Source organism: Phoenix dactylifera, chromosome 16, assembly GCF_051530095.1.
Source record: "Phoenix dactylifera cultivar Ajwa chromosome 16, Ajwa_hap1_PhDact_Kaust_v1.1, whole genome shotgun sequence".
Classification (NCBI taxonomy): Eukaryota; Viridiplantae; Streptophyta; class Magnoliopsida; order Arecales; family Arecaceae; genus Phoenix; species Phoenix dactylifera.
The window spans coordinates 10232507-10304595 of record NC_143205.1 but is presented as its reverse complement, the minus strand read 5'-3'; the positions used below and the strand labels follow the sequence as shown (position 1 = coordinate 10304595).

At 39.0% G+C, this 72089-nt stretch overlaps 3 protein-coding genes across 5 annotated transcripts; 2 read left to right on the top strand and 1 right to left on the bottom strand.

The window, feature by feature from the left end:
* The first annotated feature begins 12149 nt into the window (after window positions 1-12149).
* Window positions 12150-14046, top strand: LOC148699730 (uncharacterized). The gene is made up of 2 exons (XM_088712899.2): window positions 12150-12980; window positions 13918-14046. Exons 1-2 carry the CDS (start codon window positions 12150-12152, stop codon window positions 14044-14046), a joined length of 960 nt encoding a protein of 319 aa, XP_088569025.2.
* A 3988-nt stretch (window positions 14047-18034) lies between these two features.
* On the top strand, window positions 18035-22017 carry LOC103720886 (RING-H2 finger protein ATL39-like). The gene is made up of 3 exons (XM_008810841.6): window positions 18035-18412; window positions 20148-20245; window positions 21400-22017. Exons 1-3 carry the CDS (start codon window positions 18260-18262, stop codon window positions 21671-21673), a joined length of 525 nt encoding a protein of 174 aa, XP_008809063.1. The 5' UTR covers window positions 18035-18259; the 3' UTR covers window positions 21674-22017.
* A 1339-nt stretch (window positions 22018-23356) lies between these two features.
* On the bottom strand, window positions 23357-48425 carry PFC1 (Ribosomal RNA adenine dimethylase family protein). 3 transcript variants are annotated; one of them, XM_008810840.5, is made up of 11 exons: window positions 47875-48425; window positions 47603-47752; window positions 46402-46458; window positions 44253-44351; window positions 36733-36828; window positions 33900-33984; window positions 31285-31337; window positions 29590-29673; window positions 25024-25134; window positions 24744-24928; window positions 23357-24573 (listed from the first exon to the last, which is right to left on the bottom strand). In XM_008810840.5, exons 1-10 carry the CDS (start codon window positions 48070-48072, stop codon window positions 24863-24865), a joined length of 999 nt encoding a protein of 332 aa, XP_008809062.2. In that variant the 5' UTR covers window positions 48073-48425; the 3' UTR covers window positions 23357-24573; window positions 24744-24862. The 3 variants fall into 3 exon arrangements, with proteins under 3 accessions (XP_008809062.2, XP_026665725.2, XP_088568351.2); XM_026809924.4 differs by having other exon boundaries at window positions 24744-24868; XM_088712225.2 differs by lacking the exon at window positions 29590-29673 and having other exon boundaries at window positions 47875-48265.
* Between the last annotated feature and the right edge of the window lie 23664 nt (window positions 48426-72089).

The following is a 72089-nucleotide window of genomic DNA, read 5'->3' as shown; positions in this document are numbered from 1 at the left end:
TTTGAGGAGGGCTTTTGGGTGGCCGTGAGCTCCTTTCATGCCGAGGTGAAGCACTCCTCAGCTCCTTGCGCTCCTCGTGCCTCCTTTGGGCTCCTCAGGAAGGTCCTCTGCAAGCAGATTCGTAGTGGGAGGCCATAGCCTCCTTGGTGTTGCCGTACTTATCTACTAGCGCCAGCATTTAAAAAACGAAGTCTGTCGAAAAGCACTTCTCCAAGGAGAAGAGGAAGCACGACGATAGCAGGCCGCTCTTCTAACATTGTGACCGACTGATCCAAATCGTGAACCTCTAGCATCACCACATTGAAGCAGCAACCATAGTCCTTGAGGGACTCTTTCTTCTTTTAACTGATATCGAGCAGCGTGTCTGAACCACGATGCCGTCTTTGGCTAGAGACGAAGTGTGTAGCGAAGAGGCGAGCGAATTGCTCGAAGAAGTGGATAGACTCGGGCCGAAGCCCGAACAAACAGAATCGAGCCACCTTGCAAAGGGTTGAGAGAATACTTCGCAAAGCACGACGTTGGTGGCTCCATACATCATTATAAGAGCCTTGAAGCTGTCCAGGTAATCCAGAGGATCCGAGGTGCTGTTGTGCAACTCTACTTGGGGCATCTTGAACCGAGGTAGGATTAGTTCCTTCAGGATCTGCCAGAAAAAAGGAGGGCTTCGAGAAGAAGTTAAGGTCATTGGTCGATCTCTAAGCCTATCCTTTGAGGGCTTGAATCTGTCGGCCCATTTCTGCAATTCTCCTATCGAGGTTGGCATCCCACTAGGCGGCGGCTCCACGTGGCGAGGAGGCGAGAGGCTCGGATCAGAGTCCTTGTTAGAATGGGGGCTTAGAATATGTCGTTTTCCATTCTGACCAAGACTGCTCCACTAAGTGTATCGACTATAGCGAGACCGCTTGGGATCCCGGTCCCAAGAGTGGTGGCTAACCAAGTGTATATGGTGCGCAGGTGACTGAGGCGGTGGTTGGTCTGATCGGACTCTGGTCAGACCGATTTCGGTCGTGCTGCTGTCTCCTGCAGACTCTGAACCACCGTGGTTAGCGTCTACACCTATTGAATGTGTAGGTTGAACTGCTCGTTGCCCATAGGAGTGGCAGATTGCTTCGATGGAGCAGCTTCCGGGCTCTATAATGACCCTCCGGAGGTCGGAGCGCGGCGTTGCAAGTGCATCGCAGGCTCCTCATGACTTTATTTGGTGATTTCTCCCTTTGTTAGATATCTATGCAGCCTGGAGGTGGCTCTTTCTCTTGCTCTAATATGTTGCCGTTGAATCTAGATAGAGGTCAGAGCGCAGCTCGGAATGGCCTTGAGGTCGGCGGAAACCAGGACGAACGGGGTGGTCGAGGTGTGCTGAAGCTGACTTTCTCTAGGGATGGCCTACAAGAAATCTGCATGCTCGAGACTGTCCGGCAGGGAACCCTGGGGTTCTCTATGATTGATATTGCATGATGTCGCCTACTTGAGGTCCCCTAGACTGCCCCTTTATACAGAAAAGTCGATTTCATTGTTACCTAGGTTGGCGTGATGTGTACTGTTAGTCAAGTGTACATTTACAGCATCGGTGTCGCTTGGCGCGAGCAGTGTACGGCACTGACCACAACGGTCAGTCGTTGTTATGACGACCGATTGCCAAGACTGTCAGTCCTTCTTGGCACGTGTCGATTAGTTTCTTAGTCGAAGATGAAGTTGGCTAGCTTAGTTTGTTGGCTCCTCAATCGATTAGCTCCTCAGTTGGGGCCGAAGTTGCCTATCTCGATTTGTATCAAAGTTGTTGAGGTCGGTCTGGTTCGAAGTTTGGTCCAATATTTCTCCCATTAAGTTCTTCCTCCATTCATCTCTCAGAGCAGTTATGTCCATCGACTTATAAAACAAGCATCTCAACTACAACTCAAATAACTAGAAAAGTTAGCTTTCTTTTGTTCAAGGGAAACATAAAAACGTTAGATTAACTTAAATATTAACTGACTAGTCAAGTTCTGTCGATATGCGGTCAATTATATGAACCGTGAAAGCCAGAGGAAATCTAAAAACCAGATCTCATCCTAACCTTAGCTCTCTTTGACTTGAAGTCAAGTTCCTAAAGGAGACTTTGGACAATCGAAGAGCCTGCTATGAAATAAAAAAACTTGGTATATATGAAACTTCGATAATTATCCAAGCTCATAGGCTATCGATATCCCATTAGATGCTAGCAAAAGTGAATTGGTCGCTAATAGGCTATCATTCCATTATAAAGATTCCATTAAGATGACCATCTTTATGTCTAGAGAAGACACAATGAACGCCTTTCATTGCTTCCAGCGAACTACTATTCCATCCCAAATGACATGAAAGGAAGGACGCTCTCTGTACATGCCCAGAAGACTTCCCATGGATCTTTCCCCAAGGCCTAAACACTTCTCTCCCTTCGGAAGGAAGCCTTGCTAGCTAGCTTACATACATTTCATTTGCCGAGATGATGAAACTAATCAGTTCTCACCAAGAGATGGCGATGCACTGAACGTAGGGGGAACAATGATTGAAGAGGAGACCTTGAACCTCCTGCTGCATGTCAGCTCTTTCTCCCCTCTTCCACCAACCTCGCCACCATCAATTCCCCACATCATCTGATCACTGAAGCCACGCTGTGGAATCCCCACATCACAAGCATTCATCGGTTCATCCCAAGAGTTGGTTGCATGAGGCCCGAGGCCGACGCACTCGGATGAGCCCCATTCAGATTGCTCCTCGGCTGGCCGGGGAACTATGAAGCTCGGTTGCACCGACTTCTCGATGCTCACCGTATCCATCAGACACTGCTGGAAGCTGTTGCCCCTACAATGGAAGATACTGGCGAAGGTGAATTGGTCACTGACCCTTGTCTTGGATGACCTATTATTATCGGCTGTCCTTGCCATGATGTTCTGGAAGTTCTTGCTCAACCTCGCCCTCAATGAAGAGAATCCGCCGCCGCCGCCGCCTCGCCGAACATCGGAATCCAAGAAGAAGGGACCATTAGCTGAGGAGAAGTCCCTTGGTGGGGAATTGGGATTGGTCACGAAGTTGGTACGTGCATTCTCGCCACGCAGTGCCCGGGCAGCCTCATCATAGGCCCTCGCAGCCTCCTCAGGGGTGTCGAAGGTCCCGAGCCAGAGCCGTAAGCGCTGAGAGGAGTCCTTTATCTCTGCAACCCATCTCCCTGAGGGCCGCTGCCGGACTCCGACGAAGCGGCGGCCGTTGCTTGACTTGGGTGGCTGTTTTGGGGTGGTGGCCTTGGGGCTCTCAGTTCCTGCCATGGCTGCGAGTTGAAAGGTGACTTTGAGAAGGTTGGTGGGGTTATGGAGATGGGAAGTATGGAATGATACATTGGCACTCCTACCATTCACCATCATATATACCGGGATGACTCCAAGAGGGGAGGGAAGGCATATGCTACGTTCTCATTATTCTTTGATCTCTTTGTCGTATCCTTGGTTCTTTTATTCCCATTCTCTTGCTCGGAGCTATTTGCAGCTTGTCTTCTTGTTATTGAGGTGGACGTGCTAGTTTAGTTTAGTTTAAGCTCATCATGGCCATTTGGTTGGTGCTGGGTTTTTTATTGAGTTTGTTACTCTCACTGTGAGTTCGGCTAGACAAGACGGCATTCTTATTATAGTTAGATATCGTGTTGTTAATAACAGTAACTGGAAAGTAAGGATTAGGTGTTATCGAAGGAGACACAAATTACAGAGATAGATGGGAGATATATTAAGGGAGTAAGAATAAACTTTGCCGAGAGGAAACAAGAAGATACATCTATATATATCTATAGCTTATATATATATATATATTCTATACTATATAACCTATATTATATAATCTATTTAATTATAACCTTAACCTATATAAAATTTTCTTTTCATTTTTATAAAAGTGGTATATCCGCCCTCATCTTATATATACGGATTCAAAGGGAGCAATAATTACGATATACCACGCCAGCTGACTAATTTTTGAGCGACTTATTTGAGTTGCTCAGACATTATCTTTTATTTTTTTTATAATTATAGTAGAGTAATGTTATGGCAACTAAAAAATATCGTTCGAAAAATTCACTCAGCGGTCTTGCACTATTGACAATACTTTATTAATATATAGCACACTTCGTGGTGCCAATTCAAAATTGAGCGATGAGAGCAAAAAATTATACCCTGCACCAGGTGCACCATATCAGCAGAAGTGCACCATGCCAATGAAATTTCACGATATGACTAGACAAACCATGTATTTCCTGCTGCCTTTCTCATTGGGCGGATTGAGGGAATTGACTGCGGACTCACGATTGATCCAAATAAGGAAGTGGATGTTGGTGACCTTCTTGGAATTGAGGGAGGTGTCATTGAGGGGGAGCTCGAAGGAGAAGAGGGAGATGAGGGGGCGGATGACGTTCTTGCGAGCGAACTCCTCCTAGACGATAGGGTTGTGGGCGGTCATCCGGGGGACAAGGTAGGCTTGAACGTATATTGGGTTATTAGTAAGGACTTGGACCATGACATGGACGATGAGGTTCACGATGATGAGGGAGATGAGCATGCGGTCGGCGGAGAGATTAGTGAGGGCAACGATGATGCCAATCTGGGCATCGAGGGAGGCGACACCATTGTGGAGGAGGGCGAGTAGCAACAGGACACCGCCCTCCTCGATGATGATCTTCTTGTTGCAGCTGCTATTAAGTGCGAGGTTGGCAAGGGAGGTCATAGCTTCGGTATGGTCGGAGAGGTGGGTGACTATCTGGACAGTAGCGACACAGGACCAGATGATGAATCAGTGTCATTATCACGAAACCTAGGAGTGGATTTGGTTGGTGGTGGCAATGGAGGAAACTCTATTGAGGGTGGGAGAGGGCCAATAGATTTTCTATACTAGCAAAAGTCACCCAACTCTCCTCCTTTTAACTTATGCCGGCATGGATTGCTTGGCTACGTGGCAAAATTTATTAGCGTGGCGCATTTGGTGTAGGTATAATTTTTCGATGAGAATAAAGCACACCAGTTAAGTGTCTTTTGGAGATATAGTTTGGAGTTATAAAATATTTTCAATTATAATTTTTATCAACTAATCAGTAATGCATTTTAAACTTTAAAGAGTTTCCATTGGAGCTTGTTGGGACCCACCACTCTTGGCTAATCCAGAATTTTTGATGGATAAGCTAGGATATAGTCCTTATTTTTGTTACACTTTCATAACAAAAAATATTTTTATGGCAGGTAGCAATGTTTAAACTTAGAAGAAATGAACCATTGCAATAGCAAAATACATGGACCAACCTTTTCTTCCTTGTCCTATTGTTTATTCAAAAGAAATTTATAATGGTTGAGACTTGTCCATTCCTCTCCATAATTTATTAATCTATTTTCTCATCTTTCCTATTTTTAGAATATCCACAAATCACCCGGTTTTGCAACCTAAAACCAGGCATCCAATCCGACTGGGTGGGATAAAATTTCCTTTTTCCTAAACAAACAAAAATAATCTCATTTGTTGTGTTTGGCCTTCACCAAAACCTTATAAATCTGCAATTTTCTCAATCATGTCAAGGTTCAAGTCTGTTTAGGGCGAGATGAATTTTCATTTTCCTTCTTTCAAGCAACAAAATGATCTTGTTGTGTAGTTGTAGACCTTCACCATTATCATTATTTCACTAGCATATAACCGATGCAATATGCAAGATATGATTTTTTATCTTATTTCCAACTAATCTTGAAATGCTATATAGTAATGTAACAAATTATAATAAATAGAATATTTCAATACTCAAAATTTTATTGCATATTAAGCAATAAACTTTAAAAATGGTCAAGACAACTCCCATCATTAATTTCCGCATCTTTAATATAGATGTCCACATCTCAAATGGAGAACTCTATATATATTGAGCCTCTATGCAGAAATTCTTATAATTATACTAGATCTCCATAATGTGTAGGGTACTTTTTTTTAAACTATTTTTTAAATACAATGTAATAATGTAACAATTTATAATAAATAAAAAGTTTCGAAAGTCAATTCTTTTTTGCATATTAAGAAGTAAATTTTAATTATGGCTTATCAAAAACTTTTGTTATTAATATTGGCATCCACATAATGCAAAACTCTTCACAAATTGAACCTCTGTGTAGAAACTCTCGCTATTAATATTGGTGTCATTGATACAAGCGTTCGAATTGTGAATGAAGAACTCTGTATAATTTAAGCCATATTAAGCAATAAATTCTACTAATGGCTGAGTAAAAACTTCTATTATTAGTACTGGTGTCTCCATCTCGAACGGAAAACGTTGCACAAAAACAACCATACAGAAACTTTAGTCATTAATACCAATCTCATGTGATGCATGAGGTACAGTCTTTTTCTCCTTTTTTTTTTAACTATTTTAGAAATACAATATAACAATGCAATTGTAATAAATAAAAGGGTTTAATAATTGAATTTCTATTGTACATTCTATAATAAACTTTAATGATGGAAAAATACATTAATGCCAGCATCCTTAATATTTGTTGCAATTTAAACAATGAACTTTATTGATAACCTAGCACACTAATAACAGTGTCCACATAATGAATAGAGAACTTTATACAAGTGAGTCTTCATTTTAGATATATAATAGATAACACATTGTAGTCAGGCTTCCAATCTGATTGGAGAGCACAATTTTCTTTTTCCATTTTTTAAAATAATAAAAATTCTATTATTTAATTGTAATGAACCTTATTGGACATATTATTTGATAACTCATTCTATCTAGCCAAGATTTTGGTGCGGCTATGATGGTGTTTTTTTTTCTAAGCATCAAGTTTAGTCCACGGATTCCGTTATGGCATTAATTCATTATAAGATATCCCCATCAAAATTATTATTAATTGTTATAATGCTTAGAATTAATCATTGTTATTTGTCTCAAAACATATCTATCAAATTTCTTAATATTACAATTATTAGCATTCAATGATATCATAATACTAATAATCGGTAGTAATAAAAAAAAAATAATGCTGTATAGTGGATAAAATAATTGTTTTTATTAGAGCAAGATCTTTCTAAAGAAAATTGGATGCACAAAATTTTGAAAAAAATAGTACTTTATCCAAATATGATACAAGTGCAATTAAGAGCTCTATAAGATTAATGTTAGTGAATGTTTCAAGGAAAATAATTGCTCTACCATATCTTGCCCTTAAATGGAGTATAATGCCCTTCATTAGCCATTACAAAGGAAAATTAGATAATCACAATAAATCTATTTATATATAACAGCTGCTTATATAGATGCCCGTTGATTTCTAGAACTAAAGTACCAACATTTTGCTTTTTTCATGTGTTTTTTTTTTTTCAAACATCTGAGACAATGTTGTTTAAAGAAATTGGTCTCTATTTTGTGTCTTAGAGAAGTAAGGTTAATAATTTCAATTTATTGGTGGCAAATTAACATTTGCCTAACCATTATGCTACAGCTTAGTCAATAATAATTCATATGAATCAATAATTAATTAAAATATTATGACTTTTCTCGATCGACAAATGTCTTAAGAGCTTGAGAATCTGCTTTTTACCAGATCATCAAATCTCAATTATTGTTAGTAATACAATTTGTATTATTAGGAATTTGGATGGTCTATATAGCTCTATTACTATATTACTTGAGAATACAGTTTGTATTATTGAAATTTGAGAATACAGAATATTGAGTACAAGCAGTATTGTTTGTTCTGACGCGTAGCTTTCCATTCTATTGAATCCAAGCATATAACCATATATTATAAATACTTTCAACCCTCTATATGTATCCAAAATATCATTTTCATCACTTCCTTCTAAAATATTATGATGATGAAGAATGCAATGGTATGCGAACTTAGAGTAAGTTCGTTTTCCTTTTTTTAAAGGTGCGCACTTTACTCTAACTACGCTTACGAGCAAGGTCCAACGAATATTGTAATGTTTGAGCAATTTCAAAGGTCTCTCATCATGTCGAGCATGATAGTAATGAAAATTTAATAAACAAATATCATCTGATATTTCTCCATTAGAACAGGGATTCGGATACAGGGGAGGACGAAGGCTATTTGGCAGCCTTTCGTCTTCAAGAATGTGTCGGATCTCTGCGTCTGATGTGGTAGAATAGGGCATCTCGAGCCGGCGTGTGGGTTTGGGGTTTCGGCTCCGACCGGCGCGATTTCATCTGGGGAGGTGGGCTCCGGCCTGATCTACGGCCCGTGGCTGGTGACATCCCGCGCCCGACAGCCACGGGAGAACGGTCTGCCGGAGCGGGGGAAGGTGACCGTGTTTCCTACTGGGTCCCCCTTTCCTCGACCCACTCCGCCGCTTCCCCTGTCCAGCTCTCCGGTGTCCCCGCCGGATCTAGAGGGCTGGCAAAAGCCTTCTAAGGTGGCCCGCCGACAGTCCCCGCCGGTGGCGGCGGACCTGGCACCCGGTGGGCAAGAGGGGAGCTCCCGAGTTGATTCGGCCGACGACTCGATCGTGGGACGGTTTGACTCGGTGCTCTCGGCGATCGGGATTGGGCTGCCGGGGACTCGGGCCGGCCTGTCAGATCAGGTCGGGCCGAGCTTTGGGTCGATGGGCCAGCCCGGGGTTTAGCCCAAGAAGAGGCTCAGGAACCTTGGGCTTTTACTGGATGTGGGCCGTTCTCTAGGCCGGGGTCGGGCGGGCCACAGGGGCGGCCTAGCCGGGCCAGCGACCCACGGGGCACGTGTGCTCCGCGTGGTTTACGCGGTGAACCGCGCGTCGGGTTCCCAGGCCCGTCGCGCGGAGGTCCGTGCGTGGCCCAGCGTGGCTGGGTCTCGCGCGTATGATCGCGGTAAGGCCCCTGTGGGCGGGGGTCTGCCACTGTTCACGGCCTAAACGGGCCTTATGGGGCCTGACATAGGGCCTGTGGCCCAGGTTGCGGGGCCCAGTGATGGTGGGTTCCACTTTGGGGCCCAGGCCTCCGGGGTGGATCCGTCGTCTGTGAGCCCCACTACTCTAGGCTCTCTAGAGGTGGATATGGGGCAGGGAGATGGTGCCTCTGGTGGGCCAGATCCAGGTGATATGACTAGGACGAGTGAGGTTCCTGTCTGCGTTGACTGCCCTATGAGTGACTCTTTGGTGGGGCGGGATACGCTTGCACTGGTGGAGCCGGGGGTAGGTGACTCGAGTGGTCATGAGGGGGCTACTCGCACGACCGTGGATCACTCGATTGTCGTTCAACGGGTGAAGGCGGCTGTGCTGCGAGTCATGTCCGGGACCAGTATGGATGAGGGTCAGCAGGTTGACCCTGATCACGAGGTGGTGATGGACCCTATGGCCCAGAGGGTTGATGTGCCTGTGGCCGACCTCTCGGACTTTTTTCCATAAGGATTCTTGCGTGGAACTATAGGGGGGCGGCAAAGCCGGCCTTCATGTCATCCTTTAGGCGGTTGGTCCAGATCCATAGTCCGGAGATCTACCTACTCTATGAAACACGACTATCCGGTAGAGGACTCAGTCGTGTTTTACGGCGGTTAGAGGTTGACTGGGAGTCGTATGCAGTAGATTCCCGGGGTTGTTGGGGGGCATTGTGGCTCTGTGGAAGCGGGGTGTGGCTACGGTTGACGTATTCCACAACTGCTCCCAACAGGTCATCATGATCATCTCGGAACCTAATGCTGCATCGTGGGTCTTGTGCGGAGTGTATGCTAGTATAAACCATCGGACTAGGAGGGTTCTATGGGACGAGCTCACCCACTTAATTGCTCAGGGACTTTCGTCTGCGATGGTGGGTGACTTCAATTGCATCTTGGAGGAGTGTGAGAAACGAGGAGGCAGGGCCTTCACTGACTCTGTGGATAGGAGGGAGTTCCGCGATTTTCTCTCGCGGAACGGCCTAGTAGATCTGGGTTTCTCCGGTCCGCGTCTCACTTGGTGTAACAACCAATCCGAACAAGCTAGGGTGTGGGAGCGACTGGATAGGGTTGTTGCTTCCACTGACTGGCTCATCAGATTCCCATCCTATAGGGTTAGTCATCTTTCTCGGATTGCTTCGGATCATTGTCCTTTGCTGTTTTCGACGGTATCAGGTTCGAGTCACCAGAGCCCATTTCGTTTCGAGAAAGTCTGGCTATCCTTCCCTCAATCCTGGGACATTGTCCGGGGAGCTTGGGGCCTGCCGGTCCGTGGCGACACCATGCAGAGGGTTTCACGAAAACTGGAGTTGACCAAGCGACGGCTACGTCGCTGGAACCGGGAGGTCGTAGGTGATATTTTTAGGAAGCTGGAAGATGTGGAGGCTGCGATTGCTGACCTCCAAAGTAGGGAAGATCAGGTGGGCGGGCTTCCCGAGGCTGATATGGTGAGCCTCTGGGGACTTCTCGCCACCCACCACTCGATGCTGCGTCAACATGAGATCTTCTGGAGATAAAAATCCAGAATTCAGTGGGTCAGAGAGGGTGACCGGAACACTAGGTTCTTTCACCGATCGACGGTTATTAGGAGGCAGAGGAACACTATTCATTCCTTGTGGGATGAGCGAGGTCACTGGGTGGAGGATGACTCGGCGATCAGCCACATCCTACTCGAGTTCTTTCGCTCCCGTTGGACGGAGGATAGTGGGTCGGACGTCGCCGGCCTGCTCCCGAGAGCTGAATCCCAAATCGGGGTGGCTGAGAATGCACTGTTGGTTCGACCAGTGACGGAGGGGGAGGTGCGAGAGGCTGTCTGGGCTCTGGGTGAGGACAGGGCTCCGAGCCCAGATGCCTTCCCCCCTTTCTTTTTCCGGAGATACTGGAGTATCGTCCGGATCGTAGTGGTAGAAGCGGTCTTGTGTTTCTTTAGTCGGTCAGGTATGCCTGACGACTGGAAGGCCACATTTGCCACGCTAATACCTAAGCGAGCGGACGCGTCCGAGCCGAGCCATTTTAGACCGATCAGTTTGTGCACTACTTTATACAAAGTTGTGGCAAGAATACTGATGGATCGTATGAAGCCCTTTCTCTCCGGCATTATTTGTCAAGAGCAAGGTGCTTTTGTTGGAGGTAGGAGTATTTCCGATAACGTTATGGTGGCCCAAGAGATGATGTGGGATCTTCGACGGGCCCCAAAGCGACGGAGCCTGATGGCTATTAAGCTGGATATGGAACGAGCTTACGATAGAATCAGGTGAAGCTTTCTTAGGCTAGCTTTGGAGAGTCTGGGTTTCCATGAGACCTGGATTGGTTGGGTTATGGGGTGTGTCCGGAGTCCGTGGTTTTCCATCTTGATCAACGGCTCTCCGTCCCCACTCTTTTGTTCTACGATGGGGCTTCGGCAGGGATGCCCGCTATCTCCGTACCTGTTCATCATCTGTTCTGATGTCTTGTCTCGATCATTGCGGGCTGCGTGTGCTGCCGGAGAGTTGGAGGCTTACGTCCCAACTCTAGGGGCCCAGCCGATTTCACATTTACTTTTTGCCGATGACTGGCTCCTCCTGATGCGTGCCCGCGTAGCAGACGCCCAGGCTATTAGGTGGGCTTTGGCCGCCTATTGCTATGCATCCGGTCAGAGAGTGAATGCCCAGAAATCCTCCATCTCCTTTAGCCCGAGTTCGCCACCCGGGGTTCGACATGAGATTCGGAGGATTCTGGAGATGCCTGAGCAGGACGGGACCTGGACATACCTGGGTGTTCCGATCACAGGTAGGAGACTGCGTGTATCTGAGTGCTCCGAGATGGTGCAACAGGTCCAGAGTAGGCTAGAGGGCTGGCGAGCAGCGTCTCTATCTATGATGGGTAGAGTTTTGCTGATTAGATCTGTTTTGGGCTCTATGCCTATCTATCTCATGACCAACACGGTGGTACCAAGGTCAACCCTACTGAAGATCGAGCGATTGATTCGGGGCTTCTTATGGGGCTCGCTTGGTGGGGGCCGTGGGGTGCACCTGGTGGCATGGGAGAGTATTTGCCTCCCTCTCAGGGAGGGTGGCCTTGGGGTGTTGTCTCTCCTGGAGAGACGAGAGCTGCTCCTCCCGGCATGCTTCCCGCCTCATCCTGGAGCGGCAGGGTTTCTAGAGCCGGATCATGACTGCCCGCTATGGGGGGGTAGGCCTGGAGGGTGGGGTTCGAGGAGGGCGGAGATGTTCCTTTTTATGGCGTGAGATAGCGAGATACGTGCCCATGGTGTCGGATCACACCCGATGGCTGATAGGCGATGGCCGCAGCATCGATGTGACCAGGGACCCATGGGTTGATGGCCTCCCCTTGTGCCGTTGGCCGACTACTGTTAGTGTCGAGGCTGGGGAGGGTTTACAGATCTGTGATCTTATGACCCTCGGGGAGGCCGGCTGGGACGAGATTCGATTAGCCCGTTTCTTCGGGGAGCATCTGGCGGAGCGGGTTCGCTTCCTCCCTCTACCACAGAGCGGTGGACCAGATGTACGAGTGTGGAGTTCCTCGACCAGTCCCAGAGTCAGGATGGGCGTCCTTTCCCGCATTCTTAGGCGGGAGTACGAGCCGGGTCCTAATTGTGCCTGGATCTGGCGATTGGGCCTCCTCCCGAGGGTTGCGTTGTTCCTTTGGAAGGTGGTCTGGGACCGTCTTCCAACGAGAGCAGTACTTGGCGAACGAGGATTGAAGATCCCCCTGGAGAGTGGGGTTTGCGGTGTGGCCGAGACGGTCGACCATGCCTTGTTTCGGTGCTCATGGGCGAGGGACACCTGGCGTCTAACAGGGGTTCCGCAGCCGGTGTGGAGCTGTAGAGACCAGTTCTTACAGGCCATGCGCCAGGGCTCGGAGTCCCCGGTGCTTCGTCAGGAGGTGACTCGAGTGAGCTGTACTGCCTACCAGATCTGGTTGGCCAGGAACGCCCGTATATTCGGTGAACGATGTATGTCGCCGAGATTTGTGGTCGAGAGTGCCTGTAGTCAGGCGGCAGAGATGTGTCACACCTGCACCACCGGAGGGATCTTGACAGCTCGGGACATCTGGGGCTCCCACCCTGCTTCGGCAGTATCCCATACGGTGTTTTTCACCTGGGAGCCCCCACCCCCGAGTTTCCTCAAGGTCAACTTTAATGGGTCAGTCCTGGATGGTGGCACGAGGGGAGGTGCGGGTTTCGTCATTCGGGACCCTTTCACTAGGGTTGTGGCCGTTGGTGGCAGTCATTTATTTGACACCTCGATTCCGAGCGCGGAGCTGAGAGCTGCCTGGGCGGGCCTTCGACATGCCTGGTGCGTGTTACAAGCTAGGACTATCATCCTAGAGGGTGATTCAGCCACCGTTATCAGTTGGATCCGAGAGGGTCCTAGGGTTGACGTCAGTGACCACCCATTGCTTCATGACATATGGACTATGGCGAGGGATGGATGGGCATTTCAGGCTAAGCATATCTACCGTGAAGCCAATGGTGCTGCGGATTGGGTGGCTGCATATGTAGCTCGCCATTCCGGAGACACCTTGTGGACTGGAGATGGGGAGCTGCCTTTGGCACTCCAAGGTATCCTATTTTTTGACTTTATTGGGTGTATCCGTACCCGTCAGGTATGATCCACCCGTATTAGCAAAAAAAAAAAAAAAGCAGTCATATGATAACAATAGTTACAGCCTTTTAACATTTTTATGTTTATTTAACTAAAATAATATATTCAAAATCAGATCTCTACGCCATCTAGTACTATAAATGTTTATCCAATGAAAGGATGATTTAAGCAAATAACTTCTCTAAAAAAATTGAATAAAAAATCATTCATTCAAAAAGAATAATAATTAATTATTTTTTAAATGGGAAAAACGGCCTGCATAACAGTAATAATTTTTTTTGCAAGATACTTTCAGTCAAAGATCTGGACAAATAGTGGTAACTAAGAAAAAAAGATAAGTACAGCTATTATTCAAGCATAACGGCACTGATCTTTCTGAGGACCGCTAAGTTATTTTATGATTGTAGGACCCCAACATTAATCAACAAGTCTGTTTTCTTGTGATTGAATCATTGTTGGTCTATGAAAGCTCCCTCTATGTTCATTTGATTAAGACTAGCTCGGTGGCCAAAGGCTTCAGCGGGGAGAGTGATTGATGGAGGAGGAGAAGGCGAAACTGGAAGCAAGGGGCCAACGGGCCGCCTGTGCTTGTCTGCTTGCTAAAGTGCGGAATTCATACGGACTTGACCCCATGAAAACTCTCTCTCCTCTTTTGCTGGCTTGTTTATCTGCTGATACTTTGTCATGGAAGTTGATGGGAGAATTGAAAAATACCATCAGCTATATAATTGCATGAGTTCTGTTGTGTAGTAGAATTAATTAATAATTTAGGAGAGTGACATGGTAGGAAGCTGACAGCATAAGGGTGGTTCGTGATGGAGAGAATAGGAATGGAAATTTATAATGGAATGAATGATTGGAAGCAGGCAGTTCTACTTGACTGCAGCCAAAAGTATGAGTATTAGCTCTTTCTGCAAGCCATGCAGAAAGATTATGGCAAGGATTCCACCTACGTACTCAAGCCAGAAGAAGGAACTTTAAAAACACAGGATTCTTTCCAAGCTCAAAAGTCCAAAACTTGTGAGCTCCGTACCCAGCCTTTCTTGCTCTTTTTGGGAGTATAGAGTTTGGGAAGCAGTTAAGATTACCAACACAATTTATTGGGGATGGCTATATAAATAAATCTATCTCATCTTATAAGTTTAAGTTTTTGGGACAAGTGGTGATTTTAACGTGGGCACCTTAGAAACCTTATAGTGTGATTGCCCTATTTTTCTGGGGATCAAGAGTAAGTAAAGTGGATGGGAGTAAACTTAATGATCCAAGAGGATGCTAAACGTTTAAGCTCTTTTGGGAAACTAATCGCCAGACCTTATAACATTTCCTTTGTATCTTTAGCTTTCACAAGAAAAATTGTGAACTTTAGATCAGAAGCACTCATCAGCTTGTTCCTAATTTCTTCCATATTTTTGATAGTTCTGGTATGTTGGTTTATATATATGTTGGTTTATATACACTTGGAGAGTCGTTTAATCCATCGAAGTTTAATTTGGTAGTGATTTGCTAGCCCTGAAGGGGTATTATGAAGACCTGAAATTGTGGATTCGAGGCTTATATATTACAAAGGAGAGTGATGGTATTGTATTTAGGGACTTTTGTATATACATCCTTCAGAAAGTACTAGCAGTATTATATTTAGAGACTTTTGTATATCATTATGTGGCATTGTGAAATGTGCCACTTAATGCAGCAAAATGATAGGTGAAAGTCAGTTGAATGATTTTTTTTTTTTTTGAGTTAAATTCTTGAATTCTAATAGCATTGCTCTTTTGCCTTCCATTAACCAAAAAGTGGCCTTAATTGTGAAACTTGCATGCCTGCACATGTCTTCTCTTCATAATTCTGAAACTTGCATGCATGATTATTAGGCGTAGTAGCCATAATGTGATTAGGCATTACCATCAATGTAGAGTTTGTTGAAAAATAATTCTCCATTTATTTGATAACTAGAGTTCGGCATGTGAGGTGCACGAGATTAGGGATGGGAAGGAGCTCTAAGGAGAGCTGCTTGCACCGCTCATACAATCATAATCTTCATGTTAAACAATTTTATCAAGATAATGTGCAAAGAATATATATTTTGGGAATCAAAATGGAAATGTGAATGGTGGAGCCTCACCAACAAAGGGATCGGAAATGGCGAGGTTTTCTTTTAATGAGAAAAATAGATGGATTAGGCTTCTAAGAAATAAAATTTAAGCTTTGTTCCAACAATTGGAAATTTGAAACCTTTTAATTTTCTACCTATAAAAAGGCCAGAATGAGTTTAACCAATAAACTATTTTCAAAAAATTAAGAAAGTTAATTTATGAGATCTTTCTGACATTTTCTTTGTTTACATAGTTAGGTAGCTTATGTTATTCTTCTATGGTTAAAATTCTATATTCTGTATCCAACATCAAATAGTAGTTTAACTCAACAAATTCTAACATAAAATACAGGTAAGAATATCGAAGTTCTGAACCACAAAGTATAAGGATACCACCATAAGAGGGACGGAAAAGACATGTACAGGAGTAGAGTAGTAGTTTAGAGAAACTAGTAAGGAAAAATGCTGAGGAAGATGAGAGGAAAGAATATGAAACATGGATGGTAGGCTTTGGCACTTCTTCGAACTAAAGGAGAGGAAATGAATAGTAAAATAAGATGAGAGAAAAGAAGTATATTTAAAATAGGTGTTTTATTTGTTAGAAATTTAGCCTTTGAAAGAACATATTAGTTTTCCAAATTGCATATTAGCCTTTGAAAGAACATAATCTATTATATATGTGTTTATCGCCTAGTTAATCACTGCTTGAGCAAATATTTGTAAAATATTTCTGTTTCCATCGAGATTGCTGCTGTTGGTAAATTGCACGAGCATGATATCGGCGTCGGATAACCAAAAAAAATATAAGAAAAAGGGATAGTAGCATGGGTCCTGATGTTTTGACCTTCTAAGACTTTCCCTACTCTAATATCACCTGCCTAAAAGGAGAGATATGGTGTCGCTGAAGCAATGAGTCTACACTACCACTAAGAAGAAATTAGAATTGAACTAGGCAAATAAGAGAAAGGAATTTAAAGAATAAAAGCAACGATAGATTAAGAATAAAGTAGTAAAGAAAAAGATAAAGAGTACTTGTTTGATTAGTAAGAGGTGTTAGCTTTAGATGTATAATGGGTTGACAAACTTCAGCTTTGATACCACTATGTTAGGGGCAGCAAAAGTATGAAAGTTCTAATATCATTCTAATTGATATAGTGAGAGAGAGAAGGAGATGGTAGATGGAGTATAACACTATTATTTTTTTCATGCTATTAATTCTTCTTACTTACAAGATGAACTATCACATAGATTTATAGAGTTACATAATGACTCATGAAATATACTAGAGCATCCAAGAGACAATTATTGATACATACATAGAACTTGATAAGACACCCCTTGGGAACATTAAAAATACATCAAGAATGCTAGCATTAATTTGTTCATAGACTCTAGGAGACACCATGTAGAAGCTAAATTCATGCATGATAGGATGACATAATCATGAATGAAAAAGAGAGTAGGTAGCTTGGGATATCCATGACCTAGAAATTATGGGACATGATTGTATCTTTCGTGTATTGAAAGAAGAATTCACCTTTCTTCACATGAATCCACTATTGGATTGCACAATAGTTGCATCGAGATCTGTGCAGGTAGTTAAATGGAAAGGTTCGGATTGTTTTGAGATCTCTGCAAAGCGCGATCTAATGGATGATGTCATAAAAGAAGATCAATCATTCTTTCATGCAACAAATACAACCCAAACTCATAGATGAACTCTTCCAGATGCCCTTCAACAATAGAAAATTTGCTCCTTTACCCAAACATCGCCTGATTCAAACTCGAGGGTTGATCAAGTATGCTAGACTCCTTATCTTACATGGTGTTGATTTCCTCGAGAATCCTCCTCTCTTCTTTACTGCTATTGCCTCGAACCATAATCATGATCAAGCAGCCCTCCATTCACCATGGTGCGACCAATTTGTAATCAAACAGACTCAAAGTCGCACTTAGAGCCAAAGCTATGCAAGCAAAGTATACTCCAATAAACCCAATAAAACTGGCAATGCCTGTTGCAGGATGGCTAAATCCTAGAGTTCCTACCATCCCCCAAAAAGGGAGAAAATTCTGGAGTTACACTTGTTCAATAAAATTTTCTATTGATGCCCCAATTTTCTATGTCAACCTAGGTAACCTTCCAAAACAGTTTTGGCATCAGAATCTTTTGAATTGGATATGGTCTAATAATTCTTTATTCAGTTGCCACCAATTACTGTTAAGCTACAGTCCAAAGCTTGGAATCTTCTTCCTCCCCATACAGAGAATAGAAGGGTTCTCTGATTAAGGTTGGATATTTTCAGGCAGTCCCAGAAGCAAAAGAAGGCAGGGAAGTTTTCAGGGCTGAAGGCAGTTGGTCCCCACCATTCATATAGCGACGCTTGAGGTAGTATCATTCTAAGAAGAAGAAAACCAGATGCCAAGTGTTCCTCTATTCTCCTCTCTCTCTTTCTTTCTCTCTCTCCCTCCCTCCCTCCCCTGTCATCATTCCTTGCCATCCCTCAAAGCTATTCCCAAATCCCAAATGGGCATTCACTATCCAATTCCCAATTCCCGTTTCCACTTGAAATCCGTCCTTGGTGGTGGTGGCGGCGGCGGCGGTGAGAATTGTCACTGATAAGAAGAGTCGGAGAGAGATAAAAGAAAGAAAAGGTGGCAGCATGCTGAGCTCCGGCATGAACTTGGTGACGACGGTCATCGGGTTTGGAATGAGCTTAACTTTCATCGTCTTCATCTGCGTCCGCCTCATCTGCAGCCGAATTCGCTCCCTAGGTTCTCAGGCTGCTGCATTCGATGTCGACCTGCGCTCGGATGTCGGTTTTCTTGCTCAACTGTTTAATTTCTTTTCTAGTGTTAGTATAGCTTGTTACTATAAGTAGAATTCTAGTTTTAGTATAGCTTCTGATCGAATTTGTAGGGAATTAAGTAAATTCAGTACATATGCTTTGGTGATCGGAGGAATGATCGGCGTATTGAGGCAGAGGAGGGCTTATCCTCAGAGACAAGGTACATTATCTCAGTACCCAACTCTGTACCGGTGCCATGAGTGTACAGACCTGGTTCGATGTACCAAGTATTGCTACGCATTCCGTATCATGTACTAATACTAAATCAATACGGTATAGTACGTTCTGTATCATATACCGATACCAAACTGGTACGGTACAGTGTCTATACTGCATATAGTTGCGGTATAGTATGTTGTACCATGCTCAGAGATATCGGAACTCTTGGTTGTCAAGTAGAGCTAGGGGGTAGCAATTCCGAGAAATAAGTGGATGAGTGCTAGGTTGTGGACTTAGGCTGATAGGATATAGATTGGTGATGGATGTGAACTTCTGTAATGAAATTGTGTGAAATCTTAAACCCACAAATAGTGCTTAAGTAAAATATGTTCTACTGATATTCTTCTTAATGAAAAGGAGACTGAGAAGATGCGAAACAGTTTTGCATTACCGGTCATATTGTAAGTTTGTGAGATATGTCAAACAATGGTCTTCTCTTTAGCCAATTGGTAAAACATGTGTTTTCTTAAAATCAAGGTGCTCTGTGATCTACTCTTCTCTTATACTACTTTAAAGTTATCTTTTTGCATGTAGGAGCTCGACAATCTTTATCGAGGAAACTACAAGAATTAAAACTTTTTATACAACTAGTTCAAGTGGGTTTTTAACTTTGCTTTCTCAGGCTCTGACATCCAACATGCAACTGAAAGTCCTTGACATGAGTAGTGAAATGAATGTGCAGAGAGTTTCTACGTGTATCTTTAATAAAATAATTCAGTTGAATACCAGATTGTGATGCCACTTGATAAGCGTTTTTTGGTGAACTGATACCCATGGATGCGACAAGGGTCTTTGATAAAATGAAACAAATGAAACACATTAGCTTTCAATATGATGGAACAAGTGAGTTTTGTCATTTGCAGTGAAATTGCATTTGGTTTGCCAAACTAAAATAAGTTGATGGAATTGATGACAGATTGGTGCTTTGTGCTCTTACAGAACTTTGGTACTTTTTTGAGAGAGAGCATTCATTTTTATAATTATTTTGTATAGCTAATTACAAGGGCACTTCTCTAGATCATGACCGCATGGTTCTTTTGAGTTTCCTTTCTTGACGTATATTAAGCTGAGATGATAATTTGGAGATGTTTGTTATGTGTGCAGAGGAGTGGTGGCGAATGCCCACTAAAATGTTTAATGGTAGGAATTATAATGTGGCTATGAATTTGCTTGCTAAGCAAGACTGTTAGTCTGAGAGCAATAACCTTTAATATGTATTCTATAGGACTGCTTCATTTACATCCTAGTTTAGTTTTCATCAGAGCAAACCTTTAACTGTTTGTAGAATTACTCTTCCCTGGGCTGAATTATTACACTGTATACTTCATTGTGAGTTCAAAAGTGAAATCTTCCTTTTCTTTTTTGATTGTAAAAAGAAAATAGTAGAAACTGCATGCATGTACTAATAGTAACTCTGTCAGTCTATTTGTAAAGTTTTACATCTACATTTCTTAATTGTAGAACTTGCACATTTTGCCAACAGCCTGAGAATTCAATCAGTGGCCTTGAGCCTGTTGTGGTAGCTGCAATCCCCACGATTAAGTATAACAGAGATACCTTTCATTCAGGAGAAGATGCCCTGTAAGTTTGCTTCTCTAATGTAGATTTCAGCCCTTTGGATATTCTTCTTTGATCATTATGTCTTCCTGTTTGATCTGAGCAACTGCACTGTAATTTAATGCTGTGGTACATGCTGGGTGCTGGGGAATGGTATTTTTTTCATGTTTAGGTTTGCTTATTAGAGCTTGAGTAAAACAAAGTAAGTATTCCCCCATTTTCATATATTTCTATTGATTTCTTTTTCTGAGAAAAATATTACTATCAATTTCAATCACTGCAAAGTTTGGTAATGTGTTGAAGAATTCTTAGCTGAATATCTACTTCTTGTCAGACCTTAATGAAGAATGTAGTTGATATGCATAGCACTTCTTGTTTGATGTTTTGAGTTCCCAAATTCAAGTGGCTTTTCCTTTCTCCCTTTCCCATTCATGAATTATTTCTATTGGGTTTAGGTTGCTAACACTTTCAGTACTTTCAAGATGTCTAAGTTGACAGCAGAAAACAGATATTTGAGACCTCTTGCAATTTTTATCTGCACACAAGGTAGGATGATGAAATATATTCTCTTAGACTATATTAGTTTCAACTTGGCTTAATGCATGAATGGCTTTTCATTTAAAAGACATTCGCCAATGCATGATGGAAGGCCTCAGAGAGATATGCTAGGTGGAGTACTTTGCTCAAAGTAACACCTTGGTAACTCTGGAAAGCTAAAAGCTTGCAGTTGTTGGTTATCCACAGCTTCGTAGCTGGCGATCATTGGAAAGGCCAAAAGAAACATAGTATCCTAGATGTTTTGGGGCCCTTGTTCTTCAAAGCAATGCTGAGTCTGCGAAGGTGAATCAGAATCAATTAGATTGTTGTCTTAACCCCTTGTCAGACAACCAATGGTCCACAAAAACAAGCCAGTTCCATTGCCTCTATACTTCTCTCCACTGATCACATATATATCCTTTACTCCATGCTAGCTTCTTCTGGAAGCCTAGCTCAGCATGATGTGGACAGGGATCTTTATCAATGTTACACTTACTGGTTTAAGCTTTACTACTCTTTGTTATATCTGTCTAATTTGTCACCCTATTTGTTTAATCTCTATCCATGATTGTCGCAATGTTGTTCGTCGTTGTTTTTCCCTTTTAAAGATCAGCGTAATTTTGACACTTTGCATTCGACAGGTGTACGATATGTTTAGGAGAATACCAAGAGAAAGAAATTCTGCGGATCATGCCAACTTGTGGCCATAACTTTCATCTCTCTTGCATAGATGTATGGCTGCAGAAACAATCGACGTGTCCAATTTGCCGATTATCATTAAATGATTTGATCGAGGCAAAAGATGTTGCATTCCAAGCAGTAAACAGGCATGAGGTTGCTAATGATCATACCAACCAATGGGTATTGCCCAGTCATCAGCTTTTAGGAGGTAGCAGGAATAGCCAAGATTTATGAGAACCTGCATCAGTAGTTGTTGGATTTGCACATGGAGAAGAGCTGTAAGCTTGAAGATAGTTGAAGCAACAGCCATGAAGGACAATTTGTGAAGATCTTGCATTTAAGGATTCCTTCTTATTCGTTTGGTATCCATCGTCTAAGCTTGTGGCTAATGAGAGTCATGCAGGTTCATTAAATCATTGCTCTAGGGAGAATGTTGTGAAAATTGGTATTTAGGTGAGATGTCATATTGGAAATGATGCTTAAAGTCTCCTGAATTCCTTTCAATAGGAAATATTTAACTAGACCATATGCTGCGTAGTTTGAAAAATTGACATATTTGTAAATTTTTTAGTGTTACCTCATTAACTTGATCATTGTCGCAGTTTTTTCAGGTTGATAGTTTGCACCCGTTGCTCAACAAAGTTTGCATCTTTGCTATATTTCGAGATCGCTTATTCATTTCATAATTAAACTAGGCATAGCGACTACTTCAGCCCCGTACTGAGAGGAACTCATGTATACTTAAAAAAACATAGAGTGGGTTACTTTTTATTTCTTTTGTTTGGTTTTGGAGATAATATTAGGGACAAGATAAGCAACGAGCGCAAGTCTGGTATGATTATCAAAATTAAATTGAGTCAAAAGTGAAGTGGATGACCTCTTATCCTTTTTCTTTTTAAAGTCATTTTGGAATAAGTTATAGACTATAGGGTAATCACAGAATTATGTAAAGCTCTATCATTTTAACACTGGTGATTTAGACAATTAGGCTCCATTTTCTTGTCAAAGAAATGAAAAATAAGAAGAATAAACAAATAAGAAAAATAAAATAACCAAAATTAGGAATTTCTTCTTTCCTCGTATAATTGAACAATTGCATAGAATTTTGTAGAAAGTGGTCAGGTTACATGTATATTTTTTTATCCACTTGTTATCTTCTCTTAAAATTGTTGATTTAATCTTGAAAGTATAAGTTAATAGAAAAATAGTTTATAACGTATATCAGGCTTAACACCTCTCTCCCTGCAACTTCAATAAAGGGAGCAAAATTCTCTCAAATTCGGTGCTAAGTAGTGTAAATAGATAGTTGATTATTGGAAAGTAGAATGTTATCGATATCCACTTTGTTACTCACATCTGATGTAGCAAAGGAAGGACTGATGCAAGTCGCAAGGCTAGGTATTGTCTCATGAGGGTAGGGTTTATTGCTCCAAGGTTCGAAGTACTTATATCCTATCCCATCACCTGGTTGTGTGGTATCTTTCAAAAACCCCAGTGTCGCAGGTTTCAAGTTCGCATCACTCGTCTAAATAATCTACTTGTAGCATAAATATTTTGTTTGTCTAAGGTATCATGAGTCTGTTACATAGACGATATCCACTATAGTGTTTGTGAGTTTTAATCTTTTGCTCTCTAATAGTAGTGTGTCAACTTGGAACTTGGATGTGGAATCCTATAATTCTTCCAACTTCTTACTTTATCCGACCGAAGGCACCTTCCAATCCTTTCATATCCTCTTTGTGGTTGGTAAAAGTTCTTTTGTCTGAAGTACAAGATATCATCCTGGATAATTTTTCTGATAGTTTTTGAGTCATGTCGTCTGGAGCCCAAGGCTGTCCAATGAATGGCCTTCAATGGTTTTCAAGACCAAGTAGTGCAAAGGCAAGATCTGCATCAGAGATCACAGGTAATAGAGTACGTCCAATTATGGTTGGGACATCATATCATCATCATTTTGGTATTTCATCATTACAAAATGAAACTTTGGTCTATCCTTCACACAAATGGTAGGACCCTCTCAAGAAGGCATCAGACTCAACCCACATTTTTATGCAGCACAGGACCTACAACTTTTATGAAATCCTAACACTAACGGCATTTCAACAACAGCAAACCTATCAGATTAGAAAATCCTGAGTCTGTTAATATTTCCGCAAGTATTTTTAGAAATCAAGCTTGTTGACCAGTAAATATCTTCTAAGAGCACGTTAAAAATCTAGCTTATAAACTTATCAGAAAAAAAAAATTATAAAAATATTTTTTTCCTTCCTACAGAATTCGAACTGACATGGGTCATGCTCATAAAAACAGCCTAATCCTTGAATCAACAGAACATAGCTTACCCAAATAGATCCTAAAAATTGTGCCCACATCCTGATTAGTCCTATTAGTAAATATTTATTCAGCCTGTGCATTTCTGTCCGTTTCTTGTGCAGTTAACATAGCTTAGCAGGACATAACAAATAAGAAGCCAATGTCCCCATGAGAATTTCAGTTGGCTGCCTGAAGACCGACTCCTTGAGTCCTTGAAACGGTTGTATATTGTCATACATTGAACAAATTGTTCCGTTATCGAATGGTTTCGAGCATTTTCCAAGTCCCAGTAAAAGAACACATTCAGTATCCTCTTATGCTTAGCTTAGTGACTTACCCAACACCCTGCCAATGGCACCAATAACCCCTGCCACATCCGACGATAAATAGAATGGCGCTGCATAGCACTACTCTGAGCCAACCAGACAGCCAGAAATAATCATTAATTCTTCACTATTTCGGGGCGGAGTCTAAAGAGATTCATGCTGCAACCCTCTATTCAGGGAACACTGAGTGGAATAGAGAAACAGAAGCGACCCGTATCCTAAACTTGGCCAATGAGCAAACCATTTGATTAACAATACATCTTCAGTCAAGTTATTTCATGTTCAGCATTTTGCTTTTAGTCATTCTCTGCCGCAGTGCTACCTTCTCTCAAAAGCTTGATTTTCCATTCCAAATAAGCAAGCCTCATAGCTGTCATACGATTGAATTATTTATACAGATGGATTTGTCACCAAATGGCCATTTCAAATTGCAATGGCTTCAAATCTGATGGTAGGATGTTTTACCAGCCTTTATGTGTGGTTGCCATGTGAATCCTGCCAAATTGGTCCAAGTCAAATGTCACAGAGATACAATTAAAGTAACGGTCAAGAATGCTAACAGGTATTGGCACCAGCAAATTAATATGAGCAACATAATGATGACCAACTATTCAACAGCTTTTTTTTTCTTTTTGCGCAAATTTTGGACTTGACATGAAAATTACCTGTCCCTTTAATCATAGATCTGTCTCTGGAATTCTCATGTTGTGACCATAGGACATGTCAAACTCCCATCTTCATCAGAAGGATGCTTCATTATATGCTATTTCCATGGCATTAAGTGCTACACCTGTGTAATGAGATTATGCAGCTTCACAAAATCATCCAATGTAAGATCTTGAGGTCTGGCCTGCATTTTACTCAGGCAATAACAAAGAAGAAACTCACTGGATAGAAGAAAAAAAAAGGAAGGGAAATCAGCAATATCAAAACCAAGCAACTTACTGTAACTGGAAGGCCAACATTCTTGAGAGCAGCTTCAATCTCGAGCGATGGGCATATATGCTGAAGTGACCGTCGCAACATTTTACGCTTTCCATTGAAAGCAGAATTTACCTGTATTTTACAAAGGCAACTGCCTCATGTATGCAGATTTGGTGCTCATTTCTGACTAGAATAAGGCTCAGGAAGAAAATATACTTTTCAGAAACTTTCAACCCTAATTTGAAGAGGATGACAAGAACTTCTGTGAATACATGAAAACTGCTGAACACCACAGCTGACAACCAGTTATAAGGTTGAAAATTCACACAGCAATTTCCCAGTGCAGAAACATGACAGACAAAGTAAGTTTGCTAACCTAATTGTTGAACTTTAACAAAACCATCAATAGCTAAAAGCTGCTTTAGAACTCCAATGAGGACTATAAAGCTACAATGCATATTAACAACTAAGAAAAATTTCAAGTTACAAGAAACTACTCCAACAAAGTAACAGTTAGATGTTCCAGTTTCCTGAGATAAGCATGTAACACCAATTACAATGATCAAATAGCTTTGGTATGGAAGCTGGTAGCTTGGACAAGGAAAAACTGAAATCCCACTTAAGTCTCACTAGAATAAGAAACAGAGACTGTGTAACATGTTTGCCCTGAATTGAATTCAAAATTGATACAGTTGTGGATTTGGCAAAACAGAAGTTGATCTGATGACCTCTATCTCACTAAAAGTAAGCCAAAACACCTTCCTCAACTCATGAGATCTCCATCCAACCAAATTGTGACAGGTTCAATATATATCGGGTAAAGGGAATTTTGCAGAAACTGCCCGCTTAACTCAACTAACATGAGCATTCAATAGGGAAAATACATGCATTCATATAAAAAATGTGTTTACCATCAAGATATGTGCACTTACTATAAAATATATGTGCATTCAACTCTGCTTAACATAATGTTTGAGCGTAAGCAGGCCCAAGGGTGAAAAAGGGGTGGCCTAGTGCACGAAACTCCCACCACTGCAGAGTTTGGGGAGGGTTAGATGTATGTGAGCCCTAGCCCCATGTGTGAAGAGGCTATTTCTATGTTTCAAATCGCGACACGTAGGTTACAATGGAGCAACCTTACAATTGCATCAAGATTCTCACCCCTGGGCCAAGGCAAAAGCAACTGAAAACTTTTAATCAAGAAAATTATTTTTGAAAAGATAAATGGTACAAATCTATAAGAGGGCCTTTTTACAAAATCTCCATGCAGTGGGTTCTAGTCAAAGTGGATGATGTTTAGGCTCATTATTTTTTAGTAAGGTTGGCCAATCTTTACATTTCAAATCTCCATAGAGATATACTAGTGGGTTCTCGGGATCTCCCTAGCTTTTCTATAAACACACCATGGCAATTGATGATAAAGACAATATTCAAGAAGCCTCCTCAGAATCTAACTAGCAAAGTAAGGTTCTAGTTCATTCTAAGAGACCCTCTATGTGTAGATCGTAAAGAGTTTGTGTGCAAGAATAAGTGGAGAGTGGATTACTATACATGCATATATTTGAGAAGACTGATGTGAGTAGGGTTGGTCGTACTACCCCTACTACCCCGACCCAGGGGTACTGAATAGAACCAATATGGAACCGGGACAGCTCGCCCTGTCGGCTCAAAATAAAGGCTGACTGTTTGATCAAACCCTCTCTCCGTTTGATTAAGTCCAAGTTTGGTTAAAAAACACATCCTCTAGTCGCTCGTGATCCCCCCCTCCCCTAAGTCTCCATCGTATTCAATAGAAGCCCCTTGCTGCCCCCGCAACATCCCCACCCCTCCAGTAGCGTCACTAGTAAACGTCTCTCTGTCTCTCTCTCTCGGGCTTCCCTCGGCCCTCCTTCTTTCCTCCCTTTCTCCCTCCCCCCATCTCTCTGCTAGGGTTAGGATTAGGGTTTAACCCTTGGGGCTCTCTCTCTCTCTCTCTCTCTCTCTCTCTCTTCCTCTCTCCTTTGCTCCCTCTCCATGTTTCAGAAACGCCCTGGAATGGCACAATACAAACCCGAACCATGCCAAACCAGCACCCCTTTTAGTATTGGTTCAGCGAACCTTGTGTGTAGTTTTTTATTTCCCTCTATGAGCAAATGCTTCCCTTGATGATCAGATCACAGGCCAACATCCTGTTGCTTAATGAATGGTACACTCCTCAGAGGGTGGCCAAACAATTTGGTCTCCATGAGGGTTGTCTTAGAAAGATAGTTGACAATGTGGCCAACCAAAGAAATGGCATGGATAAGCATCTTCTGAGGCCAGTGGATGGGAATCATATCTTCATTCCAAGAAACAAACAATGAGGCTACATCATCATACTCTAGGCATGTTGATGGGACAAATATGTGAGAAACTTCTGGAATAAAGCCTATCAATTCTATAACTGAACTTTGGTAGAGAGTAAAACCCTTGCTGATAGGAAAGCTACTAATCAGGCTCCAAAGGACCAACCAAAAACAGATGGACCTCACATATGTTTCTCTTATTCAGCCCATCATTTCATGGTAGGGAAGGCAAGCATAACAGGCTCCTCTGTAGATCATATAATGGAACAACTTAATGCACCTTTTGATTTGACCTTTTGAGAGCAACTTAGGAAAAAGGAATAGGTATCCATTATCGTCAGGAAGCTGATAGGAACTGTAGATCCACCAATTTCTCTCAACTGGGTAGTTTGAAGCCTAATCCATCTCTTCCTCTTGATGTCCGCCTTGATAAAGACCTGCTCAAGCATCTTAACAAGAGCATTTAAGTGTCATGAAGCTTGAGATCCAAAATATTCCATGGCTTCTTTAACACTTATCTCCTCATTAGCAGTGTGCTTCTCAGGCACAATAGTTAGGGGTTGCATCAAGGTTGTCAAAGCAAATGGCTCAACCTCGCCGTCACTAGTCAAATCTTTAATGAGGGACCTCTTTTCTTTGCTTAGGACTTATTCACTGAAATTTCTTTCTTAATGGATATGAAGATTATTCTCGTGCATGAACGTATACTTGAACAAATAGTACCAACCGACTAGACCTTTAATCACAAGAAGAATGCGCCGAAAAAATGACAGATCTGTGTAATAACAGTGGTAGTTGGCATTTCGTAATATAACAAAAACCCATTCCTTGTCACCAACTTGCTCTTAAAAGGCCAAATTAGTTAGCATTAGACTACTTCATTCTTTGTTAAAGAACTTGGCATGCTTGCCTCCTCCCTTATGAAGCAATGGGCTGAACCGAAGAAAGGTCCAACAATTTGCAGTAAACTAATCCATTTTTGGCAGATTCTGTAAATCCTCATAACCAGTCTTCCTATTACAAAGCAACATCCTACCCAGTACAGTTTCACTATGAAGTTGGTGGGCTTTATCCATGACAAACTTTACCATTATCTGACCCACCAGTATCCTTATAGTATAGTGAAACAGCCTTGTTCATTGCTCAAAAAGACATGCTAACCAAACATCAATCTCAAAAGATTCTCCCAAAAAGAATAGAACACCAGTGCAAATATCTTGGTTGGGCGCTTTATCAAATATTCTGCTAAGACACCTTGATTGAGACCAAATTCCCTGCCTAGACATCCTATTAGGATTGTGTGGTTCAACAAGCAGAGAGATGTCAACTTGTGACTCCATCATCAAGGAAACATCCATCTACAAGGAAATAAGAAACTTTCATGGGTCTTCTCGAATAGGTGCATCCATATGAAGCCACTCTCCACTTGTTCCTCTACGTAGTTGAAGTCTGTGAGGGTGTTCCTGAGAACAAGACCCTAAAGAAGAGCCCCCTACCATATCTGGGCAACCCTAAGAGGGCTTTTGGTGATCTTCGAGTTCTAAAACATGGTCCGAAAAATGCAAATTTGTAGTTCTGGCCCTGATGATTTTTTGTCCTCAGAACTTTTGAAAAAAACTAAAACATAAAATTTTCATCACATATTTGGAAATTCAACCAAATGAATAAGTTTCACAGCAATGAAGTATAATTATGTCTCTTGCTAATATGATTGTCATCAAGAAAAGCTTGATGACATGTTTAGATCAATAAGTTTTAACTACGTCCTAATGTATTCAAGTAGTTGATAATGTGTACACTAGATCCAATGCATTTGTCCGTTGTTCATTTGATTTGGTTGGAATAAAATTATGGAAAAGGATTCTGAGCTCTCTTGAATTATAACTAGTTGAATTAGATGTGATTCAACCCATTCAAACCTTAGAAGTCCAGTTTCATCTGGAGCAAATAAAACTACAACTTGTTTCCATATTCATCTCAGCAAATCATCAGGTTTCAGAAATATAAAATTTGCAACAAAAAAAAAAAAGCAGATCAACCAGCTGACCTTTTATAAGATTATAGCCAAAGCTAAGAATATTAATACTTGACTCTTTATTTGGAACTTGGGCAATCACTAATTTGCATATCTGAACTCCTAAAAATTCTCAGATTGAAGTGTATATGTAGTTGCCAGCAACAACAAAGAATTCCATATCAAATATTCTATATATAGGTACTTGGTAAGCAAACAAACATGAAAAGAATGGAGATCTAGAATAACCATTGAAAAGAAGCTTTTAGGGGAGGCAACTGGTGGATAATCCAAAACTTGCTTTAGTTTAAATCTAATAACAGCTGCATCAACCTGCCAAGAAACAAACATCAAGGGCAGCATTATTCACAGGTTGAGACAATTTTCATTGGAAATGATGGATATCTGTAGGTGGAGGATTACATTAAATTCATTGGACTTTACTCCATAAGCAAAAGGATTGGCATATTTATTCTATATGTAATTTCTGACAAAATATTACGTGTTCCTCCAACACTTCAATTAACTTCTTCCATTTTAAATTTGAAATTCTTTTTGAAATATCTACTAAGCAGTCTAAACAGAAGCCCTTATCTTGAGGCATCTATGATACAACCAAAAATTGCATAATGACAGTAAATCAACGATTGAGTGCATATACCTTCTCATGCAATTTTCAATCTCAATTTGACTGCATATTTACATGCTTGCTCCAATAACATGGGAAGAAAGTTTGGAGATAGAAAGCAAGACCACAATAGGACATTAATTATTATATATGGAGTTGAGCTAGAACCCTGTTGCTAGAGTTGAATTCTCAATCCTATTTTAGCCAAATCAATGATGAGATCTGTATTGAAAATTAATGCTACTAGACATGACTGCAACATATAATATGCATAGACACAGGTTGAGACAATTTTCATTGGAAATGATGGTTTTTACATCTGATTTATGTTATTAATTCTTTTGTCAGTCTTTCTCTCACCTATTCTGTGTTTAAACTTGGCTTGTGTTGGATGCATTGATTGTCATCATGTATACTTGTTTTTGACTAGTATAAACTTGAATTAAAACTAATGACCAAGGAATATTGATTAACTAGAATCTGTCCACCAGTATATGGAAGGAAACAAACTAATTTTGAACCTTGGATGTATTGAAAAGTCAAAACATGTTAACAGGAGAGTTATAGAGAAAGAGACACTGAACAAAATGTTCTCACCTTTTTTGAACTTCACTATTTAACTTGTTTAAGTTTCCAATTTAGGAAATTGTCTACAAAAATGTATGAAGTAATCTAAAATTACTGTTTTCAAGTCCCATCTCTGGAAAAAAAACTAGGAAGCATGAATAATTCAAATCACATCCTGTATTTGTATGGGATACATATCGGATGCTGATATTGATCAGATACTCCTGGAATTTCTCCGATACTTGTGTAAACATCCTATTTGTCAAAGTTAAAACCACCGAATACTTCCTAAATACACTCAAGAAACTTCACTACTACCTCCAAAAATGAGGGCGAAGGTACTTTCTTTCTTTTCTTCAATGCTAACCTTTTAATGGTGAATGGTCAATTTTGTAGTATATGATGTTTATACTAAAATATGATATAAGGATTAGGGTCAAAGATGATGAAATGATGAGCTTGTAAAATTGATGCTATTTAATAACATTCTATGCTTTATGGCTGCTTCTTACATATACAACGTACATTATGCATGGATGTATTAATATATGTATATTTGTATACATGTATCATGTATGTCCATATCATGTCATTTCCGTATACTGTATCTGTTTCCATGTTTCAATGCAAAAAACAGTTTTCCGGCTGCTGGTAAAAGTTTAACTTATAGAGCTCATGTTTACTCAAGAAAAACATGAGATAATCATGGTCAGCATGCAAGCTATGATGCTTACAAAAGAAATACTTACATTTGGTTGAGGAAAAAAATTTGTTCTTTCAACTTTAAACTTGTATTCAGGATCTGCAAAATTATGAAAGCAATGTTGATATTATTATTTGACACAATCATGCTATTAAGGGACCACTATAAAACTATTTATATGTATGATCAAGATACATTAAGAAAGAAAACTGATTTAGTTTGACAGTCAATTGGGAATGTTTTCAATTTAAAGAAGCAAGCCAGACCATTACATTATATATCTAGTGCCAGAAAGTTAGTAACAATTGCTAGTCAAAGTCTGTATATTGTAAAAGATAATCAAAAAGTCTTGAAAACATCTATAAGATCCGTATTTTTAAAGTATATATCCCTGAAGCCACTAGCAGTCACCTCTATTCTCATCTCTATACACGTTTCTTCATCAAAGCAAGCACCTAGGTATGATTGTAGATGCATATTGATGTTCCCAGTTCTCACAGCTGATTTTACCCATGGCAAGTATCTAATATCCATCAGCATCAAGTTTATACAATGGGCTGCAAGAGGGGTCCAGTATTGGTGCGGCTTCTTGAGAATCAAGTCCTCCCCTGTCTTCTTGTAGTTTGAGCCATTGTATAGAGATGAGAATAAATATGACCACTAATAGCTCCAAGTCACAAAGGAGAATCCTTTCATCATTCATCTTTGGAGCAAGAACAGTGATCTTGGGCAGGAATTCTCTTGCAGTGGTGTTGAAGGATTTCAAGGAATGGTATCAGCTTTCAGATACAAAAGGAGTTACGGCCTTCTCCTTGAAAAAGAAACAACGAGAGGCTACAAGGATTAGGGTGGAGGTGACATGAGGCCATGGGAAGGAGGTCAAATACCAAAGACATCAAACTACTTTGAGCATGGAGGATGTATAAGCTATGAGATGAATAAAAAGGTGAAAGGTTAAGGGAGGGGTAGAGGTTTCTTTCAGTTAGCAGCGGGGGAGGGGGGCATGGAGGAGATGGCAAAGTCATGGCAAGCTTGGAGCAAGGCTGCAAAGTTTGACCTGAGGATATCGTGAAAGACTGCCATGAATGAGAATGGGATGGGATGGGATTATTGATGGAAGCCACCATTGCCCAGCCAGTTGAAGGGTGAGCAAGGTGTGAAAGAAATCTTCTACCCAAGATTCGTCGTACCAGACCGAACCGAACGGTATGGGGCATACCATACCGGTTTGGTACCGGTACATGATACGGAAGGCATATCGACACTCAATATGTCGAAAAGACTCCGTATCATACCGTACCGACATAATAATAGTGTTGCACTGGTACAAGGTCCGGTACCAAGATGCCGAACCATGCTTCCACCTATCCCCAATCTTTCAAAGGCAGTGCCATTTTACTTGTTAAGAGACATATCCTAACACTGTGAGATAGCTTCAAACTAGAGAGGTGTAACAATACATTTTCGAGTTTCTAGAAGTATACAAATTAAATGAAACTTTAAATGCAATGAAAGGCACATTTCATAGGGTATATATGTCAAAAAAAATTATCTTTTATAACAAGTCCCAAGAGGTACAAGAGATGCCTACACGAAGTTTAATACCAAAATAGAAAGACATTGAAAATGAAATCCTATTCTTACATGGCTGAAACATGTGCCACTGCTCCTTTGTATGATGAAAAATGTGTAAAAATTCAAGTGGCTCCACACCTATTTCATTATTACTCCAACATATCTTCTCATGGTTGAACAAAAAAGTGATGTTAATATTCTTTGTCCTAAATTTATATTTTTCCATTGACTATCTAAGTTAGCAACTATCCTTCATACCTGACCTATACGGCACAAAAAAGTGATGTTAATATTCTTAGTCCCAACTTTATATTTTTCCATTGATTATCTGAGTTAGCAACTATCCTTCATACCTGACCTATACGGTGCAAAACTCATCTTTTAAGATCCTTACAACAAGTCATGCCCTTGTTCTAGTACCCTGTACCCTGTCCACCAGCTTTAGAGTACCAGTCATAGATCTAGAAAATCAGGTAAATCGTCTATTTTATATTTAACTCAGGTTCATTTTTTATTCTCTTTCTTTTATTTTCTGAGCTTTTAGAGTTCATGAGCAGAAGGTGCTCCTTGAAGAATAACTAGCCAATAAAGTAGACAATTCATCTGATCCCTACAAAATCTCTTTTGTTCTACCCATCAAATACAATTATTTTTAATCTACAGTTACCCCAGTATTAGGCTTTGCCTTGAGGTTCAATGCTTAATTTCAACGTTCCGCCTCAATAATGTCCTAATTTTTCCTTATTCTGCAAAAGTGATTTTTAACCAAAATAATGGCCATCATTTTTGTATTAGTGAAAAATCTGCTTTAAGAGTGAAATCTAAAACTTGTTTTTTGATGATCTTCAAGATACAATTCTATAATCTGTAATGTATGATCCCCTGCAAGACTGTATAATCTGTACGGTCCTCTCAACAAGCAAATGATGATATTACTCCAGTAATTGTCTTGGGATGCCACTGTCATGCATATTTGGCTTCACCTTTGGTGAGTGAGGATCCATACAAGCCAGCCACAAATAGCTGGGACAAGGATTGAGGTTAATAATTCTGCTACTTGAAAAGCATAAAACTGAAAAAGCTTACCTGAATAGAAGTTCACAAAGATGTTAATGGGTCGGTATTCTGATGTTCGTAAAGAACAATCTGCCAAGCGTGATGCAGTCTCATCCTGAAAAGATGCAAAGTTGCAACAATTTCAGGCTAAGGAGGATCAAAAGAGAAGTTATGCTATTTATGTAGTTTCTGTTTAATATAATAAGTTGAACCACCATGGAAGACAAAGAAATCTACAAATTTTCTACAACCAGGGAGAAGAATATTGAAAATATACATTGGTTAATTCTATTAAGGATAGAAAGGTAACAGCCAAAACTGTGAAGAAATATTCTAGCAGAGGAATACATCTAAAAGTTCAGAATTACGGAGTTGCCAAGAGTAGATATCAAAAGATATTGATCCTTGGTCCCTCTATATAGGTTTCCCTGATCAGTGCTTCCATTAAGTTAATATACCTGCAATCCAGGAAGCATAAGAAGATTGCCACATGTAGTCCCAATAGGAAGATGTAATTACTACTTGTACTGGTCCTGAGTGCAAGTTCAGCTTTCTTGGCAAACTCGGGGCCTGTTTGGCATCACTGCCAATTTCCAACTTTTGGTTTTGTTTTTGAAAACATGGAAACCACGGCAAAACACTCGTTTGGTTACTCTCTTGCAATTTTTGATTTTTTTGAAAACGTTTTTCCAGGTTTCTGAACAAAGTGAAAGCTCTCAGGGCTATCATTTATTATTTTTTGAATATGGAGATGAGGCATCGAGATTCTCTTTTCTCTCGAGCCCCAAGCCCTTCTCTCTTCTTCCCGAGTTGAAGCGTTCCACTCTGAATTCAAGCTCTTCTACATCCAACCTCCTCTATGTTCAAGCTCTGCTGCCACCAACAGTCTCTGATGACACTGACCTCCGATGACCGCCGCCTCCCAAGGACTCCAACAACCCTCGCCTCCAATAGTATGAACACACTCAACTTCTCCAACTCTTCTTCCACTTCTCCTCCTCCTACTTCTCTTCTTCTTCTCCTCTTCCTCTTCTTTTTCTCCTCGGCTTCTTCTTCCCCTTTTATTCTTCTCCCCCATCTCTCCCTGGCCTCCCATCAGCCCGGATCTGGACAAATTTGAACCCCTGTTCCACTCTTTCTTCTCCTCCCTTTCTTCTCTTCTTCTTCTCCTCCTTCTCCTTCTTCTTCTTCTTCTTCTTCTTCTTCTTCTCCCCCCCCCCAAAAAAAAAAAAAATATCTCCTTGTAGTCCTCCTCTTTCCCTCACAGAACCAATCCCAAAATATACAGATTCAGAGATAATATCAAGCTAAAACTGAAACTAATTATGGTTGTTACTTCGATGTCCTAAATAGGATGTAGGCATTTCACCATTTGGATTCAGAGATGGCATTAACCACTATTACTCTGATCATAGCACTTATTTTATCTGTACAACCATGAGTGTTCCTTCATTTGGGCTGATGAATACCATGAAATTCGATAGAATGAGGTTGATGTAGTACTTATCATATCTGTACTTATTCGTCTGATCCTAGTAATTACTGTATCTGTAGGACCATGAAGGTTCCTACATTTGGGTTGATGAATCACATCAAATTCAACAGAATGAGGTTGACGAGATATTGACAGAGATAAGGGTTGAAAGGAGGGAAAAATGCTTGTTGTGTGCATGTAATGAGTGCAACATGCTTTGTTTGATGATGCTTATCATTGTATTTTTCTTTCTAGTTATATTAGTTGTTAAGATCGTCAATACCTAAAATGAACTTGCATGAATTTTGAGTTTAGACCATACAATTCATCATATTTATGAACTTTATATATATATATATATATATATATATATATATATATATATATATATATATATATATATATATATATATATATATTCTTCTATAAAATGTGATTGTTGTATGAATAGGTGCTGTAAAATGTTTGAATCACATCTGCATATAAGTTTTCAGTTTTGCTTACAGGTTGTCAGTTTTGATAAAGGAAAATAGCAACAACTACCAAATAGGTTTCAACTTTCAAGTTTTCAGTTCTCAGAAAGAAAAAACAAAACTGGTTGCAGTTTTCAGCTTTTAAGAGACTGAAAACTGATAATGACACCAAAGGCAACCTCAATTAAAGACAATTTTGGTGTAGTTCATATGTGATGCCAACAGAATTAACTAAAAAACCATAAAACGTAAGAGGGATTCTTATTAAGTCTGTCAAACAGAAGAGTTGATCATCTAAAACATAAGGCCTATTTAGATAAGAGTAATAATTTCCTAATCAATATGTGACTTTCTGTCAGCCTTCTGTAAATTAGAGATGCAGTCAATGTGCTTAGCTGACCATGGAATGCATCTCGATTTCAAAAATGCAAAGTCAAAGCATTATTTATGTGGGAAATAGTAGATTGTTGAGGCCTACTTAAACACAATATCTTGATATCGCATAATTCACAGTGCCATCCTGTTAGTGGAAACTATACCAAAAAACAAAATTAATGACTAAAAACCTTTTCTGTCATGCATTTCATTAAGTCTTGATGGGACCAAGTAAGGTCCAGACCTCCTGATTATCGCATAAACTACAAAAAGTCAACAGTCAATCACTATGGACACCCACGGACTCTTCAGGTCTACCATAATTATAAAGCATTCACCAAACGAAGAAAAATAAGAAAAGAGGAGGGGGAAGAAGAAAATGCTGATTGTTTTCGGACTTGGAATAGATGGAACCCATTTTTTCCAGGCTTATGTATATCACTAAATGCTCATGGTAACAAAACCTAACTGAAAGTACATAGTACCCAGGATTATGGCAAATTCAGGAAGATGACTTTTGGTGAGAAGTAACATTTCAAACCTGAAGCAGAAGAACAACTTCAGAGAAGATATCACCCATTGGAAGAAGCTGCCTTACAACATCTGTACTTATGTTGAAGGGTATATTTGACACTACCTGCAAGTGCAAATTCAAAGTATTTAATTCCAAAATCACATTTTTGTTGGATTCATATAGTGATTTTTGAGAATGATGCTCATGTAATGCTACATCTCTATGAATATCATATTTTTAAACTAGATTACTAACATCCTTCTCACACCCTACATGGGTTAATTGATCTATACATGTTTTAATTATTAAGAAAAAAATAAAAGACCGAAACCAAAAAATTAATAAAATGGAGAAGGGGTCTCAGTGGTTGGCCCAACAATGTAAGTATCTGCATGATAGAAATCTCAAACTTTCTGGGCCAATTGGATGCGCAGGGCCTATATAAAACAAAATTTCTAAGGCACATATGAATCTGTCTCACTTGAGAGCAATCTTGGCCATTCACTAAGCACCTGTACCTGGTCTATATAAACAGGCAGCCATAAATTTAAATTCTGGCTATTGACCATGCACACCAAAATAATATGGATTGCTTTACGGTTATGTTCAGATTGTTTCTTGGTACAGAATTTTCCATATAGTGATGATAGTATTAACATAGATGAAAAATGTAAACGGTATGCATTTGCAAATGTAATTTGCAAAAGGGAAAAAATCAAATTATATAAGGATAACAGACTTACAAGTCAACGGCAGTGTTAACTACTTTCACCAGAGTGAAACCAAAATACATGTGGCTTGATTTTTAAGGTGTCTAACAAGATATCTGTTCACAACTAATACAAGTAAATGGTGGGGCTCTTGCATCCTTCTGGGGCTCAGAGTTGGTAGAAAGAAGAAGCAAGTTTTGATGATAATAGAGTGCTAACATCATATCTATTCACAACTGATACAAGTAAATGGTGGAGCTCTTGCATCCTTCTAGGGCTCGGAGTTGGTAGAAAGAAGAAGCAAGCAATGATGATAATAGAGTGCTAGCAACACAAGGTTGCAAAAGTCCTTCCATACCTATTGGTGAATACTGGCTTCACACAACCTGCTAGGGTTTCAGAGTAGCAAAAGGAGACATCAGAGCAAAATAAATGAAATGAAACCAACAAAAACGGATAATAGAGCTAGAAGATCAAGGATAAGGGTTAAAAGGATACCAAGGAAATGACACATATCACCTTCCTAGTTGACCAGTGGTGGCCTTGCAGTGTAGGCTTTACAAGGCTCCAATTGGAGTTGCTTGAGAATTCACAAGAAAGCTTCCCAACAGCCAGCAACATTACAACACAAAAGAGAATGCAAAAGGTTGCTCCCCAAAGGAGTACTTTTGTTGCTAAAGCGATGAAAAGAAGCAGGACATATGGGTATCTGCAGGGTTTCAAGATCCATTATCTAAGACCTACTAGGACTCACAAGGCCCTTTGAAAAGAATTAAGAGAAAACTCAGAGACAAGCCAAAAATATGGCCAAAATCATCATTCATGAGGAAGTTATAATCTTTGGCAGGCGTGGCAGCTTTCTGATAAAATACTAATAGCTCCTTTGACCACACTCCAGGTCACAAAACTCCTAAGTGGTTATGATAAAATTCATTCATAAACCATCCAATGCATCTAGTTGGTTCCTATACCATTACAAGCTATATTTACTTAGTCAACCTTTTGGTCCTTGTCTTTGACCAACTAGGAGTATCTATTAACATTTTAAGTATACTAGGACTAACATCAGCCACAAGCAATGCATGCAAAAAGCATGGTTGGTTGTGATCTGTTGATCCGAAATGATGGTATTGAATTATGCCCATGAATTCCATTTTGCTTGGATAACTGTGTCTCTTGTTCTTTCTTCCTTATCCTCAAATAAAAGATCATCTAGATTTCTACTGTTGAACAAGGGGTATTTTAGTCATACACCCATTTTAGTGGGCACCCTAATTTAATAATAGGTAAGAAGCGTGTCCAGTCAGATTAGATGCTGAATAACTCATCTCTTATCTCTTTTTCTCCAGTTCTTCTCCTTATTTTTTTATGTTCTCTTGCTCTTTCTTCCTTATCCTCAAATAAAAGATAATCCAGATTTCTACTGTTGCGGGAGATGCAAGATCAACACTGGCATGGTAGTTAGCGCGAGTTTCCCTTTCTATCTATAGGTACCCGCTTGGGTGCTGAACCGAAGAACCAAAGTTACAATATAAAAAAAAAAAAGAAATTTTGAGTTTATTCCAAAATGTGAGCTAGAAGGATGGATATTAACTAGAAATTTTTTCTGGGGATTCTCCCAATAAAAGGTCATCTGGAACATTAATTACCGTTCCTTTGTCACATGAAACTGTTAACAACTATCCCACACCCTGAAGTTTGCTTTATTTAGTATGAGATTTTGAACCAGCCTTTTGAAATTATCAATCAGTAAAATAAAGGCTCATTGTTTTGTCAGAATTACAATAAGAAACCTATGCACCTAATCTTGGGATGCATTTGGGAGAGGAATTATAGGCCATCAGCAGGCCAAACAGGATAGTTTAGCTCTTGTAGCATATTAGCTGCCTTGTAATGTTTCTTTCCAAAACATATAATTAGACTAGAATTTGCATTTTTTTCACTCAATTATTTTTTAATATTAATGGCACTCTTTGAAGGACTTGTACAAGGAGAGAAACTCTCTTATACAGGTCCAGTCCTTACAGTTTAATTTCCAATATTCGTCACCCATTAGCAGTGAAAGTTGTTTCTCATTTGCAGCATGTAACCGAAATCTTGAATTCTACCAAGAGGGAGAAGAGCATACCATGACCTCAAACTTATAGGTCTTTTCCTTGATATAGTGCTAAGGGCCCTAAGCTAGGCATGCAGCATATATTTCTAGGTGGTTAGCATAACTATACCCAACTAAATTCCAGGGGACAAGTTTGGTGACATAAGGCAAACTAAAGGACATCTTTATATGCACTTTTAAGATGTAACGCACAAGCAAATAATTTATTTCAAAAGGCTGAAACTAAAGTAATCACAAAAACTGACCTAAGAGAGACTAGGTTTAATGCTTACTAAGTAACCGTGTAATGAAAACTAAATGTAGCGTATGCAATAAATAAATCTGAGATCAGATGCAATTACTTCAGCAATTTAAATTATAATCTATGGATAGAAACCTCTATGCAGAATTAAGGTCCAGAAGTTACAAGATGGAACTTGTTCGCAACTGAAGGCTCCTCCAAGTGGAGTGAACCAATCTTCACCCCACTCAGCAGCAAGGTATCCAAGATTTCCAAAATCAGTGATTGTGTTAAGATCCCCTTTGTGGTGAATCGGAAAGAAGGCAAGTGGGATGTGACTGCTGCAGCAAGGAAATGCAGCAGCTCTAGAAGTTCGGATGAGTTTTGATTTTCCCAAGAAAGATGCTGGCTGGTTCTGGACTGTAACTGAAAAAAGAGATTGAGGAAGCACGTATGGCTCAAAGGACAGGATCAACCAGCTGGAAATGATATTAGACCTGGAAATGGACTAACCAGGTTCTGATCTGCAGCAGAACAGTTTGACCTGTTCTGCTGATCTGATAACAGGTTAGCTGCTCGAAAGAAAAGTTAGCTGCTGTCAAGTTTCAGGCAGATAAAATCAGCGGCAGGGTATTTAGGTTTTCTTGTAGCTAATATTAGGTTTTCTTATTCTAAAAAAATAATAAAAGATGAAACAGCAGCAGAGGAGTGGTCAGGCATACGTAATATACATGGTTTTAATGCTATGTTTTCTCCATGACCAAGTAACCCTCGACTTAAGCTTATATTACAATCGTCTCATAAACACTAAAAAATATCATAAAACAGAAAAAAATAAATATACAAATAAAATAATGAAAAATCATAAATTTAAAGGCTAGACCAACTCAAAATCTATTGGACCTAAAAATCTACGAGACGATCCAAGTCTTGAGGAATTTAACTTTAAGCCCTCCATACATTCCTCATCCATCCACAAACTTGTTGGCAACTGCCATCTACATTGATAGTAGGTCTGGAAATTGTGCTGGTCTCCATCATTTGGCATCTATCATCTTGTCCACTATTAAAAACAAAGTCCAGACTGGTGCATGAGGCTCCACCTGGGGGTGGTAAGTCTCCAAACCATGTGTGGTGCAGATGAGCTATTCTAATAGTTAATTTACGGACGCATGCATTCAATCACTAATGAAAAAATAACATAAAGTCAAATCAAGAAAATTGTGTAAGCCACCAACATGATTCTACAAGAAAGCTTTAACAGGTAAGTGTTAAAAAATAATGACTAACCACAAAAGAGTATGTGATATGCAATCTTAGGGGCAAGAAAAGGAAACTATATTGTGCTTAAAATAATAATTGGAACCATTAACAAACTGCAAACTTCCTTCACTCCATCATTCTTGCTGCTTAAGAAAAATTAAGCTGTTAATAACCAATACTATGTTATGCAATTAAACCCTTCAGAATTCGGATACTTGATTATGCTCTATTGCCATTCTAGACATCTAAGCCTTAGACAAACTGACAACTAACCCATGATAACTGTTTAGGGTAAATAAAAAAGGGATACTATCATATTAAGATTAGAGCGGACAACAAGGAGCAGCACTTACTGAGTGTTGTCATTGTCACAATTACAAGAAAATATTAAGTTTAACAATGTTGTATCTTGTATGTCTATGAGCACTAAGAAAGAACGTGTTCCATGCACAAAAGATTAATGTTGTAGGAACATGAATTCCAAGCTTTGCCCCATTTTTAGTAAAAGCACTAGCATGCCGTAGTAAAGTAAAAAAGAATGAGTTGGGAATATTAAGTTGGAAATATAGCATTTGATGAATTATGAGTTACAGCATCTTTAGATGTGGTGAAGTATATTAAAGTGATGGCATGATCATGTATAAGCAGACTTAATGTGCCTTCCTGAATAATGGACAAAATTTTCATGGAATGCAGGAAAGAAGACCCAACATTATAAGTTTGTTAGACAGTGGATCGAGGAATGGAGTTGTATGGAAGACTGATGCAGAGATAAACATTTTTTAATTTTTATTATATTTTTAGATACACTTCTAATAGAATTTCAGGTTGTTCTCGAAGGTCTAGTGTTGATTGATTTTAGTAGAACAATGTTTTGCAGTTGCATAGATCTATATATAGGAGACTATGAAAAGCGCCATATTTTGTTTGATTTATGGGTTATTTCAAATAAATTAATTTATATGTGGAGGATTCCACATATCCCACAATTCTCATCGCTTCCCCTCTCACCTACCAATTCTCTCCCCTTGGAATTTCCTTTTCTTTTCTACTCTTCCTCTCCCAATCTACTGCTTTTGGCTGTTATTGCTGTCCATGGCACAAGACAGTAAAAAAATCACACAGCAGACAATCTGGTCATATCACTATACATAAACAACCAATAGCCTCTTACTAATGCTACATCAAAGGCACACCCACGCTTACCCTCCTGACCATACACAATGCACACTTACAACATTTCACTACAGTTTTCAAATATTGTGGAGTCCTTTATGCCCCTGAAGAACAATTTTGAAATGTTGCACACTATTGCTAAAACATGCATGGGCATGATTTAGTAAGCAAAAATATTCATGATAAGAAAATTGCTCATTTACATAGGAACAATACTCCCACTCAACACATACAAACACTCTTTCTTCATGAATATAACTTTTCAAAACTTCTAATCATTAATTAATCCAGTACTCACTATGGTCTTAATGGTTTAAAATATTAAATAGAGCTCTCCATGTCATGTTTTTTTTTTTTAACAGGTAGATATGGATGAAAAGCAAAGAGCTGAAAAATAGAGCATAGGAAATCATGTTGCAGGCTAATGCAGCTCAAGATGCTTGTCAATTAGTTACTTGCATGCAGGACATAACTTCAGCCTGACACTATGAAAACCATAAAGAAAATCTTCATAAATGGTAAAAAAATATATCTCAAGTTATGACCACTTTGGGAGAAACAACCCCCCCCCCCCAAAAAAAAAAATAAATAAATAAATAAATAAAAGACTGGCTTTGATAAGGACAGATATGTCATCCTATACCTACAGAGCTGGCTATTTAGAGTTTTGTAGCATAGTAATGTGAAGGATGTTCATGGGTCTGAATATTGGATGATAAATAGGTAACAGCACAAAAACCAGGCCTATAAGAGATCCAATTGAGGACATGGATGTAGCATTAATTTGTAAGGATGAAATTCTTAGTCAATTGGAAGAAGCTTATGAGTTCCAAGAATAAGGGATAAAGAAATAGAAAATCAATTGAAATGGTATAGCCACCACAATTAAGACTAAGATGAGATCCCAAATAGTGAGAAAATGTCATAGAAGAGGATTTCAAATAGTGTGAAAATGTTAGAAAAGAGGAGAGGGTGACTACCACATAGAACTTGGAATATTTGTTACAGATGGGATGAAATAACCATAAACTAAAGATTTAGTCCTTGATAGAAACAAATGGTAATGAGAGATTCATAAGAGGAGTCTCAAATAAATGGGACAAGGTTTATGACCTATTACAATACGGACCACTTAAGTGAGATAACAACAGTGAACGACTATAATCAGAATTATACGAATTAATTTATGCAAAAGTTCATTAAAAATCGGAGTGAAGTTATAACAACATAGGACTTCATTCAAAAAGGCTAACCAGAATGTCTTATTTAGGTTCTTTGGCCCTATATAAGTATCCAAAATCTACCCAACGTATAACCAATATAAGACTAAACACACGCCCGCATAGTTCCTCACATGCTCCTCCCATTTAAGCCCTAGCACCCTCGATAGTCTAAAGGTCCAAATCCGTTCAAATCAAATCATAAGTACCATAAATCCAATCATAAACATCATGGTCAGCCTGCGGTCAACCAAAATGAGCCCGTGTTACAATGTTCCCTAATTCACATGGGCCATGGACCAAGTCTGCTCTGATATCATTTGTAACAACCCAAGAGCTCGCCCAAAAAAAACTAGTTAGAAGATATTATTTAGGTTCTTTAGCCCTGTATAAGTACCTAAGATCTACCTAGTGCATAGCCAATGTAGGACTAAACACATGCTTGTACAGGTCCTTATAGAAGTATTGAAACTTGGAAGAAGAAACGAATACTAACATGTATAATACTTTCTTATGCATTTCAAAACATATAAAGTGGCTACTGAATTCTACCAACATGATAATATTCTTAAGCTACAACATTTTGACATGCAAACTGAACTTCTATCATTGAGACCAAGATTAAACTAGAAATGCATTTGCAGAGCACCAATTACAATTAAATGATTATTTATAGTTATATAACCTTGTGATTAGTACCACACCTTGAGAATATTTGTGCACAAGACAGGTTTATTATATACAAGAATATAAAAAACTTCTTCCGTAACATCCATACATGTATATTTGAAAGAACAAAGAGCACAAAAAGTCAAAATCATGCGGATGCTTAAATTTCTCACCTTTGCATATCTAGGTTTGATTCCTACGGAGTTCTTATTCTCCAGCAATGAATTCAAATGGGAATGAATATGACATTTTGTGAAGTCTTCCTGCAGAACCTATATAAAAGAATAAAATTACATATAGTCATATGATTAATTAAAAGCACCATAAATTGTTCCATATGTCCTTATTTCTAGACATATAATTAGAAGCGACATAATTTTTTAGTTCTCCTTATTCCCACACATATTGAGGTTAGATTTATGCAATATTTTTTTTGTACAGAGAGGAGAGAGAGTCATTTAATGTAACAAATAGAAGAAAAAAAGATGGAAACAAAGTGCTTGAAATTAGAAACAAGTGATCTTAATAAGACAACAGGTTAGAGAAGATAACGTTTGTGGCATCAATTGGAGGCCTTCCCATGACTAGTTAACCCAGGACAGTTAGGACTGCAATGCATGAGGATTTCGATCTCCTTATTGTATTCCTTTAGCCAAGTAAAGGAGTTGCATCAGAAAACCTAAAGGGCTCTGGATTATATCTCTAGACACTTATTTCTATTAACCCACTCTACTATGGAATCTTACCCTCAGTTGATATGAGAAAAAAATGTAAAAAAAAAAAATTGATTTTGCACATAAGTTCAATAATATGTTTTATCCTACTTGTTATGAGGATTGCATTGAGCCTCCCTACGATGGAAGATTGTTCTTGTTGCCCCTGATAGTAAGAAACATGCCAAGCAAGGTTTGAAGTAGCACTGCTCACCATATTGTATAGTACAAAACATGCCATGTCAAGGCCTAAATAGCACAATGCATGCCCTCCATATCTCTGAGGTTTTGTAAGAACTAGGCATTTCTTCATACTTTGCTCAAAAGTTTTGTATATAAAGCCAAGCTTATGCATTGCAATTACATTTTTGTGAGATTTGATTTTCAGATTACTACCATATTGATGCTTATTTGTGGTTAGGATTCTAAAATGATGTGGAGACATATCTCTGGGTGATGTTTATCAGAAACAACAAGGCAAGTTCAAAGCTCAAGAGAAGTTATAGTCATTGATGTGCTTCCAAAAAAAAACCCAATGGTCTAAAGAACGAATTCATCGTTTTAAAATGTTGAGTATCTTTATGTGCCATTATGCCAACTGCCAGCATAATATTTGTATTCTTCCCACTGTATATCAACCTTGATGACAATAAACCATGTTAAGTAAAAAGCCAAGTGCAACAATGCTAACCGATAAAAGAACCTGCCCCTCCATGGGCAAGATGTAATCCGCTGTTTAACATAATTTCATGTATTTCTAAACGCATCTTGATGCTTTGGACTTCAGTAAGGTATATCCGCCCGATATTGTTTCTCCTTATGCTTCCCAGCAAATGAAGCTTCATCCTCTTCATCTCCTTTGGATTTTGTTTTTTCCGTAAACCTTTGTCTCAGAATGTCATTTTTCCATAAACATTCCAATAGTAGTAGACATGATCAAGGAATTATGTTTTATGCACCATAAAAGGCATAAATAAGGTACCAGGCCTTCTCTGTACTACACATTAGAGTGCCTAGCATAGGACAAGCTGAAGTTTTTGGACATATCTAGATCAAAATATGAAAAGAATTTTAATAGAATTAGAGATACTCATAAAGTTAGGACCTGATTGGTTTTTTTTTTCTTTTGCCTCTTTCCCTACGAATAAGAGAAATACCAAATGGAGACTGATGTTGGAGATAACATTTGCACAGAACTTCTTCCATTCCTTGCATTTATTTTCACTTCTTCTGAAAGCAAGACTTTGGTTCCAAGAGTTCTAAAGGTTTTACAAACAATTTAAAAAGGAAAATGGTTTCACTATACATATTTGCTCAGTCTAGTTCAATTTTCTTCTTGGATTTTGCAAACAAAAACAGAGAACAAAAGCAATACAAAATGGGCCCTTGGTGACTATCTTCCTCAAATCTGTTTCTTTGTCATCCTCTCTTGTGGAGGGCCGAACTCAAATAATTAGTGACTGTCTACTAATTATTCGCTGAACAGATTTTTCAAAAAAGGCTATTGTCTTACTAAAAAACGTGGTATAAGCATCTAAACAAGATATAATTAATGAAACAAATAAAAATGCAATTACAAGATTTAAATGTCAAAAAAAGTTAGGCTTACCACTAATTGATCTGTACAGCCAAACCTATCTCTAACAAGCGTGGCCATGTGCGGATCCTGAAACAAATAGAGTATTACAGTGTAAGTGCAATATACAAGACAAATTAAAATTTTGATTTATAGAAGCTAAAGTCAAATGAAGTTCAGGTATGAAGCAGAAAACTTAAAAATGATAATACCCAAATCAAAAGAGGAATTAGAGAAGTATATACAAATCCCTAACTCTTTATCAGAATTTAGAGAAACATTGTCACATAAAGTATTTAGCCAAATTACAAAATTTAATGTCCATGGAGCTTAATATATGCAGACACCAAAACCACATTGTAGTCCTAAATCTATAAACCATCCTGGAACCGAAGTAGGAGCTTCATGACCAATCTTACACAAAATAGGCCTCTGAAGCCTTATAAATCAGTCCTCTTGAGGAGTTTTACTTTTTATTTCATTCATTTTCCAGCAAGCAATCATATGACAGCCAGCCTGGTCTAATTAATTTCTTAGATCATTTTATTTCATTGTGGTAGTTATCCAAATTTCCATTTATAAGTAGGAATAATGGAAGGCATGGTAACGATTTTCCCTGAATTATTGAAAGCTTCTTAAATTATTCTATGCTTTCATCTGGCTGAATGATTATCTGAATTTTGCAATTAATCTAGAATTATATAGCTTGTCTCAAATTATATAGGATTTTATGATTTATTAATAAGTTGTTCACAATTAACTTCAGAAATCTTCACGTGTTGCAAACTGAGTGGTGAGGTTATTTGCTATCATTTCCTATTCTTGCCTCTCCTTAACTCATTTTAAACCCAATAATAAGAAAAGAACTAATCTTATATTGTTTACTTTTGTTTCTCTATTCCTAAATTTTTGCTATCCAAACTCTTTCCAAACTTACATATTTTCCAGATTTTTTTCCAAATTTCAAATCCTTAGTCACATTATTCTGGAATTCTGAAATTGTGAGATGGTAAAAAGTCCTCCAAATTCATTTTTTCTGGATCCAAAATACCTTTTAAAAAGCTCCCAAAGCTATTAAGCTGGATTCTAGGTAGATTTTAACTAAAACCTAATCATGAAACCGTGAATTTGTAGCTCTTCACTTGCATATCAGAATAACAGACTAATAGTAGTTTGAAGGATACCAAAGATTAAAAAGTCTACAAACAAAAAAAGTTTGAGGCGAGTTGCCAACCTTCTCTACAGCAATCACCGTGGCACCGGCATTTATCAAAACATTAGTCAAGGAGCCAGTACCGGGCCCTATCTCCATCACCACATCCCCTTCTTCAACCCCAGCCACATTCGAAAGCTCTTCGTTAATGCTCGAATTCAACATGTAATGCTGCAAAACGAAATAACAATTAATCAAAACAATCCCTTGAGAATCTTGAAGTATTTCCAGAGAAACAAGTATTTCTCTTCTTCTTCTTTTTTTCTTTTTTTTTTCCCTCTCTGTTTTGGTACCTGGCCAAGTGATTTTCTTGGGGTGTGGCGGCCTTTGGAATTCAGAGATTTGATGGTCGTGTGGTAGTCGTCTTCGCTTCTTTTCCGCCTCGAGGCGGCGGCGGCGACGACGACGGGGAGCGGCGGCCGCGGGGGGTCACTTAGGCGCCGCCGCGCGCATGGATGCAGCGAAGGAGAGGGCAGTGTAAGGGAGAGCATGGAGGGGGTTTCTTCGTCGCCGCAATGAATTCGGGGGAATGTGCTCGCCGCCGTACTACCAACTGTATCAGGGAGGAGCTTAGCAGAGCAATTGAAGGTTCTGGTTTAGAAGGAGTGAGAGTGGGGTGGGGAATGGTTTGGTCGGGTTATACTGTCCTCATCCAATCCAAACCGAATCTGCTGGGTATATTAAAAGGAGGACGCTTTGAGGAGCAAGTGCCGCGGTCCAACCGAACACCATACAACATTGGAGATGGAGCTAGGATAGGAACTATGTGATCCGACTGATACACTTTGGAACCGATGATAGTCGCCGACTAATAAAACCTCACCACAAAACTAGACAACCAATAAAGGCATGTCACATTGTCAACCCTAAAAGTATATGGAGAGTTCTTCGAATTTCAAACCTCTTTCCAACAAGTGATAATTCGGCCATTATCGCGAACAATTTTCATAACCATGTGATAAACGATGATCTGCACAAGCAAGATGCACGGGCAAAGCACCTAAGCATGATCCTCGGAACGTGCGATCTATTACCAGAAATGACAGATGTGCGGGCTAGTTTTCCTCGGCGATGGGCGCTGGCCTATTTAAACCACTCCCGGAGGACCCTCTATATAAGTGCTCTTAAGCTCTTTTTATTCCCTTATGCTGCCATTTTGTCGCTCTCACAATACTTCCACTATTTTTTGAGAGTTGAGTCTGACTTAGGCATTGGAAAGTCTTTCACTGAACACTCTTTGGCAAAAACACTTCCTTTTTCTGTGATGTTTCAAGTCGAAGCGTGGCACTAGAGCCACCATCCAAGCATCCTCCTCACCACGGTGATGTGCAGCAACCTTCAAGCTAACTTCTCCAGCAAGACAACAAACCCACCGACCTCTCTAATGACCTTATTAGCTCATGCATGGGTCGAGCCCAGTCACAGTGGCAACAGATTGGCGCTAGAGAAAGTATTATGATCCACACTTTTGGAGGTTCGACTGATTGACGGACGACTTGTAGCCATGAAATCATGAAAAGCATAAACAACACCCATAGCTGCCTAGCTAGATGCACCCTTAGAGTTCGACGGCCCTTTGTAGAGCCCTCAGAGGGCTCCACCGCCTCAGGAGCTATAAGCAGCACCGGCGATCACCACTAAGCAATTTCACCTACTCATGTAGCATGTTCATATGCTGACTGCAGTCGTCCAAAACCTACAACAGATGGCCACCAACAACTAGTAGCAATAGCAGCCTCGCGCAGCAAGTGACCATGAGGTCTTAGTGCTGTTGAGCCACCACTCCCATCCGTGGAGCCTAGGGCGAGCTCAATCAATTCATCACTCCTATCCTTGGAGCCTAGGATGGGCTCCACGCAATCGTCACCCGCGTTTGATAAGCTCGAGACAAGACAGAAGGCGTCGATCATCGATCTCACAGTCTCGAAAAAGATCAACATCGGGCCATTTATCCCCTCACCAATTAGAGGGGTCTCCAAGAGAGAGGCCAACCTCGATTGCAGGATCGAGGAGATGGATCGTTGCCTCAAAACTTTAAGTCACTACCATGCCGAGCTTGGAAAAACAACATTGAATTCGCTATCATGCCCTCATTCTCGATGAGGATTATGGAGGAACTTCTCTCAGTCCCCTAGCTCTCTTGATGCTCCAGGGGACCGCTGACTTAGTATTGTGCAAAACATTTCTGGCCACCCTTCGAAAAGCAGCTCTGTTGCCCAAGGTGACAACCCAAGAGAAGGGGGTGAATTGGATTTTCTAAATTTTATGACCACAAATTAATTTCTAAATGAATATGCAGTTTGGCCTAAGTGCAGTGGAAACAAGAGTAGTTAAGCTTTAGGCAATTATAATTAAATCACTTTAAGGATTCAAGCTAAAGCAACTACACAATATAATAAAAAAAATAAAGCAAGGGGCACAAAGTAAACACAATACAAACACAAGCACGTATAGTGGTTCGGTGTACTCTAAGGCACCTACGTCCACTCCCCAAGTGTTCCCTTGGAAATTCACTATAACCCCTCGGATTACAGTTGGATTGTTTTACCGGGCTCACAATCTAAAAATCCACACAATTGGTTTTACGGGTTCACCAACAAAAATCTAATCGTTGGTTTTACGGACTCACCAACAAACCTACATAGTTAGTTTTACGAGCTCACCAACAAATCTCACAAGAAGAATAGGTGAATCAGAATTTAATGCTCCTTGAATGAGCAAATAAACATTTATACACTAAGGAAAGGAAAAGAGAATAGTTATCGCTTTAAAGATGCTTTTCTTTTCTTTGCTGAGATTGCTTCACTTCACAATAGGTTGGTTGAGCTCTTGAAGGCACTTGAATTCTGCTCAACAACCTTCTTTTGGATTTGAACTGAAGCAATCAATTGAGCTCTCTTGGATATTCTTTTTTTCTTGAATGCTTACTTAAATTCCCATAAAGACGTTTTTCCAATGAATAGTGGCTCTTAAATACCTCTCCAACCTCCAAAAGTCAGTTCCTATTAGTTGGATTGAAGAAACTAGCCGTTTATAGCCATTGGAGCCTCAAAAAGTATATCTGCAGAACTAGCCATTAGGCTGTCAGTCGTGCTCGGGTCGACTCGAACTGGCCTGGGGTCGGCTCTGACAGAAAATTTCATAGAACAATTTTCTGTTGAAATTGGTTGGCATCGACTCGAGCATGGCTGGGGTCGACTCGAGCTTGATGGAGTCGGCTCTGACAGAAAATTTCAGAGAACAATTTTCTATGAAAACTGGTTGGGGTCGACCCGAGTATTGTGCCAATTTTTCTGGGTCGACCCGAGTCCGGTGCCAAATGTGCCAAATGTACCAGAGTCAGCTCCAAACTTTTTGAGGTCGACTCTAACCCTGATTTTCTGCATCTTAAGGTTAGATTTGCACATGAAACCAATAAAAGACATTGCAAGTAATTTAGGATGCTTGGCACTTAAAAATTTTATCTCTTTAACTATAAAAAAGATAAAATTGCCCTTTAACTAAGGAAACTTGACTCTTAACTTTGTCAAACTAAAAATTTAGATTTTTTCTCTAGTTCTTCCAATGAATTTGTCTTAAGATGAGTTCTTGAGAGTTGTTTCAATCATATATGTAGAGCGTATCAAGAATGTATCGTTTTTTTCTTCTTTAAGTATTTATGTACTAGATCAATTGAGTAATATCATTAGTACTACCATATGACCTCAATGGCTTTGTAAACATCAAAATCACACTAGGGTCAACAAGCTCGATTCTGGTACACCGAGTTTCAGTCAAACTCTGTTCACTCTTCCGAGCAGTTTGACTGAATGTTTGCAGCCCACTTCATGAGCAACCAGAGGTAGAGGAGTGGATTAGAAAGCTTTTTCACCGCCAAGCAGTGGGAAGATGAGGGACTATCAGTCATTTTAATGCGACATCTTGGAGATCCATGATCTAAACCATTTGGTCTCGATGTCCACTTTAAGGAGCAGGCTGAAATCATCTCGATTTCTCTTCTTCATGGAGAAGAGATTTTCCAAAGGATTATGCTGAGCTTCTCGCTTGAACAAAAAAGTACATCAATGTTGGTGGCCCAGCGAGAGTCAGTCAGAGACAGACCCGACACAAAAAAGAAGAATAAGAGAGCTGGTGAAGAGAAAGAAGAGCTTGCCAAGAGGCCCAGAAGGAATAAGGAGAGTTCCTGCCTTCTGAGGAGTCCACCTCAGAGTTTGAGAGTTACACACCTCTCAACACCTCCTATGTGTAGATCCTGATGGAGATAAAAAATTTGGAGCTTCGTAAAATGGCCTCGATAGATGAATCTAGCATCCTGAAAAGATATAAGCAAGTTCTACAAATTCCACCGAGACTATAGGCACAACACCAAAAACTGCCTGCAACTCAAGAACAAGATCGAGGCCCTCATTCAGCAAGGGTACCTCAACTCCTATGTTGATGACTTGTGAGATCAGAATGATACTGGCTGGGAGCAGCGCACCCTTGAGCAACAAATCAACAATTAGCAACTGTGGGAATCATCAATACCATCTTGGATGGACCAATAGCAGGAGTAACGAGCTCGTCTGCATGAATAAATTATGCTCGGATAGTTCAAGTGGGGAGCTCGACCTCGAAGAGGAAGAGACGAACAAAGTGATCTTCTTCTCGAATGTCAATATCAAAAGCATGTAGATTCCTCATGACAACACTATTGTAGTTTTCTTAACCATTGCAAATTTTTATGTAAAAAAAAATTTAGTGGATAATAGAAGCTCAATAATCATATTATTGTATGAGGCCTTTTGTAAAATAAACCTACTTATTGATCAGCTGAGGAGGATTAATTCTTCTCTAATTAGATTTTTGAAAGACTCGATCCCTATCGAAGGCATCAACTCTCTTCCAATCACCGTTGGTCAAACACCGAGGCAAGCAACTGTGATGCTGGACTTTTTGGTCATCAAAAGATGCTCAGCATACCACGCCATTTTAGGACAACATGAACTGAACACCTTGCCAGCTATAGTGTCAATCTATCACTTGCTGATGAGGTTTCCGAATGGCTATGGTGTGGGAGAAGTCTGTGACAATTAAGCACTAATTTGACAGTGCTACATTGCCACATTCTGAGGGAAAAAACCCATGAAAATGCTCTCCATTGAATTCTTTGATGTCCGAGATGAGCATAAGCAGAAATAAAGAAAATTGGTTGAGAAATTTCTTTTAGTTCCCCTCAATGAAGCAGATTTGACTAGACGATATAGATTGGGGCCCATCTCAATGAATTAACAAGAGCGCAACTTGTGGACTTCCTCTAAGCCAATGCTAATATTTTCATACAATCAACCTCTGATGACCCAAAGATTGATTTAAAGATTGATTTTGATGATTACAAAACCTTGAAGTATAAATACTAATGTTTGTGTTGCAAGAAGAAAAATAATTTGTTTTGCAAGGAACATAGCTAGTTGGAAAAATACAAGAAGGCCTCAAAAGCTCTCAAGAAAAGTTGGAAGAAACCTACACTTTATTGGCCCAAGTTTCAAGTTCAAAGGATTCAAGTTGGAGGAGCAAATTCAAAGAAAGATTCAAAAGAATAGTCCTCGAGTCGACTCCTGGAAGTTCAGAGTCGACTCTGGCACTCTGGAGTTTCAAGGAACAGTGCTCGAGTCGACTCCGGGACTCTACGAGTCGACTCCGACTGAGAACAGGCAAAAAGACAGAGAGTTATTTTTCAGCGCTACAGTGCTCGAGTCGACTCCAACTTCAGCGCTACAGTGCGGAGTCGACTCCCAGCTACAGTGCCGGCAAACTACTATTCACGAGTCGACTCCTATTTCAGCCGAGTTGACTCCTGCTTCAGCCGAGTCGACTCTAGCACGCTGGGAGGCATAACGGCTAGTTTTTTCTTGACTCCAACGGCTCTATTTTTGTCTCTAACGGCTAGATTTTTGTTTCGACGCCATCTAAAGCTATAAAATCAAGAGGAGAGCTAGGGGAGAAGCATGGAAGTGGGAGAGAACATTTAGGAAAGAGATTTCAAAGAGATTACAAGAGAAATCTTTCAAAAGCACAAAAGGGCCATTCAAAGTAAAAGAGAGAGAAGAAGAGCATCCAAGTGAATCCCAAAGCTTCTTCTCCAACTGTGTGCTGCCTCGGTGATCCTCTACTTCGTGCAAAATCAGAAGAGGGTCAAGTAAAGAAGAAGCCGAGTTCCTTCATCTGCAAATTTGGTTGAGGGCTTCTTCTCTTTACTTTACTTGTTTATATTTGCTATATTTGCTTATTTGAGAAGCTTGTATTTGATTTAAACTCTTGTTCTAATATCTTGTAACTTGATTCAATCAAGGGATTGAATCAAGGGGTTAAGGTTTGTTGGTGAGCCAAAGAAAAAACCAACGTTGTAAGGTTGTGGTTGGTGAGCCTTTAGGAAAACCAACTAGGTTGATTGTGAACCCGGAAAACAATCGTTGTAAGGTTGTGGTTGGTGAGCCTTTGAGAAAACGAACTGGGTTTGATTGTGAACCCGGAAAAACAATCGGTTGGTTCTAGTCGGTGAGCCTGTGAAAACCGACCGAGTTCGTTGTGATCTCGCAAAACAACAAGTTGGGTTGTGAACTTGTAAAACAACCGGCTGTAATCTGAGGGATTATAGTGAAATTCCCAAGAGGTCTTGGGGAGTGGATGTAGGTGCTGGGATGCACCGAACCACTATACTTTTGTTGTGTCTGTGATGCTCTTTGTTATCTAACTTCCTCACTTACTTACTTACTTAGATAAATTGCTTGCTTAACTCTTCTTCGCGCATCCTTTAGTTGCAAACATATTCAATTTACTTAATCAAGTCTCATTCAATATAACTGCATTAAGACTCATTGTATTGAATTGCATACTTGGGCAAACTTAGACTAATCTTTTATTGAGTCCGCTGCTTATTAGTTGATTAGATTAGAATCATACTCTTGCTAAGTTTAAATTCCACTATGCATCCATACAACTTAGCTTAATTAACTCTAAAAGATTAGAAGTAGTTGAAAAGTTTTAAAAGACCCAATTCACCCCCCCTCTTGGGTTGTCACCTTGGGCAACAAGTGGTATCAGAGCAGGTGCTCTTCTATGAATTATAGTCTTAACCGACTAGAGCTAAAGATTATGACAACCCCACATAATACATTATTTGCCGAGGGACTTTCCATAAACAGACCTCCAACTTTTGATGGAACTTACTATATTCAATGGAAAGCTAGAATGAAAATTTTTGTTCAATCACAAAACTATAAAATATGGAATATCATTATAAATGGCCCTCACACACTCTCTCAAGCTGTCAATGAAAAAGACTTAGCACAATTGAATGCTAATGCTATGAACATTGTATATTGTGCTATCCATGAATCTATATTTCATAATATTTCTGCATGCTTATCTGCTAAAGAGATCTGGGATACTTTAGAAAATATTTATGATGAACCTCAGATTAGCTCACATGTGCTTCAATTACATACTAACAATGAGACTGCAGAAAAAGGTGTTGAATCTCCCACCTCAGTCGAGTCGACTCCTAGTTTGTCCGAGTCGACTCCTAGAGGAAAGCAGTCTGAAAGGCAGAGACTCAGTTTTAAAGATCCTGTGAACGAGTCGACTCCAAGTATTTCAGAGTCGACTCCCAAATTAGCCGAGTCGACTCCAACAAGGCTCGAGTCGACTCCGAGGCAGAACAGTTCAAAAGACAGAGAATCATCTTTTAGGCCTTTGAGAGCGAGACGTCTCCCGAAGATCTCGAGTCGACTCTCAAGTCAGTCGAGTCGACTCCAAGTAAACCCGAGTCGACTCGAGGAAGAAAGAACAACAAAAAAATTCAAAAGCTTCCTAAAGATAAAGAAGAAGAGGAAGCTAGATGAAAGAAAGAAAGAGATAAAAAGAAAGAAAGTCTTGACCAAGGAAGAGTCAAACAAGAAAATGAAAGCTAGGAACAACAATGATGATATTAGCTCCAAAGAACTACAAGAGGTAACTAACTTGTGCTTCATGGCACAAGAAGATAAGATAAAATCTGAATCTACCTTTACATCAAATGATTTTCAAGAAGAATTCCCTTATGATGAATTATTAAATGCTTTTCATGATTTGTATAGTGAATGTAGAAAATTAGCTATAAAGAATAAAAATCTTAAGAAACTAAATCTGAAAATTTCAAAAGAAAGAAATTCTAGTGATGAAATACAAGATAAACTAAATTCTGAAAATGAAAGCTTAAGGTTAAATTTAGAACAATTGATTCAAAAAAATCAGAGTTTAATTTAAAAAAAATCAAAACTTAAGTAAAGAAATTAACCAATTAAAATCTTTTATTAACAAATTCACTGTAAGTTCAGAAAGATTAAAAATGATGTTTGAAAGTCAATATGTTGCTTATGATAAATCAAAACTTGGCTTGACACCTTTACTTAACAATAAATCTCTAGAGAAAAAGGTTATCAATTCACCAAGCAAACCATTAAATAAGATAACTTATTTCAAACATGAAAAGAATGGGCATAACAACTTTATCTATCGTTCTAACATAATTAAATCAAGTGGTAAAGTTATTACAATTAAACAAATTTGGGTTCCAAAAGGAACTATATGTCCTAACTCTCAAGGACCCAAGCAAGCTTGGGTACCCAAAATGAAAATATGAGGATGTAGATGTTGGTGTGCCAAAATACCCATGGAACAAATAGAACTTTCATACAAATGGGTGTTCCAGACACACGTCAAAAAATGAAACTTAAAATATACTTATGAAAAGTAATTAAAAAAATAATAATAATGAAATCAGTAACCCTTGCATCTCATCATTATTTTTGCTTTAGTATTTGATTACAATATGAATTGCAAGTATTGATCAATTTTGTGATATAAAAAATACTTTTGGAAATATAATCAAATCACTTCATTTTATAGTATGCTTTACTCACTATTGGATAAGTTGCTAAATGATTAATCAATTTATTAAGAATAACTCTATGAATTCTCTATATGTTTGTTTGAGAGTTTTTATCAATGTAATTATTGTTTATCGATCATAGATATGAAAATGTGTACTTGGTATGCCTTTGAATATATGCACTATGAATACCAAGATTAAAGAAACCATCTTTGGCATATAAAATCAACTCATGCTAGTATGTACTTAATCTCAAAAGACCTTGCCATTGGCTTACTTAGATTATCTTCTGAAAGGTCAAAATTTGCCATGCATGTTAACTAAGGAAACAACCAAAAAATCAATTTCTAAATCTAAAGATGTTGTTTCCATTAATAAGTTTTCAAAAGCTTACATTAGTTTTGTTCTTGGCACTCAAATTGAAATATTTTCTACATTGGCACAAACTCACAAAAAGGGTTCAAATGAAAAAGGTTTGCAAACTATGAAAATAAAGAAGTATCATGGCATAGTTTTGAAAACCAATTTTGTATTAAGCTGTGCACAGAAAATAATAATGAATACAATTGTTTCTGCACCAAGAACACTATGAGTAAAATAGGATTAATAGAATCCTTGAAGAAATGAAAAAGGCAATGTTGTATGATGGTCATCTAAAAGCTATCATCATTGCTTGTCATCTATATGGTTTCTATTAGATCTATTTTTTGATGAAAACTCCATTTGATCTTCTGAAAAATAAAAAATGATATATTGCATATCTGTCATATTTTTCAGTAGTTTATGTTATGCTTGATATGGTCTTTTGAAAATAATGTCAAATCTGATAAAGATATTTCTATCCTTGGATATCATTCATCAAGCAATGCATATAGAACATTCAATGAAAAGATTCGAGTTATAGAAATATCAATTTATTTTATTCTTTATGAGACTAATGATTTATTATCAAGATACTAAAATTAAATTATATATGTATATGGTTAATCTTTTACATATAACAATCTGAAAATTTGTTAATAATTAGAACCAAATTGAGTTTTTTCAGAAATGCACTTAGTGAAGAAAAATTGATGACTACTAAAAGACTACATCAAGAAAAGATGAAATAGATCTTGATGAAACTCTTGCATGATTAGAAGTTAAGATCACCATTATCATTTGCTTGCTTTATGAGCTTTATACTTTGTCAAATGAATGTATAGAATGCACTCCTATGTGGTTATTTCATTAAAAAAAGGGTCTATGTAGAATAACCACCTTATTTGAAAACACTCATTACAAATATGATAAAGCAATATATGATTTGGAACAAGCATAAAAAGCATGATATAAAAGCTTGAGTAACTTTTTGATAAAAAGTAATAAATCTATACATTAAAAAGAAGAATTTGTGATATCTTGCTTGCTCAAAGCATACATTGATGGCATCCTTTTTGGTTCTACTAATGAAGATTTATATGGAGATTTTACTAAGCTCATGCAAAGTGAGTTTGAAATATGTATAATGAATGAATTAACATTTTTTCTTGAACTCCAAATTAAGACAAACAAGAAAGGGGATCTTCGTTGACCAAAATTAGTCCACAAGAAAACTCTTATAGAAGATTGGCATGAAGAAGGTATGTCTATGACCCCATCTTGTAGAATTTGAAAAGGATGAGCAAAGTAGATCTATTGTTTTAAAGCTGTATTGAAGCATGATAGAATAAGTATTTTATCATACAGCTAGTAGACCAGATTATATGCTCATTATGTGCCCTTGTGCAAGACTTCAATCTAACTCTAATGAATCATATTTTATTGATAACAAATAAATCATAATCTGAATTTTGATAGAAACAACTGTCTAAGATAAGTTGATTAAAACTTAGCTAGCGTGTCTTATTGATAATTATCTTAAGCAAATAAAATCTAAACTAAATTGATTTTAAAAATAAGAAATTTATTTGACCTTGATGAATCTTCCTATTGCCTCACATGCTTGTCCTTGAACCATCTTGGTTAATGAAACTATCTCTTTAGTTCAAGTGACATGTGCTTGCTTATATTTGGGCAATCTCTTGAGTAAAGTGACTCAACTTTCAACTATTGTCATATCTTATGTTGAGTCATCTAGTTAAGAAAAATGTTGTATGAATGTTTTGTATCTCGAAGAAACTAATGACTTTCTTTCAAGAAAGAAAAGAATTTTGTTGATAATGCAGGATCTATGAGCAAGAAATAAGAAATTTCAACTTGAAGGACACCTCCATGTAAGGTACAATAAACATTCACATGCAAACAAGAGAGAGGACTTTTTTCAGCCAAAAGGTTACACATAAGAAATTTAGTAGGTATTTGACTTGAAGAATGCAGAATTGGTAATTTTAGATACCTCTCTCATAAATTAGCTGAGCAAAATCATTAACTTAAATCTTACTATGGCATGATTAAAGTCTTTAATTATTAATTTCTTGATATCATGTCTATATATGTATTGATTGACTTATGCTTTTAGAAATTGTTTCATGGTTTGCCCAAACTAAAATATATCTTTGCCTATGTCATAACCATGAACTACACAAGTTTATGCTTAAAATTTTGATTTAAAATAACTTATGAGAAGCTATGAATCCTTGAGCATAATGAAAATATTGTTTGCATGATATACATCTATATGATACATAAGATTATTTCTTTATTATGCTCTTTCATGTAAATTACTTGAGAATAACAAGAAGAGAGAGAGATAAAGAAAAGGAAATGAACATTATTCAAGGGAAGTAAAATTCTAAGTAAAGGCAAATACTCCAATCTTAAGGAAAAGTAAAACAAGCATAATATGTTCTGCACATTTGTGAGACCTGTGTGAGCATTCTTTTGGAAGAGATAAAATCCGTAATTAATTACACTTAAACAGAGAAAATTTGAAGTGAACATTTTAACCTTTCTATATTGCTCATCATAGGGATGGTGCCAATGGGGAGGCTAGTGGTAGTACCCGGCACTATTTGACCCAACTATTCGGTGTAAGGTATATTAGGGACGGCACAAGAGGGAGGCTAGTGGTAGTACCTCGTGCCCCTTCCAACTCCACCGGATAGGGAGCAAATAGAGTATAGAGCATAAGAAAGTAAAAACGAAAAACAATATCAAAATGTTCGTTAATTGGTTAAGAAAAGAAATTCAAAAAATGAGGAAATGAATGACAAAGTAAATGAAAGTATATAAGAGGAATCAAGTCAAGTGTTAATCACTTGGAAACACACCTTAAGGATGAAATCAGTGGAAGATTATATTTAAATAGGAGGAGTTTATTTGAAAAGAATTGATTTTGATCCTTGACATGCTTTTTCTTAATATTTTAATGCATGACTTAACACATGATATATTTTGCATGTGGCATGATGTTTTGAATTATGGGTTCTCAATATTTTGTAATGCTCCATGCTTGGATAAGTTGATTGAAATATGTTTTAACTTTGCTCACAAGTCTTTGCTTCACCCTTGCCTCAAACTAACTTGTGTTCCAATGCTTGAATGTTTGAAATACTACATAAATTTTTTTTAAGTAATATTAAAAAGAAATTTCAGTTTTATCATTCACGATTATCTTTGAAAGTTAAATAGATTTACAAAAAGAAGAAGAGAAGGATATTTCTATTTAGGCAAAATGAATTTATCTTGATCTATCTTTCTACTTGCCTAACTTTGATACATAATGTCCTAATACTTGTTAAAATATCCTCCATTTTGTATCGAAACTCAATATTAAATATAAAGATTCTGAAAGTGCTCTAATGTTATTGAAATATGTGTTTTCAATCTTAGTGATTTAATATGAGCTACAATGTAGAAGATACATATCTCAAATTATAATTTTGAAAGCCTTCTTGGAAATTCTTATGAAAATTCAGAATCTGATTTTGTATAAAAGCTTAAACTTAACTTAAAAATGCTTATATCGTTACATCTTTGTAACCTTAGTTATATGCTTCAATGATCGCATCATTCAGGAGAATAACTCAATATGATTTCTAAATGAAAATTCTAACATAAGAAAAACAGAATTAATTTTGACGCCTTGGTTGATTGTCTCGATACGCATCCGAAACATATCTTTTCTTATCCTTAAAGTGTACTAATATTGGTCTAAATGATGTGTCTTTCAATGATCTTAATTGCAAACAAATATTTTTAAATATATGATTTTATTTTGATATTAAAAAGATTTATTGTGCTTCATGTATACATTGCTAAAAAACTATGATTAAGAAATTGAGTTCTATAAATATATATACTTTAATGATCATCTATATGTTTTTCTCTCCTACATTATTAAAGACTTCCATCAAAATATATATATATATTATTAAAAGAGTGAATGATCTTAAGTCTAGAAACATTTCAGCTCACTCAAATGATTCTTAAAAGAAAGAAAATGTAAATGCTTTTGAAAGAATTTGAGCTTCAAATGAATCATTTTCTGATTAATATTTCTATACATTTTCTCAAAGATTTAGAGAAAGCATAACTTGTTCTTGAAGGATTAGAAAGAGTAATTGGTACAAATTTTGAATAATTCTAGATCACTCTACATTCTTGATATCATAGAATTTCAGTTCTATTCAAAATCTGAAATTCAACAAAGAAAAGAATGATTAAAGAAGAATGCATCTTTTGAGGGGGAGCTTTGGATATTCAATCTAAATGCAAAATATCACGTCCATTTGATAAATATCTTCTATACGTTATGAATTGATTTTGATGAACCTCCTTATATTGCAAGACTTGCTTTAATTATATAATATGTTTATACCTTGAGATGAGTTCTATAAAGGTTGTCTTATCTCAAACCTTGAGTCTTATGAAAATAAGCTGAAATTTATAGAAAATATATTTTCGAGATTGACAATTTTATTGAACATTATCTTCAAATTCTAAACTCTAAAATGGAATGATCAATTGAGAGGGAGAAAGAAAATTTCAGAAGGAGAGATCTTATGGAACTTAATCGCATAAATCTATAACTAAAGGAGAGAGAAAGAATACTAAATAAAAAAGGGTTCCTAATACTCTCCAATATGTATCATCTGAAATTTAAATCTGAAAATCTTTATGATACACCTTGAGGCTTGTTATTTGGTTAATATATCTTGTGCATAAATCATGAACCAAATTGCAATTCAAACAGTTGATCTTAAGAGCCTCTAACTTAATGAAAAAGGGGGAGAATAATGTGTTGAATTTTCTTGAGTATCTCTCAGAAAATCTATTTTAGAATTCACTAATGAGTCCTAATTGGCTTGCTCTTTAGAACTTCAATTTAGTGCCAATTCATATTTTTATGTATAAAATTGTGCTTATTTTTTAAAGGAATAAAGTCTTTAAAAGAGCTTTAAAAGAATCTTCAAAGCCTTGAATTTTATGTATGCTCTAAGATATATCATAAATTGCATGAATTCATGTTTTGGTGTTTATGCCACAATATTTTTACATCATAAAAGAACTTTGCAATCATACTTAATATATTGCTCTTATACTCTGAAAATTAGTTAAATTGCTCTCATGTTGTTAAAATACTTAATATATTGGGCAAAAGATCTTAAATGAACAAGCTTCATACTTATTATTGAAGAGAGGTTAGATTTCCATTCGTGCTTTCCTTGAATATCATTTGTGGTACTTCTTGAATTAACTTAAGAAAGATTCCACCTACACTTGATTTGAAAACTATCTTTGGAATCACATTCAATGTGTTCTCCTCTGAAATTATCTTAATTGGCTCTGGTCTATGCTCATTAATCTTTTTCTAACATTATTGCCTTGAGTTATATGATTCATATTTTTGCAATAATTTGACATGCAAATCAGAGTACAATAAGAAAAAGAAATATTTGAGTATTCTTATCTTTGTGCTTAATGTTTCACTATCTTTTTGATGTTGTCAAAAAGGGGGAGAAATATCTAAGTATATGCTCATAATACTTTATGTGTTTAAATCTAAAGTATTATCATGAAGTATATTTTAAAGATATATATTTTCTACTTCAAACAACTTAGCTATGCATTACTTCTAGAACACAATATATTTTATATTGCATATACTCCAAGTTTTGTCATCATCAAAAAGGGGGAGACTGATGACCCAAAGATTGATTTAAAGATTGATTTTGATGATCACAAAACCTTGAAGTATAAATACTAATGTTTGTGTTGCAAGAAGAAAGATAATTTGTTTTGCAAGGAACATAGCAAGTTGGAAAAATACAAGAAGGCCTCAAAAGCTCTCAAGAAAAGTTGGAAGAAACCTACACTTTATTGGCCCAAGTTTCAAGTTCAAAGGATTCAAGTTGGAGGAGCAAATTCAAAGAAAGATTCAAAAGAATAGTCCTCGAGTCGACTCCTGGAAGTTCAGAGTCGACTCTGGCACTCTGGAGTTTCAAGGAACAGTGCTCGAGTCGACTCCGGGACTCTACGAGTCGACTCCGACTGAGAACAGGCAAAAAGATAGAGAGTTATTTTTCAGCGCTACAGTGCTCGAGTCGACTCCAACTTCAGCGCTACAGTGCGGAGTCGACTCCCAGCTACAGTGCCGGCAGACTACTATTCATAAGTTGACTCCTATTTCAGTCGAGTTGACTCCTGCTTCAGCCGAGTCGACTCTAGCACGCTGGGAGGCATAACGGCTAGTTTTTTCTTGACTCCAACGGCTCTATTTTTGTCTCTAACGGCTAGATTTTTGTTTCGACGCCATCTAAAGCTATAAAATCAAGAGGAGAGCTAGGGGAGAAGCATGGAAGTGGGAGAGAACATTTAGGAAAGAGATTTCAAAGAGATTACAAGAGAAATCTTCCAAAAGCACAAAAGGGCCATTCAAAGTAAAAGAGAGAGAAGAAGAGCATCCAAGTGAATCCCAAAGCTTCTTCTCCAACTGTGTGCTGCCTCGGTGATCCTCTACTTCGTGCAAAATCAGAAGAGGGTCAAGTAAAGAAGAAGCCGAGTTCCTTCATCTGCAAATTTGGTTGAGGGCTTCTTCTCTTTACTTTACTTGTTTATATTTGCTATATTTGCTTATTTGAGAAGCTTGTATTTGATTTAAACTCTTGTTCTAATATCTTGTAACTTGATTCAATCAAGGGATTGAATCAAGGGGTTAAGGTTTGTTGGTGAGCCAAAGGGAAAACCAACGTTGTAAGGTTGTGGTTGGTGAGCCTTTGGGAAAACCAACTGGGTTGATTGTGAACCCGGAAAACAATCGTTGTAAGGTTGTGGTTGGTGAGCCTTTGGAAAAACCAACTGGGTTTGATTGTGAACCCGGAAAAACAATTGGTTGGTTCTAGTCGGTGAGCCTGTGAAAACCGACCGAGTTCATTGTGATCTCGCAAAACAACAAGTTGGGTTGTGAGCTTGTAAAACAACCGGCTGTAATCTGAGGGATTATAGTGAAATTTCCAAGAGGTCTTGGGGAGTGGATGTAGGTGCTGGGATGCACCGAACCACTATACTTTTGTTGTGTCTGTGATGCTCTTTGTTATCTAACTTCCTCACTCACTTACTTACTTAGATAAATTGCTTGCTTAACTCTTCTTCGCGCATCCTTTAGTTGCAAGCATATTCAATTTACTTAATCAAGTCTCATTCAATATAACTGCATTAAGACTCATTGTATTGAATTGCATACTTGGGCAAACTTAGACTAATCTTTTATTGAGTCCACTGCTTATTAGTTGATTAGATTAGAATCATACTCTTGCTAAGTTTAAATTCCACTATGCATCTATACAACTTAGCTTAATTAACTCTAAAAGATTAGAAGTAGTTGAAAAGTTTTAAAAGACCCAATTCACCCCCCCCTCTTGGGTTGTCACCTTGGGCAACAACCTCCGACATGCCAAGTATAAACTCTAATATGATTGTTCCTAGGTTGAGTATGGACCCGGTGTACAAGGCTAATCGGCAAAAAAAGAAGATCTTCGCCTCAAAGAGGCAGCATGCTATTGATGACGAGGTGGACAAACTCCTCAAAGCATGCTTCATCCGAAAAGTTGACTATTCCGATTGGATAGCTAATATCATCCTTATAAAGAGGGCCAATGGAGAGTAGCAAATGCATATAGATTTCACCAACCTCAATAAGGCTTGTCCCAAGGACGGTTTTCCTTTATCGAGGATCGACCAGCTTGTGAACATGATGTTAGGGCACAGATGTTGAGTTTCATGGATGCGTTCTCAAGCTACAACCAAATTCAAATGGTGCCTGAGGATGAGGAGAAAACCTCGTTCATCACCGGCAAAGGATTCTATTATTACAGAGTCATGCCCTTCGGCCTAAAAAGTGTGGGAGCTACATACCAGCACCTAGTCAACAAGATCTTCAAGGATCAGATCGATAGCAACATAGAAGTGTATGTTGACGATATGTTGGTAGAAAGCAGGCAGGTCGAGCAACACGTGACTAACCTTGAGAAAACATTCATAATTCTGAGGAGGTACACATAAGCTTAACAAGAGAAAATGCACTTTTGTGGTTGCCTTAGAGAAGTTTTTTTAGATTCATAATGATGCAGCAAGGGATTGAGGCCAACTTGGAGAAGATCCATGCTGTACTTCTCTGAGGATGAAAAAGGAGGTGCAGCCGCTGGTGGGTCGGATTGCAATGTTGAGTAAATTCATGGCAAGATAAGCAGAGAGGTGGCTGCCTTTCTTGTTAGCACTGAGGCAAGTAAAGAACTTCCGCTAGTCGAAGGAGTGGTAAACTATCTTCAACCAACTCAAAGAATATTTGAGCTCGCCATTACTTCTAACCAAATTGAGCCCAACGAAAATGCTCTACCTTTACCTTGCAGTTTCACCCTCGACTCGAAGCTTGGTCCTTATTCGGGAGGTAGATGGAGTGCCGAAGCAAATCTATTATATGAGCCAAGTCCTCTGGGACACTGAAATGAGATACTCAAAGTTCGAAAAGTGGCCTATATTCTTATTACCTCGGCTAGAAGACTCCAGTCCTACTTTCAAGCTCACTCCATCACCCTGTTAGCAAACCAACCATAGAGGCAAATCTTATAGAAACTAGATGCATTGGAAAGGTTCACCAACTAGGCGTTAAGCTCGAGGAGTTCAACATCCACTATCGACCCCGACCAGCCATCAAAGCCCAAGTGTTGGTGGACTTCTTGAGGAGTGCACAATTTTCAAAAATGTAGAGGTTAGTAAAGAGCCACAAGAGGATAGCCAAGAGATTTCTAGGTACGCCACATCAACGAGTCTTCTAGTTTGAGTGGAAGCAAAGCCAGGCTAATCTTCACTAGTCTATATGGAGTAATGGTAGAATACGCCCTGTGCTTCGACTTCAAGGCATCTAATAATGAAGCCAAGAACATGACCCTCATCACTGGCCTCAAACTCACCCGAGAGCTTGAAGTTCAATGCCTGAAGGCCCTCGGTGACTCTTTATTGGTCATCGGACAAGTCCGAGAGTACTTCAAAGCTAGAGTTCTTGTGATGGCCATATACCTGCAAAAAGTCAAGGATATCTCCTCGGCCTTCGATGGATTCGAAGTCTGACAAATCCCTAAGTTGGAGAACCCAAGGTCCGATCTACTGTCGAAGCTCACTACCTTAGAGTGCACGGATTGGTAGAAGACAATCTACCTATAAGTATTTGAGAAGCTGAGCGTCGAGCTAAGCTCGATCTTGCAAGCTACTTCAAGCCAAGCTGGATTAATTCCCTCGTTGACTACCTCTAGGATGGAAAACTTCCCGAGGACAGGAAGGAAGCTCGAAAACTCAAGCACCAAACTCGTTACATCGTTTTGGAGAAAAAATCGTACAAGTAGTCCTTCACCCTGTCTCTTCTCCGATGTCTCCAATCTTTTAAGACTGATTACGCTCTTCGGGAGGTTCACGAAAGAATCCGTAGTTGTCAGTTAGGGGGCAGGACCCTAGCATACAAGGTCATGCGACAAGGTTTCTATTGTCGACCATTCTAAACGATGTAGCTGACTTGGTGAGGAGGTGCGACCAAGGCCAGCAACATACGAACATCCAACGATAGCCTGCAGTCCCACTCATGCCAATCAATGCCCCTTGAACTTTTGTCTAATGAGGGATGAATATCCATAGATCTTTCCTGCAAGCAACTGAGTAGAGAAAATTTTTGATAGCAGCCATTAACTACTTCATCAAGTGGATCAAGGTCGATCTATTAGCCTGGATTACCGAGAGCTACGCTCGAGATTTTGTTAGGAAGTCCATCATATTGCAATTTGGGTTTCCTCGGGTGATCATCACCGACAATGGCAGGCAGTTCGATAATACCCTCTTTAAGAAATTCTACGCTGCCCGTCATATAGGTCATCAACTCACTTCGATCGGACATCCTCAAACCAATGGAGAAGCCAAAGTGACGAATGAAACCATCCTACATGGCTGAAGATAAGGCTAGACCGAGCAAATGGGCTTTGGGCCAATGAGTTACATAGTATCTTTTGGGCGTATTAGACAACACACAAAATTCTAATAGGAGAAACTCCCTTTAGCCTTGCGTTTAGCACCGAAGTGGTGATTCCATTGGAGATTGGCCTATCATCCCCTCTAGTGAACTCCTTTAATGAACAAAGGAACCTAGAACATCTCCAAGCTAACCTAGACCAATTGGAGGAAACAAGAGAACGAGCTTAGATCCAGATGGCAACATATAGTGCGAGTAATTCGATGCTATAACTCTCAAGTGAAATTTAAATTCTTCTAACTCAGAACTTTGTTCTCAAAAGGACCAAGGTGGTGTAGCCAACATAATAAGGTAAGCTTGCACCGAATAGGGAAGGGTCATACAAAGTGACCGAGGTCATCCGCCCAAGAACCTACCATTTGGAGCACCTAGATGGGATGCTAGTGCCTCGGACATGAAACTCAGCCAACCTTCAAGTGTACCATCAGTAAGATATATCAATACACCATGTAAACCTAACTATGAATAAATGAAACTCTTTTCTCCAAATACTATCTAAAGTATTTTATATCGGGTACCTCACTTCCAATCAATCATAAGGTCAGACGCATCTCACTACAACCACCGATGAAGATGCTCTCAAGCATAACGAGTCAAACGAACTATCTAACAGCCATAAGGAGGCGATACCTCTATATGTCAAACGAGCCATTTAACGTCCCCTACCTATGAGCCCACATGGCTAGGGCGTTCTTTGGGGAGCTCCTATAGAGACAAAACTTCCATTCGTCGGACAAGCTATTTTACAAACCCGACCTACAAGCCCATGCAACTAGAAAGTTCTTTAGGAGCTCTCATAGAGGCAACACCTCCGTTCATCGAACAAGCCATTTAATAACCCTAACCTAAGATCTTACATGGCTAGGAAGTTCTTTGTGGAGCTCCCACATAAGCAACAACTCTGTTCATCAGACGAGTCATTTAACGACCCCAACTCACATGCCCACATGGCTAGAAAGTTCTTTGAGAAGCTCTCGCAGAGGCAACACCTTTGTTCTACCAACCCTTGAGCCAAAGATCTAGCAAGCTAACCAGCCTCTTTCGGTAGGGATGGCCCCGGTGGAGATACCAATCTCCATTCCACTAGCCTTTGAGCTGAAGATCCAATGAGCCCATGACTTCTACAAGCTGGCAATGGCTCAGGTGCAGATGTCGATCTTCAGACGACAACGAAACAGAAAAGCCTCACCAACCAAGAAGTCTTAATAAGCCGAGTACTATTGAAGCCCAAACAAACCAAGCTCATTCAACTCCTTAACCTTGGGGAACAACTATGCGATCTCTAGATTTTGACAGTTTGAGAGTTGAATCTTCGAGTACTTCCAACTTACAAGTGCCTCTTTAAAAGGCTTCAGTCCCCATCTCAACTAAGCCAGGGTAGAAATGGGGGTAAGGCCCTAACGATCTTCCGATGACAATCTCACACCTCAGCCACCAAACAGATCGATCGGGTTGATCATCAGGGATGATCATGTGCAATGCCGATCAATTTTACTTGGTGAATGCACATACACCACAAACTAGTCTGAGCAAAAAAGAAGCGCAAAATATAAATGCTTTCATTCATTGCTTTAGTTATAAAGAAACATTAGCTCGATAGCCGAGCAACTTTACAAAATAGGTACAAGACTCAGACACTACAAAACCAACTCTATAGACTAGATAGGTCAGATGAAGCAACCGTTGATTGGAAAGCCATGCCCCATCTTAATCATTGCTTCATCCTTGCCAGAAAGTAGCTCAAGAATGACCGAACTTTCATTAATTACAGCATCCAAAAGGAGTTTGATCTTCACCCTGCTCTATGCGTCCTCAAGGAGGTCGAGAAAGTCAAAGAAGAGTCCTTAGCCAAGCATTCTCTAACGAGAACTCGACTGAAGGCTCACACTCCATCACTCAATTAGCCTTCCTCTTTGCCTCTGCATCTTGATGACGGGTGACTTATAGTTCCTTTATGAGCTCATATCTCTTGATCTCCATCTCTTCTGCCTTAGTTTCAACCATCCTCCGCTCCACCTCCATCTAATCACCCTCCGGCGAGCCTTGATGGCCTTTTTTGCAGCTAGCCTGCTGTTCCGAAGCTCTAGTTCTTTCTTAATTTTAACTACTCTCTACATGGCTTGTTGTAGAGCCAGTTGAAGCACCTTAAGGTGGTTTGGAGGCCATGAGAGATTCACGTAGAGAAGGGAAGAAAGAGAAGAAAAATGGGAGAGGACAAAGAAGATGGGCCTTGCCCCATCTGCATGGGGTGACCCCCTCCTTTATAAAGTTCATGGACGATCGGGATCGAACCATTCCACCTAATCACCTGCTACATGTCATGCTCCTCAAGCCCCTAGTAGTCAGTATCCCTTTTGAAAAATATTTCTTAAGGCTCATCCTTCAGAGGACGGCCGCCTCAAAGTTATTGACCTTATAAAGGCATCACAAAGTTCGACAAAGCATCTACTCCGAACATCAAGACTAAAAAAAAATACCTCAGAATAGCAACAATGAGCGAGCGTGATGTCATCCGCTCATTTGTGAGACAACCATATGGCTCCAAAAATTTGCGTTGAGCATACAGCCTCGATCACATCAAGTTTGAAAGCAAGCGACCTACAAGCTTACATCGGCTCATAAGTTGACCTACATTAGCAAGCCTATATTGGATCATACGCTGACCTACATCATGAGGCTACATCAGCTCCTACACCAACCTACCTCAAACAACCTAAAGGACTTGGAGAAAAATTGAAGTTGAGCCTAATGTTCGAGCTACTAAAACTAGTTCGAGTAGAACACTTGCAAAATCAAGCAACGAGCAAGCAAAGATAAGATGAAGATAAAGTCCATTTTATTTCATGGGAGGAGGCTTACAAAAGAGCAAAAAAGAGAAGAAGAGTACAAAAAAAAAATGGCTCATAAACATTGAAGCTGAAAAGATATCTATTCTACTCTTCTCCTTCTCCTTCGGAGGAAGACCCTTTTTCAGCGATGGTTGAACCTCCGAGGTTGGCAACCAAACTAAGGTTGAATTGAGGATGCAGCTCGGCAACCATCTCTCAACAATCACCAAAACCTTTGTTAAAGGAGTCTGTGGTAGCCTCCAACACTTCATCGTGGAACTTTTGGGAGCACTTGTAATCCATGATGGCCTATTATGCCTTCTCCTTAGCACGGACGACCTGCTCCTCCACTTGGGTAGCTCTGCTCTCAGCCTAGGAGAACCTCTCCTCGGCCTAAGAAGCTTTTTTCTCTGTCTCCGCCACCTTGCCCTAGAGAGGTTATCTCTTTCTCATCCTCCTTAAGATGGGTGATCTCCTGATCGATTTTCTTCCGCAGCACCATGAGCTTCTCCTCCATTGCAGAAGTCTAAGCCTTAGTGGCATCAGCCCTCATCTTGGTGAGATAAGCTTGAGCTTCGGCATCCTCCTTGATTGTCAATCACTTTGTTTTTGCATCGGTTCTAGTCCACTCGGCACTACGGATCCTACACTCGGTGCCCTCCATGTTGCACTAGTAGGATTAGGTGATCTCGGCCAAGACTGTAAAGAAAAAAAATTAGTCCAACTATGCAACCCAAGAGGGGAATAATGTAATGGAATTAAATGCTTAACATATGATTATTGAACTTAGCAAAGGAGCGCTAAGCAAATATGCAAGAAATTAAAGAAAAGAAAATAGGCAAGGCAATCATAAAAAAATTTATAATAGTTCGGTGCCAACCCTGCACCTACATCTACTCTCCAAGAATTCATGAAAATTTCATTATAAACTGTAACTCAGATTATAGCCTAGTTGCTTTTCTTGTTCACAACTAAACCCAATTGATTTTTTCAGATCAATCAATCAAAAATTTTATCGAGTATTTTATGGGTTCACAACCAACCTAGTTGATTTTCTAAGCAATCAACCAAAACTTTTCTTCCGAGTCGATCCTAAGCTCAATACAATCCAATTTTAGGTTTGGATTGACCTTTCTCTCAAGTTTCAATCCCTGAAACTTGTTGCAGCAAAGAATAAAAAGAAGTAAATGTTGTTACAATGAATATAGCTCCAAAACAATAAATATAAAATAATAAGTGGAGCTACACTCTATTGGTTAACTTGAATGCTTTTGAAGATGCTTCACCAACTCTCTAATGTTGGATGTGTGATCTTTCAGCTCACAATGAAAGCTTTAAATGTTTTGCTCATTGAACCTCTCCCTTTTTGCTCTCTTTTTTGGGCTCTAGTAGATTTATCTTTGTAGTTCTTGAGCTCTATTTTTTTTTAGTATTTTCATGCATTTATACTATTTAGAGAAGGTTGGGATACTTTTCTAGCCATTAGACAGCTAACAGACATTGTGAAATTAAAACAACCATTAGACTCACAGAAAAACTAGTTATTGTAGTTGTCAGACGTAGAGGGGTTGACTCGCCATTTTTTAGAGTTGACTCGAGATTTTCAAGAGTCAACTCGTGATCTTCAAAAGTTGGCTCGAACTTGTTTTTATTTTTGCTGTGTTCTATGTTTCGTCTATGGCACTTGTGGAGTTGATCTCTGAGTTCAGGGGTCGACTTGAGATTGTTAGGAGTTGACTCATTGATATTAGGGGTCGACTCTTCAACGGACTGTCTTTTGCTGCTTTCTGTCTTTCTACTATGGTCGTTTTGGGGTTGACTCTAGTTTTACTAGAGTCGGCTCATGAATTCCATAAGTTAAGTCGCTAATGCAATATTTTTTGCGGCTGTCTTTTCTCTGTGGCTATTCTAAAGTCGACTCGACTGTTTCTGGGATTGACTCTAGTTTTACTGAAGTCGGCTCATGAATTTCATGGGTCGACCTTCAATAAGATAAATTTTTTGACTTTCTATATGTCCTCTGAAACTATTTTGGGATCGACTCGTGATCTATTGAAGCTTGCTCATGAAGGTGCATCAATCAATAACAGTGTGCCCCGAGATTGACTCATTGCAAGCTTGGGATCGACTCTTGAGGTAGCTCAGGATAAAATTTTTAGTGCTTGTTTATGAGCTTCCAAGGAATGTCTTCATGACCTTTTGGAGTTAACTTCTTGGTGTGGTGCTCAGATGGATGATCTTTATTTGAGAATAGCTGAAGACTTTTTTTTTGCT

What these genes read in the sequence shown, in the direction of transcription:
- LOC148699730 (XM_088712899.2), top strand. Translation starts at nt 12,150, where the DNA reads ATGGTGTCGGATCACACCCGATGGCTGATAGGCGATGGCCGCAGCATC. An exon ending in GCTCCCACCCTGCTTCGGCA is followed by an intron (nt 12,981 to 13,917) that starts GTATCCCATACG and finishes TTATGATTGTAG; the next exon opens with GACCCCAACATTAATCAACA.
- LOC103720886 (XM_008810841.6), top strand. Translation starts at nt 18,260, where the DNA reads ATGCTGAGCTCCGGCATGAACTTGGTGACGACGGTCATCGGGTTTGGA. An exon ending in ATGTCGACCTGCGCTCGGAT is followed by an intron (nt 18,413 to 20,147) that starts GTCGGTTTTCTT and finishes TTTTGCCAACAG; the next exon opens with CCTGAGAATTCAATCAGTGG. An exon ending in CATTCAGGAGAAGATGCCCT is followed by an intron (nt 20,246 to 21,399) that starts GTAAGTTTGCTT and finishes TGCATTCGACAG; the next exon opens with GTGTACGATATGTTTAGGAG.
- PFC1 (XM_008810840.5), bottom strand. Translation starts at nt 48,072, where the DNA reads ATGCTCTCCCTTACACTGCCCTCTCCTTCGCTGCATCCATGCGCGCGG. An exon ending in CAAGAAAATCACTTGGCCAG is followed by an intron (nt 47,753 to 47,874) that starts GTACCAAAACAG and finishes TTCGTTTTGCAG; the next exon opens with CATTACATGTTGAATTCGAG. An exon ending in AAGTTGTTCTTCTGCTTCAG is followed by an intron (nt 33,985 to 36,732) that starts GTTTGAAATGTT and finishes GCATCTTTTCAG; the next exon opens with GATGAGACTGCATCACGCTT.